Source organism: Triticum urartu, chromosome 4A, assembly GCF_056163025.1.
Source record: "Triticum urartu cultivar PI428250 chromosome 4A, HENAU_Tu73, whole genome shotgun sequence".
In the NCBI taxonomy this organism is placed as follows: Eukaryota; Viridiplantae; Streptophyta; class Magnoliopsida; order Poales; family Poaceae; genus Triticum; species Triticum urartu.
This window is the reverse complement of record NC_141876.1, coordinates 91357885-91429973: the sequence shown is the minus strand read 5'-3', so window position 1 is coordinate 91429973 and position 72089 is coordinate 91357885.

Below are 72089 nucleotides of genomic sequence, written 5' to 3'. Positions count from 1 at the left end.
TATTAGACACTTTTATATTATTTTTGGGACTAACCTATTAACCCAGAGCCCAGTGCCAATTTCTGTTTTTTTCCTTGTTTTAGAGATCATAGAAAAGGAAAATCAAACGGAGTCCAATTGACCTAAAACTTCACGGAATTATTTTTGGACCAAAAGAAGCCCACGGAGTATCGGAGCTGGACCAGGAGAGTCCCAGGCTGCCCACATGGGTGGGGGTGCGCCCACCCCCCTGGGCGCGCCCCCTGGCTCGTGGGCAGCCCGGAGGTCCACCAATGTACTTCTTCCTGCCACATATACCCATATACCCTAAAAACTTTGGAGAGCACAATAGATCGGGAGTTCCGCCGCCAGAAGCCTCTGTAGCCACCGAAAACCAATCTAGACCCGTTCCGGCACCCTGCCGGAGGGGGAATCCCTCTCCGGTGGCCATCTTCATCATCCCGGTGCTCTCCATGACGAGGAGGGAGTAGTTCTCCCTCGGGGCTCAGGGTATGTACCAGTAGCTATGTGTTTGATCTTTCTCTCTCTCGACTTCTTGAGGTGGTACGATCTTGATGTATCGCCAGCTTTGCTATAGTAGTTGGATCTTATGATGTTTCCCCCCTCTACTCTCTTGTAATGGATTGAGTTTTCCCTTTGAAGTTATCTTATCGGATTGAGTCTATAAGGATTTGAGAACACTTGATGTATGTCTTGCGTGGGATACCCGTGGTGACAACGGGGTATTCTATTGATCCACTTGATGTATGTTTTGGTGATCAACTTGCGGGTTCCGTGACCTTGGGAATCTATGCATAGGGCTTGGCACACGTTTTTATCTTGACTCTCTGGTAGAAGCTTTGGGGCACTCTTTGAGGTCCTATGTGTTGGTTGAATAGATGAATCTGAGATTATGTGATGCATATCGTATAATCATACCCACGGATACTTGAGGTGACATTGGAGTATCTAGGTGACATTAGGGTTTTGGTTGATTTGTGTCTTAAGGTGTTATTCTAGTACAAACTCTAGGGCTGTTTGTGACGCTTATAGGAATAGCCCAACGGATTGATTGGAAAGAATAACTTTGAGGTGGTTTCGTACCCTACCATAATCTCTTTGTTTGTTCTCCACAATTATTGACTTTGGAGTGACTCTTTGTTGCATGTTGAGGGATAGTTATATGATCCAATTATGTTATTATTGTTGAGAGGACTTACACTAGTGAAATTATGAACCCTAGGCCTTGTTTCCTAGCATTGCAATACCGTTTGTGCTCACTTTTATCATTAGTTACCTTGCTGTTTTTATATTTTCAGATTACAAAAACTTATATCTACAATCCATATTGCACTTGTATCACCATCTCTTCGCTGAACTAGTGCACCTATACAATTTACTATTGTATTGGGTGTGTTGCGGACACAAGAGACTCTTTGTTATTTGGTTGCAGGGTTGCTTGAGAGAGACCATCTTCATCCTACGCCTCCTACGGATTGATAAACCTTAGGTCATCCACTTGAGGGAAATTTGCTACTGTCCTACAAACCTCTGCACTTGGAGGCCCAACAACATCTACAAGAAGAAGGTTGTGTAGTAGACATCAAGCTCTTTTCTGGCGCTGTTGCCGGGGAGGTTAGCGCTTGAAGGTATATCTTTAGATAATTCAATCGAATCTTTTTGTTTCATGTTTTAGCACTAGTTTAGTTTATAAAAGAAAACTACAAAAAAATGGAATTGAGTTTGCCTCATACGCTTCATCTTTTTAATATCTTTCGTGATTATGATGGAAAGGAAAATTGTGCCGAAGAAGAATGCATTAGAATGTTTGGGACTAAATATTTGAATGATGAGCATGATTGCAATGTTGTTAGTATGAATTCCTTGAATATCCATGATGCTAATGATATGCAAATCCACAAGCTTGGGGAAGCTATGTTTGATGAAGATGATATTTTTTGTCCCCCAAGTTTTGATGAGAAAATTTATTATGATGAAAGCATGCCTCCTATTTATGATGATTATATTGATGAAAGTGGATTTGGAGAGGTCATGACTTTATTTTGTGATGAATCCACTATTCCGGAAGATGTTCCAATTGATTATGAGAACAAAGTTGCTATCTATGATGATTGTTTTGATGACTTGTATGCTATAAAGAGTAATGATATCCATGAAACTTGTCATCATGATTTTAATTCTCAATTGGATTATGCCTCACATGATAGTTATTTCGTTGAGTTTGCTCCCACTACTATTGATGAGAAGAAATTTGCTTATGTGGAGAGTAGTAAAAATTCTATGCTTGTGCATCATGAAAAGAATGCTTTAGGTGCTGGTTATATTGTTGAATTTATTCATGATGCTACTGAAAATTATTATGAGGGAGGAACATATGCTTGTAGGAATTTCAATAATATCAAGTTTCCTCTTTATGTGCTTAAAGTTTTGAAGTTATGCTTGTTTTGCCTTCCTATGCTAGTTGATTATTGTTCCTATAAGTTGTTTTCTCACAAAATCCCTATGCATAGGAAGTGGGTTAGACTTAAATTTGCTAGTCATATTCTTCATGATGCTCTCTTTATGTTACAATTCCTATCTTTTATGTGAGCATCATTGAAATTATCATGCCTAGCTAGGGGCGTTAAACGATAGCGCTTGTTGGGAGGCAACCCAACTTTATTTTTGTCCCTTGATTTTTGCTCCTATTTAGTAATAAATAATTTATCTAGCCTCTGTTATGATTGAGTTTTTATGTTTTAATTAGTGTTTGTGCCAAGTAGAACCGTTGGGAAGACTTGGGGAAAGTCTTGTTGATCTTGCTGTAAAAAACAAAACTTTAGCGCTCACTAGAATTGCTACCATTTTTTTATTGGAGAGTTCTATTTAGTTAATTCTTTTTGTAGATGATTAATATATAAATTCCTCACGTCCAAAAATTTATTTTAGAATTTTTGGGGTTCCAGAAGTTTGCGTTAGTTACAGATTACTATAGACTGTTCTGTTTTTCGTGTGTTGTTTGCTTATTTTGATGAATCTATGGCGAGTAAAATAGTTTATAAATCATAGAGAAGTTGTAATACAGTAGGTTTAACACCAATATAAATAAAGAATGAGTTCATTACAGTACTTTGAAGTGGTGTTTTGTTTTCTTTCGCTAACGGAGCTCACAAGATTTTCTACTTTAAGTTTTGTGTTGTGAAGTTTTCAAGTTTTGGGTAAAGATTTGCTGGATTATGGAACAAGGAGTGGCAAGAGCCTAAGCTTGGGGATGCCCAAGGCACCCCAAGGTAATATTCAAGGACAACCAGGAGCCTAAGCGTGGGGATGCCCCGGAAGGCATCCCCTCTTTCGTCTTTGATTCATCGGTAACTTTACTTGGAGCTATATTTTTATTCGCCACATGATATGTGTTTTGCTTGGAGCGTCAATTTATTTTGTTAGGATTTGATTTCTGTTATTTATAACAATGTTTTGCATCTTTTATTTCAATAAAAGTGGCATTGATAGCCTTTACTATGCCTATTTTACAAGTCTTCATGTTGCTGTTTGAAAACAGAAAGTTTACCGCTGTTGCAATAATTCCCTAGAAAAGTCAGAATGTGATAAAATGTTGAAACCTTTTGCATATTAAGCTCTGATAAATTTACTACAGTGGTAATTTTCTTTCATAATTTTTGGAGTTAGGGAAGTATGGATCTTGCTGCACTCTTTAAAGATTGTCTTGTTTAGGCAGATTGCTGTTATGTTTGCATTGTTTGCATATGTTTGCTTCTTTAATGATTCTATTTGACAATAGGACTATTAAATATGCAGAGGCATTTAGTATGCAATGTTGAATAATAATTTTAGTGATTTGCTACAGTAGATTATGATAAGGTTTTTGCAATGGTTTATACTAACTTATCTCACGAGTCCTTGTTGAGTTTTGTGTGGATGAAGCTTTTGAGATTTAGGGAGACCGTGATATGAGAGGAATTAAGGAGACACAAAATCTCAAGCTTGGAGATTCCCAAGGCATCCCAAGATAATATTTCAAGAACTCTAAAGCATCTAAGCTTGGGGATGCCCCGGTTGGCATCCCACCTTTCTTCTTCAACAACTATCGGTTAGTTCCGGTTGATCCTAAGTTTTTGCTTCTTCACATGATGTTTGCCACTCTTAGAATGTAATTTTATTTTGTTCTGCTTGCTGTTTGAATAAAGTACCAAGATCTGAAATTACTAAATGTTAGAGAGTATTCACATAGTTGCATAATTATTCGACTACTCATTGATCTTCACTTATATCTTTCGGAGTAGTTTGTCGTTTGCTCTAGTGCTTCACTTATATCTTTTAGAGCATGATGGTGGTTTTATTTTGAAGAAATAGATGAACTCTCATGCTTCACTTATATTATTTTGAGAGTCCTAAACAGCATGGTAATTTGCTTTGGTTATGAATTTAGTCCTAATATGATGGGCATCCAAGAGGGATATAATAAAAACATTCATATAAAGTGTATTGAATACTATGAGAAGTTTGATACTTGATGATTGTTTTGAGATATGAAGATGGTGATATTAGAGTCATGCTAGTTGAGTAGTTGTGAATTTGATAAATCCTTGTGTTAAAGTTTGTGATTCCCGTAGCATGCACGTATGGTGAACCGTTATGTTAAGAAGTCGGAGCATGATGTATTTATTGATTGTCGTCCTTATGAGTGGCGGTCGGGGATGAGCGATGGTCTTTTCCTACCAATCTACCCCCCTAGGAGCATGCGCATAGTACTTTGATTCGATAACTAATAGATTTTTGCAATAAGTATGTGAGTTCTTTATGACTAATGTTGAGTCCATGGATTATACTCACTCTCACCCTTCCACCATTGCTAGCCTCTCTAATACCGCGCACCTTTCGCCGGTATCATACACCCACCATACACCTTCCTCAAAACAGCCACCATACCTACCTATCATCGCATGTCCATAGCCATTCCGAGATATATTGCCATGCAACTTTCCACCGTTCCGTTTACTATGACACGCTCCATCATTATCATATTTATTTGCATGATCATGTAGTTGACATTGTATTTGTGGCAAAGCCACCGTTCATAATTCTTTCATACATGTCACTCATGCATCATTGCACATCCCAGTACAACGCCGGAGGCATTCATATAGAGTCATGCTTTGTTCTAGTATCGAGTTGTAATCATTGAGTTGTAAATAAATAGAAATGTGATGATCATCATTAATAGAGCATTGTCCCCCCAAAAAAGAAAGGCCAAATAAAAAAAGAAACGCCAAATAAAAAAAGGAAAGGCCAAATAAAAAAGAAAACAAAAAGGGGCAATGCTACTATCCTTTTTCCACACTTGTGCTTCAAAGTAGCACCATGATCTTCATGATAGAGAGTCTCTTGTTTTGTCACTTTCATATACTAGTGGGAAATTTTCATTATATAACTTGGCTTGTATATTCCAACAATGGGCCTCCTCAAGTGCCCTAGGTCTTCGTGAGCAAGCAAGTTGGATGCACACACACTTACTTTCTTTTGTTGAGCTTTCATACATTTATAGCTCTAGTGCATCCGTTGCATGGCAATCCCTACTCACTCACATTGATATCTATTAATGGGCATCTCCATAGCCCGTTGATACGCCTAGTTGATGTGAGACTATCTTCATTTTTTGTCTTCTCCACAACCACCATTCTATTCCACATATAGTGCTATGTCCATGGCTCACACTCATGTATTGCGTGAAGATTGAAAAGGTTTGAGAACATCAAAAGTATGAAACAATTGCTTGGCTTGTCATCGGGGTTGTGCATGATTTGAATACGTTGTGTGGTCAAGATGGAGCATAGCAAGACTATATGATTTTGTAGGGATAACTTTCTTTGTCCATGTTATTTTGAGAAGACATAATTGCTTAGTTAGTATGCTTGAAGTATTATTTTTTATGTCAATATTAAACTTTTGTCTTGAATCTTATGGATCTAAACATTCATGCCAAAATGAAGAGAATTACTTAGAGAAATATGTTAGGTAGCATTCCACATAAAAAATTCTGTTTTTATCATTTACCTACTTGAGGACGAGCAGGAATTAAGCTTGGGGATGCTGATACGTCTCCAACGTATCTATAATTTTTGATTGTTCCATCCTATTATATTATCTGTTTTGGATGTTTATGGGCTTTATTAGACACTTTTATATTATTTTTGGGACTAACCTATTAACCCAGAGCCCAGTGCCAATTTCTGTTTTTTTCCTTGTTTTAGAGATCATAGAAAAGGAAAATCAAACGGAGTCCAATTGACCTAAAACTTCACGGAATTATTTTTGGACCAAAAGAAGCCCACGGAGTATCGGAGATGGACCAGGAGAGGCCCGGGCTTCCCATGAGGGTAGGGGGCGCGCCCACCCCCCTGAGCACGCCCCCTGCCTCGTGGACAGCCCGGAGGTCACCCGATGTATTTCTTCCTCCCGTATATACCCATATACCCTAAAAACTTCGGAGAGCACAATAGATCGGTAGTTCCGCCGCCAGAAGCCTCCATAGCCACCGAAAACCAATCTAGACCTGTTCCGGCACCCTGCCGGAGGGGGAATCCCTCTCCGGTGGCCATCTTCATCATGTCGGTGCTCTCCATGACTAAGAGGGACTAGTTCTCCCTCGGGGCTGAGGGTATGTAACAGTAGCTATGTGTTTGATCTCTCTCTCTCGTGTTCTTGGGGTGGTACGATCTTGATGTATCGCGAGCTTTGCTATTATAGTTGGATCTTATGATGTTTCCCCCCTCTACTCTCTTGTAATGGATTGAGTTTTCCCTTTGAAGTTATCTTATCGGATTGAGTCTTTAAGGATTTGAGAACACTTCATGTATGTCTTGCGTGGGATACTCGTGGTGACAATGGGGTATTCTATTGATCCACTTGATGTATGTTTTGGTGATCAACTTGCGGGTTCCGTGACCTTGAGAATCTATGCATAGGGGTTGGCAGACATTTTTGTCTTGACTCTCTGGTAGAAGCTTTGGGCAACTCTTTGAGGTCCTATGTGTTTGTTGAATACATGAATCTGAGATTGTGTGATGCATATCGTATAATCATACCCACAGATACTTGAGGTGACATTGGAGTATCTAGGTGACATTAGGGTTTTGGTTGATTTGTGTCTTAAGGTGTTATTCTAGTATGAACTCTAGGGCTGTTTGTGACACTTATAGGAATAGCCCAACAGATTGATTGGAAAGAATAACTTTGAGGTGGTTTCGTCCCCTACCATAATCTCTTCGTTTGTTCTCCCCAATTAGAGACTTTGGAGTGACTATTTGTTGCATGTTGAGGGATAGTTATATGATCCAATTATGTTATTATTGTTGAGAGGACTTACACTAGTGAAAGTATGAACCCTAGACCTTGTTTCCTAGCATTGCAATACCGTTTGTGCTCACTTTTATCATTAGTTACCTTTCTGTTTTTATATTTTCAGATTACAAAAACCTATATCTACCATCCATATTGCACTTGTATCACCATCTCTTCGCCGAACTGGTGCACCTATACAATTTACCATTGTATTGGGTGTGTTGGGGACACAGGAGACTCTTTGTTATTTGGTTGCAGGGTTGCTTGAGAGAGACCATCTTCATCCTACGCCTCCTACGGATTGATAAACCTCAGGTCATCCACTTGAGGGAAATTTGCTACTGTCCTACAAACCACTGCACTTGGAGGCCCAACAACGTCTACAAGAAGAAGGTTGTGTAGTAGACATCATTGTGGCACATCTTACTAAATTAAATGATATAGCAATCCTCTTTACACATGATGAGAAAACTCGCTATTACTTTATCCTTAAGTTGTTTCCGGTCTCATTAAAGGGTGATGCTAAAACATGGTTTAATTCTCTTGATCCTGGTTGTGTGCGTAATCCTCAGGATATGATTTATTACTTCTCTGCTAAATATTTCCCCACTCATAAGAAACAAGCTGCCTTAAGGGAAATATATAATTTTGTGCAAATTGAAGAAGAGAGTCTCCCACAAGCTTGGGGGAGGCTTCTCCATTTACTTAATGGTTTGCCTGATCATCCTCTCAAGAAAAATGAAATACTTGATATCTTTTATAATGGACTAACCGATGCTTCCAGAGATTACCTGGATAGTTGTGCTGGTTGTGTTTTCAGGGAAAGAACTGTTGATTAAGATGAATTTCTATTTAATAGTATGTTGACAAATGAAAATAATTGGACACATCCTGAACCAACTCCGAAGAAAAGGGATATTCTATTTCTCAGTCCTGAAGATATGCAAGAGGCAAAGAAATCTATGAAAGAAAAATGTATTAAAGCTGAAGATGTTAAGAATTTACCACCTATTGAAGAAATATATGGTCTTGGTAACCCGACAAGGGTAGTAAAGGTAAATTCTCTCTATGGATTCGATAAATGTGAAATCCCATTTACTAAGTTTCTAGCCAATGCTTGGATGAGTTTGATGACTTTATGGTTAAACAATAAAACTTCAATGCTTATGTTGGTAGACAATTGAAACACAATGCTGATATGCTTGAACACTTGAGTGATTATATGTCTAGAGTTAAAGCTGAACTTGAACTTATTAGTAAACATGCTTCTATGGTTACCACTCAAGTAGAATAACTACTTAAGGCTCAGAATGATTTGCTCAATGAATTAAATAATAATAGAAATGATAATGTTGTTAGAGTTATGACTAGACGGGGTAAAATGACTCAAGAACCTTTGTATCCTGAGGGCCAACCTAAGAGAACTGAGCAAGATTCTCAGAGAACTAATGTTGATACACCTAGTCCTTCTAAGAGGAAGAAAAAGAAAAATGATAGGACTTTGCATGCTTCTAGTGAACCTGTTGTTGACACACCTGAGAATCCCAATGATATCTCTATTTCTGATGCTGAAACACAATCTGGTAATGAACATGAACCTAGTGATAATGTTAATGATGATGTTCATGTTGACGCCCAACCTAGCAATGATAATGATGTAGAGATTGAACTTGCCGTTGATCTTGATAACCCACAATCAAAGAATCAACGTTATGATAAGAGAGACTTTGTTGCTAGGAAGCACGGTAAAGAAAGAGAACCATGGGTTCAGAAACCCATGCCCTTTCCTCCTAAACCATCCAAGAAAAAGGATGATGAGGATTTTGAGCGCTTTGCTGAAATGATTAGACCTATCTTTTTGCATATGCGTTTGACTAATATGCTTAAAATGAATCCTTATTCTAAGTACATGAAAGATATTGTTACTAATAAAAGAAAGATACCTGAAGCTGAAATTTCTACCATGCTTGCTAATTATACTTTTAAGGGTGTAATACCAAAGAAACTTGGAGATCCAGGGGTACCAACTATACCATGCTCCATTAAAAGAAACTATGTTAAAACCGCTTTATGTGATTTTGGAGCCGGTGTTAGTGTTATGCCTCTCTCTTTATATCATAGAATTGATTTGAATAAGTTGACACCTACTGAAATATCTTTGCAAATGGCTGATAAATCAACTGCTATACCTTTCGGTATTTGTGAGGATGTGCCTGTTGTGGTTGCAAACGTTACTATTTTAACGGACTTTGTCATTCTTGATATTCCCGAGGATGATAGTATGTCTATTATTCTTGGAAGACCCTTTTTGAATACTGCAGGGGCTGTTATTGATTGCCAAAAGGCAATGTCACGTTTCATGTTAATGGTAATGAGCATATGATACACTTTCCGAGGAAACAACCTCAAGTCCACAGTATCAATTCTATTGGAAAAATTTCAACAATCACTATTGGAGGTTTTGAATTTCCTCTTCCTACTGTCAAGAAGAAATATGATATTCTTATTGTTGGGGATGTGCATATCCCCGTAGAGGTAACATAGTGTTATTCGAAATTTCTCCGGTTTCATGTTATTCGAAATGAGTTGGTTAACGAGTCCTGATCAACCTTGTTAGTGGATTCCTTTTGATGAGCATGAGATGGATCAAGTTAGAAAACACAACTCTCTGTACCCGCTTTTTACTTTCTGTTATTTATGTTAAATAAAGAAAAATAGTATTTTCTGTCTGTTTTCTGGATTATCCATGCAATAAAAAATACCCCAAAAATAAAAGTTCTCCAAATGCCCTAAAAATGAAATATAATTTTTCTAGAATATTTGAGAATATCTGGCACTGAGAACACAGCAGGGGGAGCAGCCACGTGCCCACGAGGGTGGAGGGCGCGCCCCCCAGCCTCGTGGACCCCACGTGGGTCCCCTCCACTTATCCTTTCACCCACACACTTCATCTTGCTCCAGAAAAAATCACTAGCCACCTCGAACCCTAGTTCTTGCTCATCTTGCTGGCATTTTCGATCTCCTTGCTCAAAGCTCCTCTCACAAAACTACTTTCGTGGATTGTTCTTTGGTATGTGACTCCTCCAATGGTCCAATTAGTTTTTGTTCTAGTGCTTTATTTATTGCAAATTTTTGCAGCTTTGGTGACCCTGTTCTTGAGCTTGCATGTCAAATTTATGTGGTCAAAAGTAGTTTTAATGCATGATTTAGCCTCTAGGCACTAGTAGGAGTAGTTGCTATCAATTTTGTTGAGTTTTGTTCACTTTTATTTTAAGTTACTAAAAATTTCAGAAATTTTCAGAAAAAGCTGAAGAGTTTTTTGAGGGGCTCATCGAGCCAAAGCTCGAAGGATAAGAAAAGTGAAGAGAACAAGAAGCCCAAGTATAATCTCCCTCGTACTGCGGAGGTTCGACCATGTGAATGGCCTTGTGATGAGTTCTTGAGAGAAGCTGGGATTCATGAAGATTTTTATCATTTGGCTGAGAATGCAAGCCTCACCGCCTTCCTCCATGACCAGCGTGAATAGTACTTGTTACTCACCAATATCTTTGTGCAAAATTTTCATTTCCATGCTAGGAGATCACCACCTTCGGTGGAATTTTATTTATATGATGAGCATAAGGAGATGTCACTTTATGATTTTTGCCGGGTCTGTTTGATACCCTTTGAGGGCAGCATAGAGGAACCACATCGTATTGATGTGGAGGGATTTATTGATATGATTGCTGTAGGGGAAATGAGGAAAGTTTCCGATGCAAGAATCACTAGAATACATTTTCCTGTCCTACGTTACTTTGCAATATTTTCTAGTAGATGCTTAATTGGTCGCGGGAACTGTGAAAACCTTAGTGCCCTGATATTGTTATTTTGCGCCATGCCTTGTTTCAGCACACTACTTTCAGTTTAGGTGCTATTATTGTTAATTGTTAAATCTTAACCGTACCAAGGGCCCCATCCTCGGAGGAATCTTTGCCTCGCGCCTTGCTGCACACTTTAACATACCTATCAGGCATTATGAGAAAGAGGAAAAGTTGCTGCCTTCTATTGCTCTAGGTTATAAGAGTATGGTAGCACATGAGTTTATTGTTAAGGATAAGAATAAGACACTCAAATATAAATTGATATTTAACAAAAAATTATTGTGAGTTTATTACCTTGCCTGTGCCCTCTTTGTTCAACATATTTTCAGGCATATACCTTGTTCAATCGAAGGCCATTCATGCCTACCGGAGCCAGATGTCAGCTCCAGAGCCGGAGCCACCATCTGACCCTCACCGTCAGTCTGTTTATCAGTGGGATCCGGAGGAGATCGCCAGCCAGTGGCAATCTGAGGACCCTTCTCAGTACGACCCCAACTACAGTTTTGATCCATGGGCATAGACCAACTTAGGCCAAAAGCATAAGCTTGGGGGAGTATGTATTTCTCACCGACATTACATTCATGTTCACACACTCATGCCAGTTGTCGGTGCTCATACTTTTTCATTGTATCATGCATGCTAGTTTATTTGCATTTTCTTGCTTTCTTCTTGTGTGTTTGAAAAACCATAAGAAAAACCAAAAAAATTAGTTAGTTTACTTTCCATGCCTGTAGTAGTAGTAATTAAAAAGAAAACCCAAAAATATTTCTTGTTCTTCTTTTTCTTGTTGGGATCTTTCCCGTGTAAATAGTTTTGTTTTATTTCTTTCTTTGGTGGTCGAGAGGAGAAGACCATAATGAAAATGTTGAGTGGCTCTTATATGCATTATTGTTGATCTAACAAAGAGCCCATATTACCTTGTCTTCTCCCATGAATTTAATGCTTGCAGATTCCAGCTTAGTCCAATGCACGTGCACTATTATTATTATCCACACCGTTCGGTCATGCAAGTGAAAGGCAATAATGATCATTATATGATGAACTGATTGAGATGAGAAAAGCTGGTATGAACTCGACCGCTCTTTTTTTGTAAATATGATTAGTTCATCGTTCCTGATTCAGCCTATTATGAAAGAAACATGTTTGCAATGACAATTAGAGATTGTAGTTGCTTATGACATGCTTAATTAGCTAGGAGTTTGTAATGGTTTACCTTGCGTGCCAACATGCTATTAAAATGGTTATGATGTGGTATGATAGGGTGGTATCCTCCTTTGAACGATTCAAGTGGCTTGACTTGGCACATGTTCACACATGTAGTTGAAACAAAATCAACATAGCCTCTACGATATTTATGTTCATGGTGCACTATATCCTACTCATGCTTGCATTCGGCGTTGATTAATTTTAATGCATGTTCATGACTGTTGTCGCTCTCTAGATGGTTTCTTCCCAGTCTCTTTCTAGTCTTCACTTGTACTAAGCGGGAATACTTCTTGTGCATCCAATTCCATAAAACCCAAAGTTATTCCATATGAGTCCACCATACCTACCTATATACGGTATCTACTTGCCGTTCCAAGTAAATTTGTATGTGCCAAACTGTGACACCCCAAAATTTTGGCCTTGTTTTAATAAATTAAATTTTTTGCCAGGAATTAAAACTTTGATTTTTTGGACTCCCTTTTGATTTTTTTAAACATTTCCTTTCTTATTATCATGGAGTTGATCCCTAAACTGAAAATCTTTCAAATATGTTATTGGACTTGTTTAACCTCTCAAGAAAAACTTTTCTTTTATCAGTATAACTAATTACATAATTAATTTGCTTAATCTTTATTTTCTTGAAAAATGGTTTTTACAGGTTATGTGGCCATATTTGCACTACAACCATTTGATAAATTCACTTAAAATTCCAACCAAAATTTGGAGATGTCATGTGATGTTTTTAAATCACTTTTATACAAAAATATCTTTTATTCATGAAATATTTTGAGCTCTACACTCAATTTTTCTTCTCTGGTCCAGAGTGCAATTTTGCACTACAACCCATCTAAATATTTCTTTCTAGCCTCCACCAAAATTATGGGATGTTGGTAGTAGCATATGATTCAACATTATGCAAAAACCTAGTGCTGTTCTTTGAAAATTTTGAGTGAATCAACCTCTTTTCCATTCTGGTCCAGCCTTGTGATTTCTACTGCAACCCTATTTATTTTTGCTCCAATGACCTTGTGCTTTCTCCTACTTGTAGACAGCCCTACCAAACCCCTAAGTCCAGGAGCATGCAGCCATTGGCATATTTTTGGTTCATGAAATAATGTCATTTATTTCCTGTCCAGAATTGAAGTTTTGCAAAACTTGCACTAACAAGTTTCTGCTTTTGGCAAACTAACCTCACCACCCTCTTATTCATCTAAAGAGACCACCATCTGGAGTTTTTGGCCACTCCAAGACCTGCCTAAGTGCCCTTAGCATTTTGTCAAACACCTTCGGGCATGATCTGTTTTGACATGAATTTTGACATTGCACTGTGAGCTTGCACCTTTGATCAAACCAACTTGTCCTCTAGGCTCCCAGTTACTCCTAACCTGGGTCTGTTAAGTGCCATCCTCACCCAAGCTCTGTAGCATGCTCTGGCATTACGTCGAGCACGTCCCGTGCACGCCCGGAGCACGAGCAGAGCACGCGTTTTGCACGTGCCGCGCCCGAGCCAACGCGTCGCGCCCCTAGCTTGCCCCCACTGCAGAACCACGCCACACACGTCCCTCCTCACCGCTTCACGCCAAGCCGCCCCTCGCCACGCCCCGGCAGGCCAAGAGCTAGCCGCCGCAGCCGCCCGACAGCCTCTGCACTGGTCGGCGCCGCCCGAGCCACTCCCGCTGGCCAGCTCGCCCCTGGAGCAGTGCCCACTCGTCCGCTAGCTCCTGCCATCATCCCCAGCCACGCCACATTGCCTGCAAGCTACAGAATGGCGGTCACCGGCGACCTTATCCACAGCTGCCGCGGAACCTCCTTGGCTCGCCCATTTAAGGAGCCCCGAGCTCATCTCCTCACGCAGGCAGTCCCAAGCCATCTCCCGAGGACCCCCATTGGCAGCCAATCGATCCGGGGAGGTCTCCTTCCCCACCTCCGGCAAACGCAGCCGTCGCCACTGCCCCGGCCATTTCGGCACCACCAGGGCCTCCCGCTCTCCGTTCTCTTCACCAGGAACTCTCTCTTCCTCCCGTGAAACCATCCCCCTACTCGATTTTGATCGGGAACCACCGTAGCCCCAAACACACTTTGCTCCCGAAGCTCCCTCCGCCGCGAAGCTCACCGCCGACGACTCCGTCCACCCCCGAGACTGTAGCAACCACCGACGGGACCGCCTCGACCCCCTGAGCCCGTGGATGGCTTTGGTTTCTCGAACGGTGCCGCCGTTCGCCGGCGAACAACGCCGGAACCTCGCCCCGCTCGGACAAAGGAGGAAGAAGGAGGCGCGGCGACTGGTCAAACCTGACCAGTGGGCCCCCTGGACCCACTGTCAGTGACCCTGTACCTATCCATGTGGGTTAAGTGAAGGCGTAATCCACCCCAGTACGTTTTCCCCGCTCCGAAAGCGTATTCCCCTCTGAAACGTTTTCTTTTTCCTGATGTTATTAAAAACAGATTTTGACCACAGCTTTGACTGTCTACAACTTTTTGAATATAACTCCAAATGAATTGATTCTTTTTCCTACATCTCTCAAATTATGTCTAGTTTATTTTAAGATTTATTTGAAAATTTTCCAAACAACTCTTTTGTACTGTTTTTGAAATATGTGTTATTTGCATATTTTTGAAAATAGGATTTTGGAAGAGAAGAAAGCTTTCAAAAGATTTGGAGTGCACCCTGCCCTTCCACACCATGAAGGCAAGCATTCTGAACCCTGGAATAATATTTTTGGTGTGTTAGTTGACACGTTTATAACACCAACTTATTTCGGAGAACTTGTTATTTCATGTGATATGGTCATTTGCATGGATGCATATTAGTGATTTCCTTGCGGTTGGAAATGAATATACTTGTGATGGAGATCATCCTCATGTGCCTTGCATGCATGCCGGAAAGGAATCCGGGAAAGCCTCTGCCTTGGGTAGGAGTGAGCTTGTCGCCGGTCCCCGTCGGGACGGTTATGTCCGGTATGGCATGGTAAGGTATATTGAGTGATGATTTTGTTGGTTGAAATATATTTTGTTATACATGTCATGCAGGGAATTTATAAACCTCCTGAGTCGATCGTAGATCGAGTCTTGTTCCAGTAACCCCCATACTTGTTTTGTACTACCACTTGTCCCTGCCGCAGGTAGGGTACGGTTCAGTAAGTCGTCAACCCCTTTCAAGCACACACCGTACAGAGAGGCCATGGTGGAAGACACCGGTTGTAGCCGGTAGGCAGGCCACCTGGTCCGGGGGCATGGGTGTTTCCGGTTGGAACCGAGAGGGGAGGCTACCCCTTAGAGCGCGCGATATAAATTTGATCCCATGCTACGCGAGGTTGTAGCCTCCCCACTTAGAGTTTTGCTTAACAAGTGTCGTGGGTGATTCCAGACACCGATGAGTTAAGCTGGTGTGTGCAAGTTAGGCGTGTTTTCTACTAAAAGGCCGTAGACGGAATTAGTCCCGATGGACTAAAGGAATCCGTTACTCGTGGGTAAAGAGTACACCCTCTGCAGAGATTAAACCTATTTGAATAGCCGTGTCCATGGTTAAGGATTACAGTCTGGGATGGGTCAAGTGTTGGTCTTAGTGTCGGTCTTCGGAGGAGATATTGTTAAACCAAACTTGGATACCGACTAGTTACTTGTGAGGACCATGATTATTATTTTGTGATGGACTAACCCGTTGCATTATCTGTATTATCGAGTATCCCTGGGACGGTTCTACCTCCTGCATATTCATTGTGATTATTTATTTTATAAGCCCTTTATGTGGTGTCGCTGAGATGCCCGACTGTGGCATTGCTTGTTATTTATTTATTTTATAAGCCCTTTATGTGGTGTCGCTCAGACGCCCGACTGTGGCATTTCTCTTGTAAGCCCTTTATGTGGTGTCGCTCAGACGCCCGACTATGGCATTTCTTTTGAAACCCTTTATGTGGTGTCGCTCAGACGCCCGACTGTGGCATTTCTTTTAAAGCCCTTTATGTGGTGTCGCTTAGACGCCCGACTGTGGCATTTCCTTTAAAGCCCTTTATGTGGTGTCGCTCAGACGCCCGACTGCGGCATTTTATTCCCACTCCATTACTGCTTATTCATGTTGCATGAAAATAACATGCTTGCATGCATAAAAGATGTTTTATTTATGACTGACGATGTGATCATGAAATTTTTCCGTGCATGATTATCAATTATATTATACCTATGTTCTTAATGTTTGCGAGTACATTCAAAGTACTCACTGGCTTGTCCCTGGCTATTGTCTTGGCCAGATTTCTGCTTGGAGAGGAGCGTGGCGATGACAGCCTCGAGACCTAAGCAACGGTGATAGCAGCCTCGCGAAGATAGGAGTTAACCTGGTCAGCTGTTCCTGTGGGAAATGGAGTCCCATAGACACTGATGACTCACAAACCGCTTCCGCCATCGACCACTAGAAACCCAATTGTTGTACTCACAGGCCAGAATGGTCTTGTACTGCATATTATGTATTTTTGCTTGGAATTTCTGTATCAAGTTGGAGCCTCATCAGCTAACAGTAATCCTGGGGCTGATGAGCACGACGGTCTTTTTCTGGAAATTTATACCCGGAAAAACCGGTCGAGACAGACTTGGTATCAGAGCCAGGCTGACCATTGGCTAATCCTATCTTAGACGGGTCTATAAACTTAGGCAAACCAACCCACCAAACCGTAACCAAACCCCAGCCAAGCTTCTCGTGCAAGATAGTCACACAGTGACCCAACACCTTTTGGCAGTCGGTGCCCAACCTATCAACCTAACCTGTCGCTCATGCGCCAGTGATCGAATCCTAAATAGTCCTTTCTCGCAAACGTGCGAAGGAAGACTCCGTCCCCTTTTCCTATAAAGAGGGGCACGCTAGCCCCAACACAACCCAGCACAGCCTCTACCCCAAACCAAGCTACAATGCCTGGCCCTGTCGTGCACAATGAGACCACGGCAACCAACCTTGGAGGCTTTGTGACCATACTCGCAAACCTCACCCGTCGTGCCTATGCGTTAGAAGAGCCCCCAGAATATGTTGTGTACCAAGGACCCATGAGCGGTGAGAACCGTCAATTCTGGGCCACTGTACACATCTACGGTAGGGGTCTAGCACCCGAACGCCCCTACAGGTTCACGGGAAGAACGACTTCCTTTGAGCCACAAGCCATCCAACTAGCTGCTCGAGAAGCTATAGTTCATCTCCGGCACTTGTCGCCCAGAGTTAACTGTCGCTCGTTCCACTTCTACCCCAGATGTGAAGGGTATGGTAGACTACCCCAAGTGGCCAACGGAGATCATGAGACAGATCCTGCATTGTTGCACCTAGTGTGCTATGTAAGTGCACTTGAGGAACTGTGTGATCAAATCACTATTGATCTAATCGCAGCTTGTGGAGAGCTGGTTCGTCGAGCCCCGGCGAGAGAAGAGAATGAGCCCAACGCCGACAACCTAGTCGTGCTGTTTGGACACCCGATCGAGTCCCTGAGATCTGCCCCAGCCATCGGCCAAGGTGCTGCGATAACCCCAGAAGTGCTTCGTCGCATATTGGGAGCACACTCCAACGGGGTTGTGGCCAACAATCCCCGAGATGGTCCTCATCGCTACCCCGAGCCTGCAGCCCCTCAACCCACTCCAGCTAATTCCGACGACGAGACCCGTGGAGAAGCCTCAACATCCACAAGGCACGCCCGCTTGGATGTAAACAAGGTAGACTAGGTCGCCCGAGTCATATCGAGTCCCAGTGTACCCTCGCTTTGAAATCATGTGGCCTTGTAATTAAATGCCGCCTGTTGTCGTGCCTCTGTTTTAATAGTAGCCTTGCCTAGATACGCCAGTATGCTGTATAAGATTTCTATCCCAGACACAGTCACCAAAAACCTCCCCGACAACCCCCACAGTAACACATCACTATAGTGAAATGTGTGAATCTGTGGCTTGACCCCGACCCTTGGAACAGAGCTGAAAATTTTCTTTACCATTCACCACGGTAAAAATGACACAGCTCTGGTGCTATAAAAAGGCCACCGCGTGACCTTGCCAAGCACCTCTCACCTTGTGCACCACCCTCACAACCATTTCTTGCCATGCCGAGCCTCAGCATTTATCTGAGAACCCCAGATGCAACCCAGGGTAGTTTTGTCAAGATATTGTGGGATTTTACCTGCAATACCATGGGCGCTACCCAGCCACCCCAGTATGAGTTGTTCAAATCAAGAATTACCCCTTCCACCTCGAGATATTGGGCAGCAGTACACATCCCTCCCGTAAACTCAAACCAAGACCCAACGGAGGTCTCCTTCGTGGGGAAATCTATGCCAACCCCACATATGGCCATAGAAGTTGTTGCATATGAAGCGCTTGCTCGCCTTCGATTCGCGGTACCCTATGCCAGCGAACGAGGGTATTATTACTTCCCGAGCCATGCAGCACCCAGAGGAGTGACATCTTTTCCTGATGGACGAATTGAGAGAGACCCAGTCCTGGCCAACCTTGTCCAGTACGTCACCGCTCAAGAGCGTTTAACCCAACGTGTGATGGGTTATCTCCAGAGCCTCGCAGATTTAAATCCTCAGATCGCCATCGGCAGAGCACTAAGGCCCGACCAGGAGAGACACGTGCATTGACTGGTCAATCCACTTTCCCTGATAGAAGAGGAGTGTATCCCAGTACCAGAGACGTTTTCTAGGGACCCCGTCCAGTTACCGTTTCCATTTTAGACGTCGCTGCGGTGTTCATTTTTGCAACATTTATTTATGTGTGTGACTTATGCGTGATACCCTGAGTTTGTACGACGAGTCAATTATTTGGTTTCTACTAATGTGTGTAGTTTTTGTTGTGGTTTATGCTCCTTTAAATTAACTGTTTTCCCTCGCAAAATCCTGGAGTAAGATTTCTTTTCCCTGAGTTGCTACATCTGCACCTTCTCACGGCGTGGATTAATTAATTTCACACAGCACCACGGCAGCAGACTCACAACCATAATCATTCGAACACATACACTGTTTGCAAAACTTTGCAACGGTGTTACATCTAGCTAATCACCCCCCTAACAACAGTTAGCACCCGGCACACCCCATCTACTCCTCGTGATCACGACTACCGCGGAGAGCCAACACCCGAGCAGCAGCGTCGCGACGATGGTTGAGGATCATCGCGCACAAGAGCATGGAGAGCCCCAACAGTGTCGCCAGCCCTCCACATATCAAGATCGCAAACCAGTCCGGCATCGCCTCCGCCATTAGAGCCTAACCCGAGCTTTTGTAAGCAGTAATGGAGGAAGAAGGAGGAGGAGAAGTGAGGCCAGGTGTGAGGAAGAGAGAGGGGCACCCGGGCCGTTTTATAGCTCGAGCTCGGTGTACGGTGGGCGAAGTCCACCAACGCTGCTCGTCGCCGATCACCGGTGTTCGGAGACGAATCCGCGAGCAGCGCCGACAGCGCGCTGGCCCGCGAGGTGAGTGCACGCTGCACCGGCAGCTAGCACGCCGCGCACTACCGCGGTACGGCCTAGATGCCCTACGCGCTAGACATCGCCGGTGGAGAAAGCGCGGGAAAGCGCGCGAGAGAGAGGAAGAAGAGAGAACCAAAGGGAGAAGAAGAGGCTGACAGTGGGCCCCGGATCCACCTGTCGGCCAGAGAGAGCACTGTGCTCTTGGGTACGACCAGCGTATATTTAAATTTAGAAGTTATTCTAAATTTATATCCAGCGTAGAAATCTCACGATTTGTCCCGAACCATAGATTTTTCCACGCAGCACCAGTATTCACACTGTGGTCTTTCACCACTTATTGCCCTCTCACTGTAGCCACATTTTTATTGCGTATAGTTTTTCTTAAAACAGCTCTGAGCAAATCTCGAGAACGAGATTTTTCTTAAGGGGGGTAGTGTTGTGACACCCCAAAATTTTGGCCTTGTTTTAATAAATTAAAATTTTTGCCAGGAATTAAAACTTTGATTTTTTGGACTCCCTTTTGATTTTTTTAAACATTTCCTTTCTTATTATCATGGAGTTGATCCCTAAACTGAAAATCTTTCAAATATGTTATTGGACTTGTTTAACCTCTCAAGAAAAACTTTTCTTTTATCAGTATAACTAATTACATAATTAATTTGCTTAATCTTTATTTTCTTGAAAAATGGTTTTTACAGGTTATGTGGCCATATTTGCACTACAACCATTTGATAAATTCACTTAAAATTCCAACCAAAATTTGGAGATGTCATGTGATGTTTTTAAATCACTTTTATACAAAAATATCTTTTATTCATGAAATATTTTGAGCTCTACACTCAATTTTTCTTCTCTGGTCCAGAGTGCAATTTTGCACTACAACCCATCTAAATATTTCTTTCTAGCCTGCACCAAAATTATGGGATGTTGGTAGTAGAATATGATTCAACATTATGCAAAAACCTAGTGCTGTTCTTTGAAAATTTTGAGTGAATCAACCTCTTTTCCATTCTGGTCCAGCCTTGTGATTTCTACTGCAACCCTATTTATTTTTGCTCCAATGACCTTGTGCTTTCTCCTACTTGTAGACAGCCCTACCAAACCCCTAAGTCCAGGAGCATGCACCCATTGGCATATTTTTGGTTCATGAAATAATGTCATTTATTTCCTGTCCAGAATTGAAGTTTTGCAAAACTTGCACTAACAAGTTTCTGCTTTTGGCAAACTAACCTCACCACCCTCTTATTCATCTAAAGAGACCACCATCTGGAGTTTTTGGCCACTCCAAGACCTGCCTAAGTGCCCTTAGCATTTTGTCAAACACCTTACGGGCATGATCTGTTTTGACATGAATTTCGACATTGCACTGTGAGCTTGCACCTTTGATCAAACCAACTTGTCCGCTAGGCTCCCAGTTACTCCTAACCTGGGTCTATTAAGTGCTAGCCTCACCCAAGCTCTGTAGCATGCTCTGGCATTACGTCGAGCACGTCCCATGCATGCCCGGAGCGCGAGCAGAGCACGCGTTTTGCACGTGCCGCACTCGAGCCAACGCGTCGCGCCCCTAGCTTGCCCCCACTGCAGAACCACACCACGCACGTCCCTCCTCACCGCTTCACGCGAAGCCACCCCTCGCCACGCCCCGGCAGGCCAAGAGCTAGCCGCCGCAGTTGCCCGACAGCCTCTGCACTGGTCGGCGCCGCCCGAGCCACTCCCGCTGGCCAGCTCGCCCCTGGAGCAGTGCCCACTCGTCCGCTAGCTCCTGCCGTCATCCGCAGCCATGCCGCGTTGCCTGCAAGCTACAGAATGGCGGTCACCGGCGACCTGATCCATGGCCGCCGCGGAACCGCCTTGGCTCGCCCATTTAAGGAGCCCCGAGCTCATCTCCGCACGCAGGCAGTCCCAAGCCATCTCCCGAGGACCCCCATTGGCAGCCAATCGATCCTGGGAGGTCTCCTTCCCTACCTCCGGCAACCGCAGCCGTCACCACTGCCCCGGCCATTTCGGCACCACCAGGGCCTCCCACTCTCCGTTCTCTTCACCAGGAACTCTCTCTTCCTCCCGTGAAACCATCCCCCTACTCGATTCTGATCGGGAACCACCGTAGCCCCAAACACACTTTGCTCCCGAAGCTCCCTCCGCCGCGAAGCTCACCGCCGACGACTCCGTCCACCCCCGAGACCGTAGCAACCACCGACGGGACCGCCTCGACCCCCTGAGCCCGTGGATGGCTTCGGTTTCTCGAACGGTGCCGCCGTTCGCCGGCGAACAACGCCGGAACCTCGCCCCGCTCGGACAAAGGAGGAAGAAGGAGGCGCGGCGACTGGTCAAACCTGACCAGTGGGCCCCCTGGACCCACTGTCAGTGACCCTGTACCTATCCATGTGGGTTAAGTGAAGGCGTAATCCACCCCAGTACGTTTTCCCCGCTCCGAAAGCGTATTCCCCTCTGAAACGTTTTCTTTTTCCTGATTTTATTAAAAACAGATTTTGACCACAGCTTTGACTGTCTATAACTTTTTGAATATAACTCCAAATGAATTGATTCTTTTTCCTACATCTCTCAAATTTTGTCTAGTTTATTTTAAAATTTATTTGAAAATTTTCCAAACAACTTTTTTGTACTGTTTTTGAAATATGTGTTATTTGCATATTTTTGAAAATAGGATTTTGGAAGAGAAGAAAGCTTTCAAAAGATTTGGAGTGCACCCTGCCCATCCACACCATGAAGGCAAGCATTCTGAACCCTGGAATAATATTTTTGGTGTGTTAGTTGACACGTTTATAACACCACCTTATTTCGGAGAACTTGTTATTTCATGTGATATGGTCATTTGCATGGATGCATATTTGTGATTTCCTTGCGGTTGGAAATGAATATACTTGTGATGGCGATCATCCTCATGTGCCTTGCATGCATGCTGGAAAGGAATCCGGGAAAGCCTCTGCCTTGGGTAGGAGTGAGCTTGTCGCCGGTCCCCGTCGGGACGGTTATGTCCGGTATGGCATGGTAAGGTATATTGAGTGGTGATTTTGTTGGTTGAAATATATTTTGTTATACATGTCATGCAGGGAATTTATAAACCTCCTGAGTCGACCGTAGATCGAGTCTTGTTCCAGTAACCCCCATACTTGTTTTGTACTACCACTTGTCCCTGCTGCAGGTAGGGTACGGTTCAGTAAGTCGTCAACCCCTTTCATGCACACACCGTACAGAGAGGCCATGGTGGAAGACACCGGTTGTAGCCGGTAGGCAGGCCACCTGGTCCGGGGGCATGGGTGTTTCCGGTTGGGACCGAGAGGGGAGGCCACCCCTTAGAGCGCGCGATATAAATTTGATCCCATGCTATGTGAGGTTGTAGCCTCCCCACTTAGAGTTTTGCTTAACAAGTGTCGTGGGTGATTCCAGACACCGATGAGTTAAGCTGGTGTGTGCAAGTTAGGCGTGTTTTCTACTAAAAGGCCGTAGAAGGAATTAGTCCCGATGGACTCAAGGAATCCGTTACTCGTGGTTAAAGAGTACACCCTCTGCAGAGATTAAACCTATTCGAATAGCCGTGTCCGTGGTTAAGGATTATAGTCTGGGATGGGTCAAGTGTTGGTCTTAGTGTCGGTCTTCGGAGGAGATATTGTTAAACCAAACTTGGATACCGACTAGTTACTTGTGAGGACCATGATTATTATTTTGTGATGGACTAACCCGTTGCATTATCTTTATTATCGAGTATCCCTGGGACGGTTCTACCTCCTGGATATTCATTGTGATTATTTATTTTATAAGCCCTTTATGTGGTGTCGGTGAGACGCCCGACTGTGGCATTGCTTGTTATTTATTTATTTTATAAGCCCTTTATGTGGTGTCGCTCAAACGCTCGACTGTGGCATTTCTCTTGTAAGCCCTTTATGTGGTGTCGCTCAGACGCCCGACTGTGGCATTTCTTTTAAAGCCCTTTATGTGGTGTCGCTCAGACGCTCGACTGTGGCATTTCTTTTAAAGCCCTTTATGTGGTGTCGCTTAGACGCCCGACTGTGGCATTTCTTTTAAAGCCCTTTATGTGGTGTCGCTCAGACGCCCGACTGCGGCATTTTATTCCCACTCCATTACTTCTTATTCATGTTGCATGAAAATAACCTGCTTGCATGCATAAAAGATGTTTTATTTATGACTGACGATGTGATCATGAAATTTTTCCGTGCATGATTATCAATTATATTATACCTGTGTTCTTAATGTTTGCGAGTACATTCAAAGTACTCACTGGCTTGTCCCTGGCTATTGTCTTGGCCATATTTTTTCTTGGAGAGGAGCGTGGCGATGACAGCCTCGAGACCTAAGCAATGGTGATAGCAGCCTCGCGAAGATAGGAATTAACCTGGTCAGCTGTTCCTGTGGGAAATGAAGTCCCATAGACACTGATGACTCACAAACCGCTTCCGCCATCGACCACTAGAAACCCAATTATTGTACTCACATGCCAGAATGGTCTTGTACTGCATATTATGTATTTTTGCTTGGAATTTTTGTATCAAGTTGGAGCCTCATCAGCTAACAGTAATCCTGGGGCTGATGAGCACGACGGTCTTTTTCTGGAAATTTATACCCGGAAAAACCGGTCGTGACACAAACTCTAAACCTTCAAATAAACATTATATTTTGTATGCTCGAATAGCTCATGTATCAACTAGGGTTGTCTGTATCCTCCATGCTAGGAGGGTTATTCTCAAGAGGAGTGGACTCCGCTCCTCATTCACGAGAAAATGGCTGGTCACCGGGATGCCTAGTCCCATGCTCAAGTCAAATCAAAATAATTGCAAACAAAACTCCCCCAGGATTGTTGTTAGTTGGAGGCACCCATTGTTTCAAGCAAGCCATGAATTGATGCTTGTTGGTGGTGGGGGAGTATAAACTTTTCCATTCTGCTTGGGAACCGCCTATAATGTGTGTAGCATGGAAGATATCGAGATCTCTCGGTTGTTATGTTGACAATGGAAGTATGCCACTCAAAATATTATTCATCTCTATTTCATAAACGAGCTCTAGCACCTCCACAAATCCCTACTTCCCTTTCCGAAGGGCCTATCCATTTACTGTTATGTTGAGTCATCATCCTCTTACTAAAAACACCAGTAGGAGAGCACCGCCGTCATTTGCATCCATTACTGTTAGTTTACATTGAGTATAACTTGACTGGATCTGTTTTACCATGAATTACAATGTATATTCAGTCCTTGATCTTTAAAGGTGCTCTGCATATTTTTATTGCAGTCTCAGAAAGGGCTAGCGAGATACCATCTTGTTATATCATATTATGATTGTTTTGAGAAAGTGTTGTCATCCGAGATTTGTTATTATTGCTCGCTAGTTGATTATGCTATTGATATGAGTAAACATGAGACCTAAATGTTATTGTGAATATGGTTAGTTCATAATCTTTGCTGAAAACATGAATGTTGGCTTTACATATTTACAACAACAAGAACAAACAGAGTTTGTAAAAGTTTTTCTTTATCACTTTCAGTTTATCAACGGAATTGCTTGAGGACAAGCAAATGTTTAAGCTTAGGGGAGTTGATACGTCTCTGACGTATCTACTTTTCCAAACACTTTTGCCCTTGTTTTGGACTCTAACTTGCATGATTTGAATGGAACTAACCCAGACTGATGCTGTTTTCAGCAGAATTGCCATGGTGTTATTTTGTGCATAAATGGAAGTTCTCGTAATGACCTGAAAATCAACGGAGATTATTTTTGGAATATATCACTGGTAGAAAAAGGGCCTGTTGTCCGGGTTCATAAGGGCCTTTTGTCCCGGTTCCTGAACCAGGACTAAAGGGTCGGTACTAATGCCCTGTCCCTTTAGTCCCGGTTCAATCCAGAACCAGGACTGATGGGCCTCCACGTGGCCTGTGCGCGGAGCCCAGGCAGGAGACCCTTTGGTCCTGGTTGGTAGCACCAACCGGGACCAATAGGCATCCATGCTTCAGCATTTCTGTGGCTGGGGTTTTTGTTTTTTTTGAAAGGGGGGGGGTTGGGGGTTTTGGGGGGTTAATTTAGGTGTTTCATATATTGTGTTAGCTAGCTATCATTAATAGAGAGAAGTGTCCTCTCTTATGCCCGTGCTTGGTCGACGCTACGTACTATACATACGTATAGAGAGGACTAGACACGCTAGCTAGCTAGTAAGCAAACGAAGGAAACAGAAGATCGTCATGAACATATATGCATACAGAGAGAAGTGATATCGACCACCTCTCCTTCTCCGAGAGATTGGTCGAACAACAAGTTCTCGTATATCTATCCGACACTACCGGCTACATATACACAATAATTATCTCTTACAAATATAATCATATGGACTCATGGTCCACATAGTATTCTCCGTCTTCAGCGATCACGTGGTCAAGAAAGAATGCCGCCAATTCCTCTTGAATTGCTCGCATGCGAGCTGGTGCTAGGAGTTCATCCCGCTTCCGAAACATCTAATTTGAAGAAGGGGGTCAATACATATATATATGAATGAATGAAACTCAACACAAATGATGGTAATAAAATAAAATTGTGAATGTTGTTATTTACGTACTTCATATTGTTCGTTAGTGTAGCCCCGCTCACAGGTCGTGTGGCGGATGGACTCGCAAACGTAGTATCCATAGAAATCATTCCCTTGTTCCTTCCACAACCACTTTACAAGAAATAGAGGTCAATCAAACTGATAAGCAAGAATGCCAAATGGTATTGATGAAACTAGCGCTTGAATCAATAGGAGATGCACGGAACATGCTACTATAGTACTCACTTTCAGGTGTCTAAATTGCAGCTTCTTCGGGAGTCCTAGAGCTTTTTTGGAGAATTTTTTCCAAACCCTGTCAGACAAAGAAAACAATTACTTGATATATCAGGAAATGAACAAAGTTGTTGATATGGTGGATAATGATCGATTTAACTTACTTCTTGAGCATTTGAGTTATGTCTGCATAGTCCTGGGGATCTTTTCGTCTTGAGTCTAAGACGGTTACTAGTCCCTGCTCAAGCTTAATCTCTAGGAGAATATAGTGGTTACTGCACACACATGCATAACTCATCAATTACATTACTATAACCTTGACTAATATATAAGGGAAACCGAATACGCACAAGATAGTAACACTCACTTGAAGTTGTACGGAAAGAGTATTATATCTTTGTTTTCATTTATTACCAACGATCGTAGCAAGTTGGCCTCGGTATCTGCGGCATCAAATTTAACCTGAGTTGCATCTATGAGATATGTGTTAATGAACCCAATATCACCGACTTGTCTTTTCTTCAATTCAACGATCTTCAATCTGCATAATATATTGAGGATGATTATAAATACATGCAATGAAAGAGCTGAGCTATATAGAGAGACTTAATGACAGAAGTAGTACTACTTACAGACAGTAGCAGGCGACCGTTGTTTTATCGAGGGCCAATTGATTGAAAAACTGAAAGAACTCCTCGAATGGAATAGGCAACAGTTCAATTCCAATGAGGCCATGCTCCTTTTTAACTTTCACATACAAAGTACTCCTCCCCCCAGAGTCTCTGCAGGATTTCAAGTACCAATCATGCAATCTTCGCATCATCGTTGATAGAGATCTTTCATCTTTGATGAGGGGCTTCCCGTACTCGTATCTTTGTATCTGCACCTCCATGAAATCATAATGTACATCGTCGGGCAGGTAATCGCCAAGATTGCTATAACCGGGCACCATCCTCGGATCATTAGCGACGTTGTCGCTAGGCACCTTGAGCGGGGGGCACGATTGCTTTGCTTGTTCGCCGAGCTGGGCAATTTGTTTCCCAGCTCGTCGTGCTTTCAGCCTTTGATCACTGACAGTACTTCCCGACCGCTCCGCTTCGGCAAATTCTTTTCCAATAATGCGCTCATAGTTTCCTTTCGGTGGAGACTTGGGTGGTTTTGTCAGGGCAGCCAGAGTGCGCTTCGCTTTCACCGGATCTACCTTCTCCTCCGAAGGTGGATGTTTATTTGCTTTCACCCCTTCAAAGTAGTTCCTCACTTCTTCTCGTGCGATCTCGGCGTTCTCCTCCGGGGTCCTCTCGTATGGTAACTTCTCTGGAGTCTTCAGAGAAGGACCAAATCTGTATTTCCTCCCGCCTCTGGCTGTACTTCTAGACGCTGGCAGAGCAGATGGAGCGGTTGTCTTCTTTACTTGCTTATGAGGCGGAGGAGAAGGACTATGACGCGCCGGAGCAGCCGGAGCGGCAGCAGGTCTCTTCCGCCCTTGCTGACGAGGCGGAGAAGGAGGAGGCTGGCTGCTCGGGCGCGTCGGCACAGGCGGAGAAGGAGGTGGAGTGCCGCCACGCGCTGGAGAAGGAGTCGGTCGAGTGCCCTGATCGTCACTTGCCGGAGGAGGAGGCGGTGGAGGAGGCAGAGTGCCCTGACTCGCCGGAGGAGGAGGCGGAGTGCCCTGACTTGCCGGAGGAGGAGGAGGAGGCGGAGGCGTCCAGTTCGGAAGGTTGATGAGCTCCTTCCGCCATAGGCATGGAGTCTTCAGAGCAGACCCTAGCCTAGTCTCCCCTTCACCGGTAGGGTGGTCAAGCTGGAGGTCCTCAAATCCCTCCGTTATTTCATCCACCATCACCCTAGCATATCCTTCTGGAATCGGCCGGCAGTGAAAAGTTGCACCGGGTTCAGTAGGATAAACAGAGCCAACAGCCGCCTTGACCTTCAAATTCATCCATTGCGTCATAAGGTGGCAATTTTGAGACTCCATGATAGCATCCACAGGATAGCTGGCAGGAGCCGTCAAGCCATGCTCCGGCTGAAGCAGCTCGGTGGAAGCCACGCTGCTTCTCCGCTGAGATGGCGGGGTAGCTTCGGGGGAAGCTTCGGCAGTACGTTTGCTGCGATTTGCTTCTCGTTCCTCTATCGCTTGTACCCTTGCTTGCAGCGTCTGCATTTGGGTCTGCTGCACTTTTTTCCTCCTCTCATGGGATTTGTAACCGCCTGCGTCCGGAAACCCAACCTTCCACAGAATGGAGCCTAGCGTGCCTCGTGTCCGTCCAGGGTGCTCAGTATTCCCGAGGGCCATTGTGAGCTCGTCGTTCTCTCTGTCTAGAAAGAACGTCCCTTGCTGCGCTGCTTCGATATACTGCTGAAGCTTTCTGACTGGTATGTCCATTTGATCGTTCGTCCAAATGCACTTCCCTGTTACAGTGTCCAAGGTTCCGCCAGCCCCGAAGAACCAAGTCCGGCAACGGTCTGGCCAGTTAATTGTCTCTGGTTCGATCCCTTTATCAACCAGATCATTCTCAGTCTTGGCCCACTTAGGCCGGGCTACAAGGTAGCCACCTGACCCCGTGCGATGGTGATGCTTCTTCTTCGCAGCATTTTGCTTGTTTATCGCCGACATCTTCTTACTCTTTTACGATGTCTTGTGGGCCACAAATGCGGGCCAGTGATCTCTGATCTTCTCATATCTGCCCTTGAATTCTGGTGTCTCATTATTTTCGACAAACTTATTCAGCTCTTTCTTCCACCTCCTGAATAGTTCTGCCATCCTCTTAAGAGCAAAAGACTTGATTAATTGCTCTTTAACTGGCTTCTCTGGATTATCCTCTGGCGGTAGGGTGAAATTTGACTTCAGCTCAGTCCAAAGATCATTTTTCTGCATATCATTGACATAAGACACCTCAGGGTCTTCTTTAGCCGGCTTTAACCATTGCTGGATGCTGATCGGGATCTTGTCCCTAACCAAAACCCCGCACTGAGCAATAAATGCGCTCTTTGTCCAGAGGGGTGCAATCGGTTGGCCGTCGGGCGCGATTGCTATGATCTCAAACTTTTCATCCGAGCTCAACTTTTTCTTCGGGCCTCGTCTCTTTACTGAAGTTGTGCTTGATCCGGAGGGCTAGAAAAAAGAACAAAGACTTAATTAATATGTGTACATACCAAAACAATGAATGCATCAATTAGCTAGTCAGCAGAAGCTTAACTAATATATATACCTGGCCGGACTCGGTTCGGTCACTGGAGACGTCATCACGGTCTCCTTCTTGCACCGGCATTGGGTCACCGGAGCCGTCCTCACGGTCTTCTTCTTACACCGGCATTAGGTCACCAGAGCCATCATAATCATAGCCAGCTACTTCTAGACCATCGGTGTCATTGAGAAACAACGAGCAGACGGCATCACTTCCTCGTGCGATTATGTCCCCCAACAACTCTTCTTGTACTTCGTCTCGGGCGGTGTCCATAGTTTCTACAAATATTGACAACATGGCAATTATTATTCAAACATGACAGATGGATATATTAGTGGCAAACGTAGAACTAATATTAATTAGTGGCCTCGACGCTGCTTCTCTAGGGTTTGGGGTGGCCTCGACGCTACTTCTCTAGGGTTTGGGGTGGCCTCGACAACGCTTCGACGACGCTAGTTCTACTCCTCTATTCTTTCTTCTCCTCTTTTTTTTCATCTTCTTCCTCTTTTTTTTTATCGGGAACGAGGGTCGTCGAGGGTCACCGAGCGGTAGAGGAAACCCTAAATAGCAAGTATCGTGGGTGTGAGATACATGTGGCCGTCGGTGTCGGACACTACATCCACGTCCCACAAGTGACGTGGGCGTCGAAGCCCGCGCCACTTGTGGGACGTGGATGTAGTGTCCGACACCGACGGCCACATGTATCTCACACCGACGATACTTTCTATTTAGGGTTTCCTCTACCGTTCGGCGACCCTGACCCTCGACGACCCTCGTTTCCGATAAAATAAAGAGGAAGAAGAAGAAAAAAAGAGAAGAAGAAGAAGAAAAGGAGCAGAAAAAAGATTTCTTCTCCTCTTTTTATTCTTCTTCTTCTCTTCTTCTCTTTTTTTTCTTCTTCTTCCTCTTTATTTTATCGGAAACGAGGGTCGTCGAGGGTCAGGGTCGCCGAGCGGTAGAGGAAACCCTAAATAGCAAGTATCGTGGGTGTGAGATACATGTGGCCGTCGGTGTGGGACACTACATCCACATCCCACAAGTGACGTGGGCGTCGAAGCCCGCGCCACTTGTGGGATGTGGATGTAGTGTCCGACACCGACGGTACATGTATCTCACATCGACGATACTTTCTATTTAGGGTTTCTCCTCTACCGCTCGGCGACCCTCGTTCCCGATAAAATAAAGAGGAAGAAGAAGAAAAAGAGAGGAGAAGAAAGAATAGGGGATATTCTCCTTTTTTTTTTCTTCTTCCTCTTCTTTTTTTATCCTCTTCTTCCTCTCATGTTCGACGACCCTCGACCCCTCGGCGACCCTAGACCCCCTCTCGACCCCCTCATGTCGAAGTTATCAGGTAGGGGGTATATCGACAAGGACATACCCGGTACATACATACATACATATCACATGCATCCATACATATATGAACAAAATTAATATCTACTAATTAACAACCTAAATAAAAAAACTAATACATATAGGAAGAAGAAGAAAAAGAAGAGAAGAAATAATAGAGGAGAAGACTTCCTCTTCTTCCTCTCCTCTTCTTCTCCCTCTTCTTCCCCTTCTTCCTCGCCTCTCTCATGAATGTCCGACGTTCTCGACCCCCCCACGTGTCGAAGAAAAAAAAGAAGAAAAAAAAGAGGAGAAGAAGAAAAGAATAGAGGAGAAAAGAGAAAATAGAATATATATTCTATTTTTCTCTTCTTCTCTTCTATTCCTTTCTTCTTCTCCTCTTCTTTTTCTTCTTTTTTCTTCTTCTTATTTATTTCTCCTCGTCTTCCTCTCCCCTCTTCTTCACCTTTCTTCCTCTTCTTATTTCCTTTTTCCTCTCATTCTTTTTCTTCTTCTTCCTTCTTAAAAATACATGAAGTAGTATTGCTTGTTTTTTTAAAATAATGTTCAAATAGAAATTTTAGAAAAAAATTAAAGGTTTTGCCTAATTCATTGTTCATATGAATATGCAAACATTTGCATATTTACAATAATCAATATCACCAAAAAAATCTATGAACAGAAAAAAAATACTATTTTTTCTGTTAATCTATCTTTTGCATACATATACACACATACATATACTATACATATACATATAATCAAGAAAAAACATATATGAATCTGCAAAAAAAATAAAAACAAGGTGGAAGAGGGGGGCGGTGCCGGCCCTGACCAAAGTGAGAGGCGACGGCGGCGCGGGGTGGCGACAGCGAGGCAGAGGCGGGGCGGCGACGGCGTAGGGGCGTGACGCGTGGCGGCGACGGCGTCGGGGCGGCGGGGGGAGGTGACCGCGACGGCTCGGGGTGGCGCGCGGTGAAGGAGTCGGGGCGGCGCGGGGTGGCGACGGCGTTTGGGTGGCGCGGGACGGCGTCGAAGGCAGGGGCGACGACGACGACGGCGAGGCGCACAAGGGCCGCCTGGCGGCGTCGGGCGGGGAAGACGAACTGAATGGAAATTTTCACAAGTGCTAGTTATATAGCAAAGGCATTGGTCACGGTTCGTGGCGCAAACCGTGACCAATGCCCCCCTTTAGTCCTCGTTGGTGCCACCAACCGGGACCAAAGGCCTCTTTTCAGCAGCCCAAAGGGCGGGAAGCGGCGGCCTTTGGTACAGGTTGGTGGCACCAACCGGGACTAAAGGGGGGCATTGGTCACGGTTTGTGCCACGAACCGTGACCAATGCCCCCCTTTAGTCCCGGTTGGTGCCACCAACCGGGACCAAAGGCATTGTGCGGCTGCTGCGTCGAAAGTTTAGTCCCACCTCGCTAGTTGAGAGGGGTGCGCAGTGCTTTATAAGCCCCACTGCCGCACCCCTATCGAGCTTCTCTCCATTGCAGGCTTACAGGCCTAATTGTCACTGCTATGCCCGTGGGCCTACTGGGCCTCCTGCGGGCCTGAATCCTGGCCCTTTGATGGGTTTCTAGTCGTCTTCAGGCCGTGGGGGCCCAGTAGGTGGCATTTTTTTTGTTGCTTTATTTATTTTATTTTCTTTTGTTTTTTGCTTTATTTTTTAATTCTTTATGCTTTTAGTTTTAGAAAAATTATAAACTTTTTATTAATGCCATTAGTTTTCAAATTTGAAAACACTTTTTTGTTTTTTTTGTTTTCTTTGTTTTATTTTATTTTGTTTCTACTTACAACAAAATACTTATTGTTGCTATTTTTTCCAGTTTTTTGTTTTGTTTTCTGCATTATTTATTTTCTTTTGTTTTTTTCTTTATTTTTTTATTCTTTTTGCTTTTAGTTTAAAAAAATTATAAACTTTCTGTTAGTGCCATTTTATTTTGTGATTAACTTTACCATAAAAATAGTTTTTTTCCTGTTTTTTTGATTTATTTTTTGCATTATTTCTTTTCTTTTGTTTTTTGCTTTAATTTTTAATTCTGTTTGCTATTAGGTTAGCAAAATTATAAACTTTCTGTTAGTGCCATTAGTTTTAGAAAAATTATAAACTTTCTGTTAGTGCCATTAGTTTTCAAATTTGAATAGTTAAAATTTGAATTCTTTGAAAATTGTTTGAATCACAAGTTTGTGATTAACTTACTAAAAAATGAGAATAGATGCGCTTATAGAGAAAATTCAACCTAAATTCCTAGTAAATTTCTATGAATTTCAGAGAAATTCACTATGAATTTAGGTTAAACTTTTCTCTATTAGGGCATCTATTTTCACTTTGAGAGGAGCTCAACAAGGCAGAGAGGAAAGGGCTTATAAACCGGTGTGAGCCCCCTTCGGTTGGCGAGGTGGGACTAAACTCTGCCCGCAATGAGGACCAACCCTTTAGTCCCGGTTTGTGGCACAAACCGGGACTAATGGTCATGGGCCAGGGGCGAGGAGCAAAATTATAAACTTTCTGTTAGTGCCATTAGTTTTAGAAAGTTGAAAGTTGAAAGTTCGCATGGGCCAGGGACTAATGGTCATGGTATTACGAGGGCCGAACCATATGACATGAAAGCATTTCAAATGAACTCTGAAAAAGTTGAAAGTTGGCATGGTATCATAATTTCACCCACATAGCATGTGCATGTACAAAACGGACAATGGTAGCATGTTCGTGTGTTCACTTTTTCTTCGCTTGTGTCATTTGCTTATTGCGCCGTAACCATGGATAATCTTCATTGTTTATCAGGATGCTTGGGTCAGCCTTGACATTGAAGGGAGGAATTTCATGAAACTTTTCATAATCTTCAGACATGTCTGTCTTGCCGTCCACTCCCAAGATGTCCCTTTTTCCTGAAAGAACTATGTGGCGCTTTGGCTCATCATATGATGTATTCGCTTCCTTGTCTTTTCTTTTTCTCGGTTTGGTAGACATGTCCTTCACATAGATAACCTGTGCCACATCATTGGCTAGGACGAACGGTTCGTCAGTGTACCCAAGATTTTTCAGATCCACTATTGTCATTCCGTACTGTGGGTCTACCTGTACCCCGCCGCCTGACAGATTGACCCATTTGCACTTAAACAAAGGGACCTTAAAATCAGGTCCGTAGTCAAGTTCCCATATGTCCACTATGTAACCATAATATGTGTCCTTTCCGCTCTCGGTTGCTGCATCAAAGCGGACACCGCTGTTTTCGTTGGTGCTCTTTTGATCTTGGGCGATCTTGTAAAATGTATTCCCATTTATCTCGTATCCTTTGTAAGTCAATACAGTCAAAGATGGTCCCCTGGACAACAAGTAAAACTCATCACAAACAGTGTTGTCACCTCTGAGACGTGTTTCCAACCAACTGCTGAAAGTCCTGATGTGTTCACATGTAATCCAGTCGTCGCACTGCTCCGGGTGTTTGGAGTGCAGACTGTTCTTGTGTTCATCGACATACGGGGTCACCAAGGTAGAGTTCTGTAGAACTGTGTAGTGTGCTTGAGACCAAGAATATCCGTCCCTGCATATTATTGAGTCACTTCCAAGAGTGCCTTTTCCAGTCAGTCTCCCCTCATACCGCGATTTAGGGAGACCTATCTTCTTAAGGCCAGGAATGAAGTCAACACAAAACCCGATAACATCCTCTGTTTGATGGCCCATGGAGATGCTTCCTTCTGGCCTAGCGCGGTTACGGACATATTTCTTTAGGACTCCCATGAACCTCTCAAAGGGGAACATATTGTGTAGAAATACGGGCCCCAGGATGACAATCTCGTCGACTAGATGAACTAGGACATGCGTCATGATATTGAAGAAGGATGGTGGGAACACCAGCTCGAAACTGACAAAACATTGCGCCACATCACTCCTTAGCCTTGGTACGATTTCTGGATCGATCACCTTCTGAGAGATTGCATTGAGGAATGCACATAGCTTCACAATGGCTAATCGGACATTTTTCGGTAGAAGCCCCCTCAATGCAACCGAAAGTAGTTGCGTCATAATCACGTGGCAGTCATGAGACTTTAGGTTTTGAAACTTTTTCTCTGGCATATTTATTGTTCCCTTTATATTCGACGAGAATACAGTCATGACCTTCAACTGAGCAGGCATTCAAAGAAGATTTCTTTCTCTTCTTTCGTAAGAGCGTAGCTGGCAGGACCTTTATACTGCTTCGGAGGCATGCCGTCTTTTTAGTGCAAACGTTGCAGGTCCTCCCGTGCCTCAGGTGTATCTTTTTTCTTAACATACACGCCCAAGAAGCCTAGCAGGTTCACGCAAAGGTTCTTCGTCACGTGCATCACGTCGATTGAAGAGAGGACATCTAGGTCTTTCCAGTACGGTAGGTCCCAAAATATAGATTTCTTCTTCCACATGGGTGCGTGTCCCTCAGCGTCATTCGGAACAGCTAGTCCACCGGGACCCTTTCCAAAGATTACGTAGTGTAAATCATTGACCATAGCAAGTACGTGATCACCGATACGCATGGCGGGCTTCTTCCGGTGATCTGCCTCGCTTTTGAAATGCTTGCCTTTCTTTCGACATTGATGGTTGGTCGGAAGAAATCGACGATGGCCCAGGTACACATTCTTCCTGCATTTGTCCAGGTATATACTTTCAGTTTCATCTAAACAGTGCGTGCATGCGTGGTATCCTTTGTTTGTCTGTCTTGAAAGGTTACTGAGAGCGGGCCAATCGTTGATGGTCACGAACAGCAACGCCTTAAGGTTAAATTCCTCATGTCTGTGCTCATCCCATGTACGTACAGCCTTTCCATTCCACAGCTGTAAAAGTTCTTCAACTAATGGCCTTAGGTACACATCAATTTCGTTGCCGGGTTGCTTAGGGCCTTGGATGAGAACTGGCATCATAATGAACTTCCGCTTCATGCACATCCAAGGAGGAAGGTTATACATACATAGAGTCACGGGCCAGGTGCTGTGATTGCTGCTCTGCTCCCTGAAAGGATTAATGCCATCCGCGCTTAAAGCAAACCATACATTCCTTGGGTCCATTGCAAACTCATCCCAGTACTTTCTCTCGATTTTTCTCCACTATGACCCGTCAGCGGGTGCTCTCAACTTCCCATCTTTCTTTGGTTCTCACTGTGCCATCGCATCAACTTGGCATGCTCTTCATTTCTGAACAGACGTTTCAACCGTGGTATTATAGGAGCATACCACATCACCTTCGCAGGAACCCTCTTCCTGGGGGGCTCACCGTCAACATCACCAGGGTCATCTCGTCTGATCTTATACCGCAATGCACCAAATACTGGGCATGCGTTCAGATCCTTGTATGCACCGCGGTAGAGGATGCAGCCATTAGGGCATGCATGTATCTTCTTCACCTCCAATCCTAGAGGGCATACGACCTTCTTTGCTGCGTATGTACTATCGGGCAATTCGTTATCCTTTGGAAGCTTCTTCTTCAATATTTTCAATAGCTTCTCAAATCCTTTGTCAGCCACAACATTCTCTGCCTTCCACTGCAGCAATTCCAGTACGGTACCGAGCTTTGTGTTGCCATCTTCGCAATTGGGGTATAACCCTTTTTTGTGATCCTCTAACATGCGATCGAACTTCAGCTTCTCCTTTTGACTTTTGCATTGCGTCCTTGCATCGACAATGACCTAGCGGAGATCATCATCATCGGGCACATCGTCTGGTTCGTCTTGATCTTCAGCAGCTTCACCCGTTGCAGCATCATTGGGCACATCGTCTGGTTCCTCTTGATCTTCATCAGCTCCCCCCGTTGCAGCATCACCGTATTCAGGGGGCACATAGTTGTCATCGTACTCTTTTTCTTCGCCGTCTTCCATCATAACCCCTATTTCTCCGTGCCTCATCCAAACATTATAGTCTGGCATGAAACCCTTGTAAAGCAGGTGGGAGTGAAGGATTTTCCGGTTAGAGTAAGACCTCGTATTCCCACATTCAGTGCATGGACAACACATAAAACCATTCTGCTTGTTTGCCTCAGCCGCATCGAGAAACTCATGCACGCCCTTAATGTACTCACAGGTGTGTCTGTCACCGTACATCCATTGCCGGTTCATCTTTGTGCATTATATATAATTAAGTGTCCAAATTAATAGAAGTTCATCATCACACTAAAACCAAAGTGCATACATAGTTCTCATCTAACAACATATAGCTCTCCAGAGCATCTAATTAATTAAACCATACATTGAAACTATGTAAAACATTACAATGCGAAAACAAATGCGATCATAATCGCAACCAAGGTAACAATTGATCCAACGGCATAATGATACCAAGCCTCGGTATGAATGGCATATTTTCTAATCTTTCTAATCTTCAAGCGCATTGCATCCATCTTGATCTTGTGATCATCGACGACATCCGCAACATGCAACTCCAATATCATCTTCTCCTCCTCAATTTTTTTTCCTTCAACAAATTGTTTTCTTCTTCAACTAAATTTAACCTCTCGACAATAGGGTCGGTTGGCATTTCCGATTCACATACATCCTACATAAATAAAATCTATGTCACATTGGTCAGCATAATTTTCATAAATAATAAATGAACCAATAGTTATAAAGATAATATATATACCACATCCGAATCATAGACAGGACGAGGGCCGACGGGGGCGGATACCAAAACCATCGCACTATATAAGATGCAATAATAAAAGTAAGAAAATAATACAAGTATCTATGTAAACAGACAAGTAAGAATATTTTTCCTTTCAGAAAGAAGATAAGAACAAGAGGCTCACCACGGTGGTGCTGGCGATGAGCTCGGCGCGTGTGATCGATGGCGGTGAAGACAGGGACGGGGCGTGACGGACCGCTAAACCTAGACAAATATTATGGAAAATGGAGCTTGGAGGTCGAGCTTGGAGAGGAGAAAGCTTAAGTAGTGTGGCTCGGGCATTCCATCGAACACCTTGTGTGCATAGGAGGTGAGCTAGAGCACCACCAAGCCCTCTCCCCCTCGGCCAGAGAAAAACAGAGCACTGGGTGCTCTGCTCGCGAGCGAGGGGTATATATAGGCACCTCATTGGTCCCGGTTGGTGAAATGAGCCGGGACTAAAGGGGAGCCTTTGGTCCCGGTTCAAGCCACCAACCGGGACCAATGGTGGTGGGCCAGGAGCGAGGCACATTGGTCCCGGTTCATCCCACCAACCGGGACCAAAAGGTCCAGATGAACCGGGACCAATGACCCACGTGGCCAGGCCGGCCCCCTGGGCTCACGAATCGGGACCAATGCCCACATTGGTCCCGGTTCTGGACTGAACCGGGACTAATGGGCTGACCTGGCCTGGACCAAAGCCCTATTTTCTACTAGTTTATAAAAAATGCTAGAAGATGAATCCACGTCAGGGGGCCCACACCCTGTCCACGAGGGCTGCCTTGTGGCCCCCCCGACGCTCCACCGACCTCAACTCCAACTCCATATATTCGTGTTCGGGGAGAAAAAAATCAGAGAGAAGGATTCATCGTGTTTTACGATACGAAGCCGCCGCCAAGTCCTAAACTCTCTCGGGAGGGCTGATCTGGAGTCCGTTCGGGGCTCCGGAGAGGGGAATCCGTCGCCATCATCATTATCAACCTTCCTCCATCACCAATTTCATGATGCTCACCTCCGTGCGTGAGTAATTCCATCGTAGGCTTGCTGGACGGTGATGGGTTGGATGAGATTTATCATGTAATCGAGTTAGTTTTGTTAGGGTTTGATCCCTATTGTCCACTATGTTCTGAGATTGATGTTGCTATGACTTTGCTATGCTTAATGCTTGTCACTAGGGCCCGAGTGCCATAATTTCAGATCTGAACCTATTATGTTTTCATGAATATATGTGAATTCTTGATCCTATCTTGCAGGTCTATAGTCACCCATTATGTGTTATGATCCGTTAACCCCGAAGTGACAATAATCGGGATACTTACCGGTGATGACCGTAGTTTGAGGAGTTCATGTATTCACTATGTGTTCAGGCTTTGGTATGGTACTCTATTAAAAGGAGGCCTTAATATCCCTTAGTTTCCAATAGGACCACGCTTCCATGGGTGGGTAGGACAAAAGATGTCATGCAAGTTCTTTTCCATAAGCATGTATGACTATATTCGGAATACATGCCTATATTACATTGATGAACTGGAGCTAGTTCTGTGTCACCCTATGTTATAACTGTTGCATGATTGATTGCATCCGTCATAATTCTCCATCACCGATCCATTGCCTACGAGCTTTTCTTATATTGTTCTTCGCTTATTTACTTTTCCGTTGCTACAGTTACAATCACTATAAAACCCAAAAATATTACTTTTGCTACCGTTACCACTACTATCATATTACTTTTCTACTAAATACCTTGCTGCAGATATTAAGTTTCCAGGTGTGGTTGAATTGATGACTCAGCTGCTAATACTTGAGAATATTATTTGGCTCCCCTTGTGTCGAATCAATAAATTTGGGTTGAATACTATACCCTCAAAAACTGTTGCGATCCCCTATACTTGTGGGTTATCACATGACCAACGTCAAGTCCTTCGGGAACGAGCCCAGGAAGATGCTCGAACTACCATAGAACAGCGACGGGAGACACACCATCAGTCAGATCGTCGTGCGGGGCCTACTATGGACCACCCGGCGTCGGGAGGCCCCGGCGACCTTCCTTACGAGGTGGGTTGTTCGGCCTTTACCCGAGAGCTGCAGCAGTTCCAGTGGCCCTCCCACTGCACGTTCAAGCCCGATGTTGGCGAGAAGTACAACGGCAAGACCCGCTCGTCAGAGTTCCTCAGCATCTACACCATCGCAACGCAAGATGCTGGAGCCCGCGACGACAAGGTGCTTGCCAATTACTTCCCGTTGGCACTCAAACCCAACGTCATGTCATGGTTAATGCACTTGCGTGTGGATTCCACTTCTTCTTGGTCAGATTTGTGTCATGAGTTTGTTGGCGCCTTCACTGGAGGCCACCAAGCTCATGGCCAAGCAAGCGATTTGCACATCATCCCCAGAAAGAAGGAGAAAACCTGCACAAGTACATACAAAGGTTCAGCTGAGTGCAGTACAACATCCCACATGTTCATCCCGCCGCAGTTATCAACGCATTCCATTAGAATGTGCCCAACCGCAAGATGCGCGAGGAGTTGGCGATGAACAAGGTCAAGAATGTTGCCGAACTTTATGTTCTGGCCGATAGATGTGCTCGACCTGAAGAGGGGAGGAAGTACCCTGGCTAGGACGCCGGTGCGGAAACTAACTCCACAGACGAAGACACCGCCGCTCCGATGAAGAAGGGTTGGCGCCACAACAGGAAGCGCAGGTGCAAGACTGTGCTTGCCATTGAGGGATCGGGCGAGGTCGGCGCCGCCAAAAGGTCCAAGGCTGATGACCCCAGCAACGAGGTTGCCAGGTGCGCCGCCTGCCTAGCCCTGGCAGCTGCCGGCAAGCCAGGAGGCTCCAATAAGCAGTATCGCAAGATCCACCGCACCAAGGGCCATGACCTCCAGAACTGCCGACAAGTTGAGCTGCTTATTGAAAAGCAGAAGGCTGAATACGAAAGGCAAGACTGGGAGAAAGGTCAGGATGGTGCTGAAGGATCCGGCAAGAAGCGTGGCGGCCAAGGGGGTACCGTGGCAAAGATAACCAAAAAGAGAGGCCTGCTCGGGGCCGCGACAAGAAAGAGGAGGATGATGATCACGACGAGGACGGTGAGTCCGGCGAGCACGAGTTCTAGAAGGCTACAGAGGCCATGTGCATCGACGGTGGCGCCTCGTTGCACACCTCACACCGCCAGCTGAAACAGTGGGCGCGTGAGGTCGCTGCGGTAGAGCCATCGTTTGATTCCTAGAAGCCCCCGAAGTGGTCCCACACACCCATCGTTTTCGACACCTATGATCACCCTGATCGCACAACTGTGGTTGGGTGTTTTCCGTTATTGGTCTCGCCAAATATATGCAACCTCAATGTGATGAAAGTGTTGGTTGACGGTGGGGTCGGTCTGAATTTGATCTCGCCCCCTATGATCAAGAAGCTGCAGATTCCTGATGGTGACCTCGAAGAGACGGGCACGTTTCAAGGGGTCAACCCGGGGAGGAGCCAGCCTAAAGGTAAAATCACGCTGCCCGTTACGTTTGGAGGCGAGCTGAACTATAGATAGGAGAAGATCGTCTTCGATGTCGCCGAGATCCCCTTGCCATACAATGGGATCCTTGGTCGCCCAGCGCTAGCCAAGTTCATAGCGGCGTCCCACTACGCCTACAACACGTTAAAGATGCCAGGGCCGCTGACCATCATCACTGTCCCCTCCGACAAGAAAGATGCGCTCATCTGAGCCGATCAACTTTACCGAGAGGCAGTTGCAGCAACTGCCGCGAAGACACATGCCCCTGCCGCTGAAGCTCCAGGGAAGAAGAAGGCCGGCAAGACTCCTTCCAGCAAGACCTCTTCCGGCGAGACCCCTTGCACCCACTCCGGCAAGCGCACCTCTTTGGAGTGCTGCGCTCCCGTTGAGGACGTGCCAAAGAGCTCCGCCGACAAGAGCAAGAAGTCCAAAGCTGCAGCACCAGAGACCAAGAAGGTGTCTGTCAAGGAGGACGACACAGGAGGGGCTTTCACCATAAGCTCCGCCCTAGACAACAAATAGGAAAGCGCGCTTGTCTCCTTCCTGCAGGCGAATGTTGATGTGTTTGCATGGCAAGCATCCGACATCCCCGGCGTTCCCAGGGAGGTGATTGAGCACCACCTTGTTGTCTGTCCTCATGTGCGGCCCGTCAAGCAAAAGGTCAGGAAGCAAGCTTTGGAGAGATAAGAGTTCATCTTAGAAGAGATCAGGATGTTGGAGGCAGCAGACCTAGTTAGAGGACTACTCCACCCAACGTGGTTTCCAATCCGGTGGTGGTGTGTAACGCAAATGGGAAATGGAGGCTGTGTATTGATCACACAGATATCAATAAAGCTTGTCCGAAGGATCCTTTCCCTTTGCCATGCATCGACCAGATTGTAGAATCCACTGTCGGGTGTGACCTGCTGTCATTCCTCGACGCCTATTCAGGATACAACCAGATCTTCATGATGAAAGAGGGCGAAGAGAAGACCGCGTTCATCACCCCATGTGGTACGTACTGTTTTGTACGGATGCCTTTCTGGTTGAAGAGCGTTGGTTCGACGTTTGCCCGAGCGGTCCAAATTGGTTTTGAGCCCCAACTACATAGAAATATGGAAACCTATATGGATGATGTAGTGGTTAAAACCAAGGACAGGGCCACGCTCGTACAAGACCTAGAAGAAATATTTGCAAATCTGCGTAAGATCAACCTCAAGCTCAACCTGGAGAAGTGCGTGTTTGGTGTCCCATCTGGCAAACTTCTTGGGTTCTTTGTGTCTCAGCGCAGAATTGAAGAAAATCACGACAAGATCAAGGCAATCGAGCAGATTGAGGCACCGAAGCGGGTCAAAGACGTCCGTAGGCTCGCCGGCAGCGTTGCCGCCCTGACTAGATTCATCTCCAAATTTGCTGAGTGCGCCGTCCCCTTTTTCAAAGTTTTGAAAAAGGCGGGTCCAGTAAAGTGGACTCCGGAGGCAGAGGCCGCACTACAAGATTTTAAGAGGTATCTCTCCATGCCAATACTAGTCGCGCCCAAGCCGCAAGAGCCGTTGCTGCTATACTTGGTAGCAACGAATCAAGTGGTTAGTGCTGCACTGGTGGCGTAGAGGGAACTCGAGGAAGAGGCAGCAGTAGCAGCAGAGCCATCAGGTGGCAGGCCAGGGCCATCCTCGGCAGGGTCTGACACGGGCAAGACAGAACCCCTCGCGAGACCAGATCCCGACAAGGCGGAGTCTGAGCAGATGAGCAAAGTAGGACAGAAGAAGAAGATGGTGCAGCCCCCAGTCTATTTCGTCAGTTCCCTCTTGGCCTCGAGAAAGATGCGCCACTATTTCCAAGCACATGAAATCACCGTCGTCACGCGCCTCCCGTTGCAACGAATCTTGCACAACCCAGATGCGACTGGGAGGATTGTGGAGTGGGCACTGGAGCTGTCGAGATTTGGCCTCAAGTTTGAAAGTACTTCAACAATCAAGAGCCGATCCCTGGCAGAGTTCTTACCAGAATGGACCACAACAACCAACAAGGAGGTTCAAGAGACCACCCTTCCCGGCAAGGAGACGAGCAGTGAGTGGATTATGTAGTTTGATGGAGCTTTCTCACTCCAAGGTGCTGGTGCCGGCATATTGCTCATCGCACCCACCAAAGAGCGCCACAAGTATGCAATCCAGATGCACTTTCCCCAGGAAAAATCGACGAATAACACAACGAAGTATGAGGGGTTGTTGGCCGGTCTCAGGATCGCGGCAGACCTTGGAATCAGAAAGCTCATCATCTGAGGTGATTCACAACTCGTTGTCAAGCAAGTAAATAAGGACTACCAGAGCCCGTTGATGGAGGCCTATGTGGATGAAGTGAGGAAGTTGGAAGACCGCTTTGACGGATTGCAAGCAGAGCATGTTACCCGAGCAGAGAACGACATAGCCGACCTGTCAAAGTGTGCCGCCCTCAAGTTGCCTGTGGAACCAGGTACCTTTGTGCTTCAGCTAACTCACCCATCCGTTGCACCATCAGCAGGACAGAACAAACGAAGGAAGGCGGGCCCCGGCAAGTACTTTCCCGCTGAGCTCCCAGGAGCCGCCGGCAAGGACGTTGTCGGGCGTCCCAAACTTCCCGGAGGGCAGCAACCCTTAGCAGGGCCTCACGCCCTGGCCATAGAAGCAGCTTCCCTTACGGCCGAAGATGAGCCTTTAGTCCTTGCCGTCAAACCCTAGGCTCCGGCATGGGCGCAGCCCACCATCCGTTTCCTCCAAACAGGAGAGCTCCTCGAGGAGCAGGAACAAGAAGAGAAAGTAGCCCGTCGGTCCAGCATGTACCAGTTCATGGATGATGCCCTCTATAGGAGAAGACCGAACAGTGTGAAATTGAAGTGCATTCCTTGAGAGGACGGACTAAGGCTGTTGGCAGAGATACATGGAGGCATGTGTGGCTCACACATAGGGTCAAGGGCTCTTGCCGGCAATGCGTTCCGGCAAGGTTTCTTCTGGCCCACCGCCCTCCAGGATGCAAGTGCGCTAGTAACCACGTCTGAAGCGTGCCAGTTCCATTCAAAGAAGCTTCATCAACCCGCCCAAGCTCTTTAGACAATCCCTCTTTCCTGGCCATTTTTGGTCTGGGGGTTCGACATACTGGGCCCCTTTCCCCGTGCTGCCGGGGGCTTTGAGTACTTGTACATTGTGATCGACAAGTTCATAAAGTGGCCGAAGGTGGAGCCAGTGAGAAAGGTAACCACACAATCAGCCATCAAGTTCTTCAAGGGACTACTCTGCCGTTTCGGTGTGCCGAACAAAGTCATCACCAACAACGACATGCAGTTGACAAGCCGCACCTTCATGTAGTACATTCAAGACCTCGGCAGAAATGTCTGTTCTGCTTCTATTGCCAATCCCAGAAGTAACGGCCAAGCTGAGATGGCGAATGCGGAAGTTCTGCTGGGCCTCGAGACCAGGACTTTTAACGAGCTGCACAAGTGCGGAAGGCGTTGGATTGATGACTTGCCAATGGTTCTTTGGTCAATCAGGACGACACCAAATCGAGCCACTAGCTAGACACCCTTTGCCCTTGTATACGGGGCAGAAGCAGTTCTCCCCACTGAACTCATATACGGGTCACCTCGAGTGCTCGCTTATGATGAGCTTGAGCAAGAGCAGTTGTGCCAAGATGATGCGACGCTCCTTGAGGAAGATCTTCGTCGGGCTGTTGTGCGAGCCGCTCGATATCAGCAGGCCTTGCGCCGCTATCATAGTCGCAAGGTTGATGCCCGAAGCCTTGAGGAAGGCGAACTTGTTCTTCGGCGGATCCAATCCCCCAAGAATCCAAACAAGTTGACTCCCAAGTGGGAGGGCCCTTATTGGGTAATACGAGTCACTAGGCCTGGCGCAGTCCGCTTGGAGACCGAAGATGGCATTCCGGTGAGCACCTCCTGGAATATTGAACATCTTCGCAAGTTTTACCCCTAAGGCGCGGTTGCCGGGAGCCCCAGCAACCCCCTTTTCGTACTAGCCTTGCCGCCGAAGCATGTAACCCGTTGTACGGAGCCAGGCGCAGACCCTGTGCATAGTCAGGCACTAGTAGAAAAAGGGGCTTTGGTCCAGCCAGAAAAGAGCATTAATTCCGGTTGCATTACGAACCGGGACAAATGTGAGCATTAGTCCCGGTTCAATCGGCGAGGGCACCATACAGGCATTACTCCCAGTTCAAATGGGACCTTTAGTCCCGGTTCGTGGCATAAACCGGTACTAAAGGGTGCGATGCCCATTAGTACCGGTTCGTGGCACGAACCGGTACTAAAGGTTAGACCTTTAGTACCGGTTTGTGCCACGAACCGGTACTAATGGGGTTGAGACCTTTAGTACCGGTTCGTGCCATGAACCGGTACTAATGGTGCAATTTTCAAATCCTACCCCCCTCCCCAGTGCATCGCCTTTTCAGTTTTGTAAAAAGCAAAAGAAAATGATAGAAACTTCAAAATTTAAAATCCTTTGAGATGTAGTTATGTTACTACATCTACTAGTTAGGAAAATGTTAAAACTTAAATTTGGACATGTTTTGCAAAAAGTGTAGGGAAAATGTAAAACGGCTAATATATCAAAATGTTCGGAACGAAAATCCGCATCCGATGTAGACGGCCTACGGCCTGTTTGCAAATTTTTAGAATTCTAAAATTCTAAAAGGAAAAAAAGTTATGCTCAAATTTTAGTTTTTTTTGAATTTTTGTTAAATCTGGTCAAACTATGGACAAACTACTTATTCAAGAAGTATTAGTGTTACTAAATAATTATTCAAGAATATTAGTGTTACTAAATAATTATTTTAGTTTTTTTGAATTTTGGTCAACTATGGTTAAACTGTGGTCAAACTGTGGACAAACTACTTATTCAAGAAATATTAGTGTTACTAAATAATTATTGATTTTTAGAACAATAGTTTCAAACTCAAACAGTGAAATGTGTGACTTCATGCTCAAGCTAAATTCGTGAGGGTTAATAGGATTGACATCTTACTATTGTCAGGAAAACAACAAGTGCGGACTTGGAAACGAGGGAGAATAGAACCCGGAAGTTAAGCGTGCTCAGGCTGGAGTAGTGAGAGGATGGGTGACCGTTCGGGAGGTTAGATGATTTGGAATGATGAGGGGTGATTAGAGATTAAAGGTTAAATTGAGCAGTGATGAGGGGTGATTAGAGATTAGAGGTTAAAATAATTGAGAAATTTGAAATTCAAAAATAAATCAAAAAAAAATTTCAAAAAAAATTCAAAAAAAATCATAAAATTTCCTTTAGTACCGGTTGGTGTTACCAACCGGGATTAAAGGTGGACCTCCAGGCAGCGGCCACATGGAGGGCCTTTCCATGTTTGTGTATATACGTATATGCATGCTTGTCCAGGGTATTGTACTGCTTTTTTGCTTCCAGTAAATGTTAGTGAACCACCAAGGTTACATGCTTTTGTCCTCACTTCTTTCCAGTCACGCAAAGATGCACGATCCTGCCGAGGACCTGGCTTCAGCCAGAAGTTGAGAAGACCGCCCGACACGGTGATCCCCGACAAACCAAACAGATAAAGTTTACCGCTTGCCCATTTGTATTCGTAACCTGTGACTTGTGTATTAGAAAACCTCGCCACTCGTCTTTAAGGACTCGGGGGCTCCCATTTCTGACTCAAACGTTGCTTCGGTCAGAATGGTCATGGTGACCCTTGTCAAAAAGATGTGGACGGGGGGCTAGGCCCTTTGTCTGTAACCCGACATATGTGATTCTCCGGCAGGCGCAAGGGGTGCCGGCAAGGTGGCTTGCCGGAAGGACTCGTTTATTTACACTAAGAAGGCATTTCGCCTCTGCACGAACGTACACATGCACGAGTTACCGGCAGGACTAGACTTTTTCATTAATATGCTGATGCAAGTACAAAGGTTACAGGATACAATCATGGGCTCGAGAGGTTACATTATATAGAAATTAAGATTTGGCAAATGCCTATGATTTAAGGAAAAAGATAGGTTCCCCGTGATCTCCATTCTTGCCCCTTTCCTCCCAGGTGCAGCAGGTGAAGGCAAAAAGAGAATGATGGGGACCGCGCCGATGGAGAGCTTGATGAGGAAGACCCTCGGTAGGGTGTGGGGCTGAGGGAGGGGGGCAGCGCGGTCAGTCGGAGTCGACGTCCTCCCGCTGGAGGCCCTCGTCATCGCTGTCGCTGTCCTCCTCATCACTCCCGCTCGAGGAGGAGGGTTCGCCGTTAGAGGAGTTCTCTGCACAACACCTCAAGTGAGTTCCCAAGAGCCCGAAGACCTTGACGGAGAGCAGGACGTCGTCCATCAATTTAAATTGGAGGACGAGCCCCTCCGAAAGGCTATGGGCACGGGCGAAGGTCTTCCAGCCACGACAGAGATACATAACGTGAGGGGCTGGGAAGTCGACGTCGACCTGCATGCTGCCATTCCTGCAACCATCATGTGCAGCCGCAGAGCCTGAGGCGGATCAAGATCCATCTCCCAAGCAAACGGAGTGGGGAGACTAAGACGGCCATGCACTGGCCCACGCAGCCTGACGTAAAACTCGCGGGGCTGGTCTCCTACATGGCCCTCCACTGGAAGGGCCGCAGGTGGAGGCGAAGCCGGTGCGCCGCCCGGTCCTCCTCCTCCCCGAGCGCCATGACGGCCTCGGCCTCGGCCTCGGCCTCTCCATATCCCTCTCCCTCTCGCCGCCGGCTCCGCCGCCACAAGCCCTTGGGAAGGAAGGTCGCGCTGTCGAGCGGAGGGCCTCGTCGCCGCCATTGGAGCACCAACACGCCCTCTCACCATGCCGAGGGGAGGGAAGGAGTCAAGGCGGAGGAGATGAGCGCCTAAAGGATCGAAGGAAGCCGTCCCCCTCCCCTTCTTCTTATAAAGGGGTGGGGCCGAGGCTCGGCCGCCCCGCTCGACCAATCCAGCCGCCAAAAGGCGCGGGGAATCGGGACCGACCCACTACTCCAATCAGTGACAGCCTAGTTTTCTCGCTTCCACATTATGGCATGTGCCCTCCGCATCCACCACCTACCCTCCTCGAGGCATGAAGGACACGTGGCAAGAGAACCGGAATCAAGAGGACGACTGAAGCGACCGGATTCCACCCCGTTACTGTGGGGCGTGGGCAGCTTGAAGGCCACGGCCCGAGTCCACTTGGTAAATGAGCCGCACCACTGCGTTTTCCTCCCTTTTCTGGGGAAGGTGCGGGCCGCCTCTTTACCATTTACTAAGATGTGACGCATGAGGGCAACAACCGCCCCATGCATGACCCCCACGTCACGCATTCAACACAGGTCGTGGGGAAGTGTGACGGGCGAGGGAGTTACAGCAGTAAAACTCGGCCCCGCATACCTGCACACCGTTTTGGGCCTAGCCCAACAACGCATCATGCTTATGTATGGCCCAAGCCCGGGGGCTCCTGTCGGTGCACAAAAGGAGGGTCCTATTTTGTAACCCTTTACTTGTGAGCGGGCAGTTGGAGCCATGCCTGCAGCCACACCTAGCGGGGTAGAGGAAAGAAGCAAAGTCACAAGACAACCAGAACAGTGCCAAGCCAGAAACACAAAGAGCAGAGGGGTGAGGTGGACTCCCCCAGCAAGGGCCTTGTCGGGACGGCATCCGCAGCCCCGGCAGGAACCTTGCCGGGGCAACTTGCCCAAAACCAATGTTGCAGCCACCCTTGAGCCTGAGAGTTCCGACGCCATCGACAACATTGAAACCAAGGCTCGGGAAGTGCATGCATGGTGGCATACAAATCTTTGTGGAAACCAGAAGCACACAAGACTAGATGATGACTAGAAGATGACGATCCTCGGCAAGACCCTTGCCAAGGATACCCACGAGACCCCCGGCAAGACCCTAGTCGGGGATGACCAAGATGCCGCGGCAAGACCGTTGCCGGGGCCCCGACAAGACTCTTGCCGAAAACATCTGCGGGGCCACAGCCAGGCCCACGTCTGCCAAGACTCCACCGCCATTCCCATGCAGCTGCCAGCCCACCTTCTAGGCAGGCGCCTGCGTGGCTACGTGTGGCCTCTAGGCCGACTCGACAAGCACCTGCGTGGTGGCATCCAGATCTTCGTGAAGATTCAGCCACTGCACCAACTCACCAGCCAGCCAACATGGCACTACACGCCTCGTCAGTTCGGACGCGTGTCAAAACCAGGCGAGGCGGCGACAGCTGGGACGAGCTTCCTTGCCGTCCTCGATAAAGCAAGAAGGGCATGTCGGAAGTGCATTAAATGTGTTTGTCCTATGGTGCCAGGAGATAGACTCGATTACTGTATACCTTTCCACCTCCTGTGTGCCACTGTGGCAGCCCCTTTTGACTATAAAAGGAGGCCCACGGCGTACTGAGAGAGGATTCAGTTTTTTTGGACGACGCATGCATCGTAGCTAGTTCAAGAACTCAAGAACACTCAAATATACACCAAAGCAGTACTAGGGTATTACGCATCCTCGCGACCTGAACCTGGGTAAACGATCCTCGTGCTTGCTTTTAGACCCGCCCTTTGCACAATTTCGCGCCCGCCAACCATAGCAAAAAGGGGTCCCAACGATCCCATAGGTGTCATTTCCCCCAACATCCGGCCACTATCGTGATCGGAAGGAGGTGCCGCTCTTGCCTGGTCCATGCACACACACCGAGGAGCATCGGGATGGGCGGGGCACGGTTCGTAGAAAAGGAGAGCCTCCGCCGGAGTTGGGCAAGGCACCAGGGCTATGGAGAGAAAGCGACGAGCTACGTGAAGAGGCCAGGGAGGTGATGGAGGCTTCGGTGGTGGTGGGACAAAGAGAGGTGGCCAGGATCACCGGAATCTAGGAGGAGGCGGGTGGCAGGCGGCGGCCGTGGCGGCGGTGAGACATTAGGAGAGCTTCTCGAGCTCAGGGAAATAGCTAGGCGGGGTACTGGGAATGAGGTGAGGCGAGTGGTGAGCTCGGAGGGGGTCAGGGCTGGCTTAAATAGGCGGGGTAAGGCGGTTCGAGCCGAGTGCACCGTGCACATCCGGCCAAGCTCTAGCGATGGCCAGCGAGCACGAGGGGGCACAAGAAGGCGACGAGGGAGAAGTGGATGAGGCACAGAGGTCACGGAGATGAGCTACGCTCGAGGACACGAGGAGGAAGAAGCCATGGCGCGAACAGACACGGTCGGCTATAGGTTTCACGTGGGCGCCCGACGACGGACGCCAGCGAGGAGGTTTACGAAGGGGAAGAGAGGTCCAGGAGGACGGTGACGATGAGGGTGAGCTGGTAGACAAGCCCGTGCTCACTGGGACGACGAGCAGGAGAGGGGCCCGAGCAAAATGACGCTCTGGGCACGTTGAGTACATGCCAAAAGGATGGTCACCGCACATGCTGACGTACGCGGCGTGTTCCGGCCAAACCGACCATGTCCAGTGCATTGACCTTAGTGCCCTGAGTTCAAAGGAGGCAACTACTCGGTTTAGGGGCAAAGTAGAGAAATGGAGGGTCCAAAACATTGTGACAACAAGGTCTTTGTGCCGCGGGGAGACAAATGCGGGATGAGGCAGAGCCTGAGCTTTTACTATGTTTTATCACTCACTAAGGTGATTATGTTGGAAAGGTTTCAGCTCAAGAAGAGAAGTTTAGCTAGTGGTTGTTGTAGAAACCACCAGACTGGACATAAATACAAAACTTTAAGTAGTACTCACATATCAAATAGCATGGAGCTCATTTTTGTGTGTAGATGAGTTGTTTGGGCATATGAGAGTGCCATAAAAATTTCATGCCATTTGGCCAAGCCAAAATGGTACTTCCTTCATACAGTACCTCTTTGGATAGAAACTTGGGAAAAATCCTAAGGGGAAATGGCTTGATGAAATGAGCCCAAAATTTGGGGAGCTAGGTTATATGGGTAGGAGAAGGGCCTGGAAAAGTTTCAGCCATAATGGAGCAATATAAAATATACTTGCTTCACTAACTAAAAATTTGGATAGAAACCAAGAATTATGCTTAGCTCACATGGATGCATAGCATGAGCTCAAATCTTGTGGAGGGCTTTGATTTGTTGATATCAAGGAGCTTGCAAATTTTCAACTCAATTGGGTTAACCTAGCAAGTACTTCCTTCACAAACAATTCCCTCAGACGGGAACTTTGAAAAATTGCTCAAGAATATTCACTAGGCAAATTAAGTTTAATTTTGGCATGAGGCAATTATTTGGACATGAAAAGGTGTCCAAAATATTTGGGGTCAACTGGGCAAAGGTAAATGGCACTTGCCACACAATCTGCCATTTAGGACAGAATAGGAAATGAATTAATTGAGCATGATGAGGAACATGGCAAATGAAATATTTTGCCATATTTGAGGAATGTATGACCCAAACAATTTGTGAGGACTATTTGGGAATTTTAGGAGTGATGGAAATATTGGTTGCTTCACAACCTAGGGCAAAAAGGATTATTCCTTTAACAAAAAAGGAATATATTCCCTAGAAAAGGAATATTGGGGTTGGTCCAAGATGGAAATGGCAAGGTCTAGGGATGGATAGGAGGATGACAAGCCACTCTAAAAAGAAAGAAGATGCCATCTTCTTCAGTTTCCAGACCACATAGCCACGGAAAAAGAAAACTCAAGCAAAAATCTCAGAGAAACAAAATAAAAAGAAAGGGCCAAAAATCAGGCTGTGACAACTCTTCCCCCTGTAAAGAAATCTCGCCCTGGAGATTTGGTTCCGCAAGGAACAAGTATGCATATACTAACTTAAGGAGACGTTTCCAACTCTGGTATCCTTTTCCTTATTGATTGCTCCCATTAAATTCTTCATCTGACTTACCTGACTGGCTCTGGGGTGGTTTGCTTCACTGTATTCATATCCTGACAGGTCTTACCTCTCATTTCATGCTTATACTGGCTCCAATTCTTTTCATATATGCTGACTTAGCTTAGTGTGATTTGTTATCATGACTGAAATATATGCCCGTCACACAAATCCGAGAGTGATTTCTGATTGCTGTGTCTGTACTGACAACCTTCCATGAATTGGTGACCAAATTTTTCCTGATGAACACCCAAGATCTTACTCCTTGCATTTGGTTCCTCCATTAAATGCAGGTCCTTCAGGTTCCAAATAGTGAGTTGAGGCTTAACCATGTTCCTGACAGATTCTGACTTATCACAGGAATTTCTGAATCATCCTGATTGGCTCCATTGTCTTGAGTCTTAGATCCATACCAGATATTTGATTGCCGTTTGTCGTGGTCTACATGGCCATATTTGATTGTCGCCTGTGTTGAGTCTTACAATCTTAACCAATTGTTTCTACGTGGTTGCACACGGGTCACCCAGAACAACCGTTTGCGTTGAAGGGATGCACAAATCCTGCACCGCGAGGGAAGATAATAGCTCTCACTTTGCATATGGGTGTTCTATCTAAAACGTTTGTGATCAAGAGCTGCAGAAATCCTACTCGACACATTTTCCCTTGGCTTCCTGGGAAGCTGTAGGTTTGCATACGGGTGTTCTAACTAAACGTTTGCGATTAGTGTTTTATATTTAAATACCATTGACATTTTTTTCAAAAGAAAATCGTTTGATAAGTCTATACATTAAAAGAGAAGAACGCAAGTCAAACCATATCTTTCATTTAGTCACACTACGAATTTATACTCATATGCTCGAGAATTCGAGATACAGAATGAAAACCCGAAAAAACTATTTCCGGCGGTGGTGGAGGCAGCATGCCGCGCCGTCGTTATTGGTGTCATCCTCCGGGATGCCGTTGTTGAAGTCTTCAAGGTAGCACAAAATGTTCTTCACTTGTAAATCAAACATCATATCGTCGCACGATCGACGGGAAGGGCGCAGGAGGACGGAAACTGGTGTTGGGGAACACATTATTTCAAAAAATTGACCTACGGTCACGCAAGATCTATCTAGGAGATGCATAGCAACGAGAGGGGAGAGTGTGTCTACGTACCCTCGTAGACCAAAAGCGAAAGCATTTAGTAACGCGGTTGATGTAGTCGAACATATTCGCGATCCAACCGATCCAAGTACCAAACGCACGACACCTCTGCGATCAACACACGTTCAGCTCGATGACGTCCCTCGAACTCTTGATCCAGTTGAGGCCGAGGGATAGTTCTGTCAGCACGACGGCGTGGCGACTGTGATGATGAAGTTACCAACGCAGGGCTTCGCCTAAGCACTACGATGATATGACCGAGGTGTGTAACTGTGGAGGGGGCACCGCACACAGCTAAAAGATTAACTTGTGTGTTCTAGGGTGCCCCCTCCCCACATATATAAAGGGGGGAGGAGGAGGAGGCCGGCCAAGGTGTGGCGCGCCAAGGGGGGAGTCCTACTTGGACTCCCGGTCCAAGTAGGATTAGGCCCCCCTTTCCTATTCCAAGAAGGAGAAGGGGGAAAGAGAGGGAGGAGAAGAAGGAAAGGGGGGCCGCCCCCCAAACCCTAGTCCAATTCGGATTGGGCTAGGGGGGTGCCTCCACCTGGCCGCCACCTCCTCTCTTCCACTAGGGCCCATGAAGGCCCATTAACGCCCCGAGGGGTTCCGGTAACCCCCCCGTACTCCGAAAATCCCCGAACCTATCCGAAACCATTCCGGTGTCCAAACATAACCTTCCAATATATCAATCTTTATGTCTCGACCATTTAGAGACTCCTTGTCATGTCCGCGTTCTCATCCGTGACTCGCAACAAACTTTGGTACATCAAATCACATAACTCATAATACAAATTGTCATCAAACATTAAGCGTGCGGACCCTACGGGTTCGAGAATTATGTAGACATGACCCAGACACATCTTCGGTCAATAACCAATAGCGGATGATCTTTATCGGTCAAACCGCATAACAACATACGTTGTTCCCTTTGTCATCGATATGTTACTTGCTCGAGAGTCGATCATCGGTATCATCATACCTATTTCAATATCGTTACCGGCAAGTCTCTTTGCTCATTCCGTAATGCATCATCCCGTGGCTAACTCATTAGACACACTGCTTGCAAGGCTTATAGTGATGTGCTTTACCGAGAGGGCCCAGAGATACCTCTCCGATACATGGAGTGACAAATCCTAATCTCAATTTATGCCAACTCAACAAACACCATCGGAGACACCTACAGATCATCTTTATAATCACCTAGTTACGTTGTGACGTTTGATAGCACACAAGGTGTTCCTACGGTATTCGGGAATTGCATAATCTCATAGTCAGAGGAACATGTATAAGTCATGAAGAAAGCAATAGCAATAAAACTTAACAATCATTATGCTAAGCTAATGGATGGGTCTTGTCCATCACATCATTATCTAATGATGTTATCCCGTTCATCAAATGACAACACATGTCTATGGCTAGGAAACATAACCATCTTTGATTAACGAGCTAGTCAAGTAGAGGCATACTAGGGACACTCTGTTTGTATATGTATTCACATATGTACTAAGTTTCCAGTTAATACAATTCTAGCATGAATAATAAACATTTATCATGATATAAGGAAATGTAAATTACAACTTAATTATTGCCTCTAGGGATTATTTCCTTTAGTATCCCACTTGCACTAGAGTCAATAATCTAGTTCACATCGTCATGTGATTTAACACCAATAGTTCACAACTTTATGTGATTAGTTCACATCTCCCAGTGACTAACACCCAAAAGGGTCTACTAGAGTCAATAATCTAGTTCACATCGCTATGTGATTAAAACCCAAAGAGTACTAAGGTGTGATCATGTTTTGCTTGTGAGAGAAGTTTAGTCAATGGGTCTGCCATATTCAGAGCCATATGTATTTTGCAAATTTTCTATGTCTACAATGCTCTACATGGAGCCACTATAGCTAATTGCTCCCACTTTCAATATGTACCCAGATTGAGACTTAGAGTCATCCGGATCTGTGTCAAATATTGCATCGACGTAACCCATTATGACGAACTTTTTGTCACCTCCATAACCGAGAAACATGTCCTTATTCCACTAAGGATAATTTTGACCGCTGTCCAGTGATTCACTCCTGGATCACTATTGTACCCTCTTGCCAAACACATGGTGAGGTACATAATAGGACTGGTACACATCATAGCACACTTTACAGAACCAATGACTGAGGCATAGGGAATGACTTTCATTCCCTTTCTTTTTTCTTCCGTGGTTGTGTTTTGAGTCTTAATCAACTTTACACCTTGCAATACAGGCAAGAACTCCTTTGAATGTTCCATTTTGAACTATTTAAAAATCTTGTCAAGGTATGTACTCATTGAAAAATCTTATCAAGCGTCATGATCTATCTGTATAGATCTTGATGCCCAATATGTATGCAGCTGCACCAAGGTCTTTCTTTGAAAACTCCTTTCAAAAACTCCTTTATGCTTTCCAGAAAATTCTACATCATTTCTGATCAACAATATGTCACACATATACTTATCAGAAAAGTTGTAGTGCTCCCACTCACTTTCTTGTAAATACAGGCTTCACCGCGAGTCTGTATAAAACTATATGTTTCGATCAGCTCATCAAAGCGTATATTCCAACTCCGAGATGCTTGCACCAGTCCATAGATGGATCGCTGGAGCTTGCACATTTTGTTAGCACCTTTAGGATTGACAAAAACCTTCTGGTTGTATCATATACAACTTTTCTTTAATAAATCCATTAAGGAATGTAGTTTTGACATCCATTTGTCAGATTTCATAAAATGTTGCAATTTCTAACATGAATCAGACAGACTTTAAGCATCGATACGAGTGAGAAAATCTCATCGTAGTCAACACCTTGAACTTGTCCAAAACCTTTTGCGACAATTCGATCTTTGTAGATAGTAACACTACTATCAGCGTCCGTCTTCCTCTTGAAGATCCATTTATTCTCTATGGCTCGCCGACCATCGGGCAAGTCAATCAAAGTCCATACTTTATTCTTATACATGGATCCCATCTCAGATTTCATGGCCTCAAGCCATTTTGCGGAATCTGAGCTCATCATCGCTTCCTCATAGTTCATAGGTTCGTCATGGTCTAGTAACATGACTTCCAGAACAGGATTACCATACTACTCTGGTGTGGACCGTACTCTGGTTAACCTACGAGGTTCGGTAGTAACTTGATCTGAAGTTTCATGATCATTATCATTAGCTTCCTCACTAATTGGTGTACGTCACTGGAACTGATTTCTGTGATGAACTACTTTCCAATTCAGGAGAAGGTACAATTTCCTCATCAAGTTCTACTTTCCTCCCACTCACTTCTTTCAAGAGAAACTCCTTCTCTAGAAAGGACACATTCTTAGCAACAAAGATCTTGCCTTCGGATCTGTGATAGAAGGTTGATGGTAGCTGGAACTACGTCGGTATTTCCCTGGAGAGGGATGGATGATGTAGCACATCGATGGTAGGTATTTCCCTCAGTTATGAAACCAAGGTTTCGAACTAGTAGGAGAACCAAGCAACACAATGTAAACAGCCCCTGCACACAAATAACAACACCTCGCAACCCGCCGTGTTAAAGGGGTTGTCAATCCCTTTCGGGTAACGGCGCCAGAAATGGCATGTGACGGGAGATAAAGTTGTAATAGATTTACAGATCAAACGCTAAATAAAATAAATTGCAGCAAGGTATTTTTGGATTTTTGGTTTAATAGATCTGAATAAAAATGCAAAGGAAAAGTAGCTTGCAAGGCAAATATTTGAGAAAGAAGACCCAGGGGCCGTAGGTTTCACTAGTGGCTTCTCTCGAGAAAAATAGCAAACAGTGGGTAAACAAATTACCATTGGGCAATTTATAAAACTTCAGATAATTATGATGATAGCCAGGAAATGATCATTACATAGGCGTCCCGTCCAAGATTAGTAGACCGACTCCTGCCTACATCTACTACTATTACTCCACACATCGACCGCTATCCAGCATGCATCTAGTGTATTAAGTTCATGGAAAAACAGAGTAATGCAATAAGAACAATGACATGATGTAGACAAGATGCGTTTATCTATATGGCGCTAGATATAGATCTCATCTTTTTATCCGTAGTAGAAACGATACATACGTGTCGGTTCCCTTTCTGTCACTGAGATCGAGCACCGTAAGATCGAACCCACTACCCGGCACTTCTTCCCATTGCAAGACAAATAGATCAAGTTGGCCAGAAAAAACCCAAATATTGGAGAAGAAATACGAGGCTATAAGAGATCATGCATAAAAGAGATCAAAGATACTCAAATACTTTCATGGATATAAAAACATAGATCTGATCATAAACTCGAAGTTCATCCATCCCAACAAACACATCGCAAAAAGAGTTACATCATATGGATCTCCAAGAGACCATTTTATTGAGGATCAAGAGAGAGAGAGAGAGATGAAGCCATCTAGCTACTAACTACGGACCCGAATGTCTACAGAGAACTACTCACGCATCATCAGAGAGGTACCAATGGAAGTGGTGAACCCCTCCGTGATGGTGTCTAGATTGGATCTGGTGATTCTGGACTCTGCGGTGGCTGGATGAATATTTCGTCAACTCCCCTAGGGTTCTGGTATTTTTGGGGGTATTTATAGAGCAAAGAGGCGGTCCGGGGGCACCCGAGGTGGGCACAACCCACAAGGGCGCGCTAGGGCCTCCTGGCAAGCCCTGGTGGGTTGTGCCCACCTCGGGGCACCCCCCAGGTGCAACTAGGGCCCATTTCCTTCCTTCTGGCCCATAAAAAATCTCCGTAAACTTTCTTGGCATTTGGACTCCGTTTGATATTGATTTTCCGCGGTTTAAAAAACATGGAAAAAACAGCAACTGGCACTTGGCACTATGTCAATAGGTTAGTACCAAAAAATGATATAAAATGACTATAAAATGATTATAAAACACCCAAGATTGATAATAAAACAGCATGGCATAATCAAAAATTATAGATACGTTGGAGACGTATCAGCATCCCCAGGCTTAACTCCTACTCGTCCTTGAGTAGGTAAGTGATAAAAACAGATTTTTGATGTGGAGTGCTGTTCATCAAGTAATATCATATTCTTTTCTTTATGGCATGGAAATTTGGACTTTTATGTGATTCAAAGCAATAGTGTAGTTTAAACATAATAATTTATATACTCAAGCATATCAACAAGCAACCATGTCTTTCAAAATATCAATGCTAAAATAAGTTATCCCTAGCCCATCATGCTCAAACATTGATCCAGTCATGAAACACACTTGGATATTAACTACACCCAATACTTGAGCATGATCATATTGCCTCCTAGTTCGTGCTTTTATGAGAGAAGATGGAGACTCAAATTTCAAAATAAAAATTGCATAGTAATTTCAAAAAAAATCCTACGCAAACGCAAGATCATGGTGATGCATAGCAACGAGAGGGGAGAGTATCATCTACATACCCTCGTAGAAGGTAAGCGGAAGCGTTATGACAATGTGGTTGATGTAGTCGTACGTCTTCACGATCGACCGATCTAGCACCGAAGGTACGACACCTCCGCGATCTGCACATGTTCAGCTCGGTGACGTCCCGCGAACTCATGATCTAGTAGAGCTTCGAGGGAGAGTTTCATCAGCATGACGGCGTGATGACGGTGATGATGGCGCTACCAGAACAGGGCTTCGCCTAAGCACCGCTATGATATGACCGAGGTGGATTATGGTGGAGAGGGCACCGCACACGGCTAAAAGATCAATGATCAACTTGTGTGTCTATGGGGTGCCCCCTCCCTCGTATATAAAGGAGTGGAGGAGGGGGAGGAGGCCGGCCTCCTAGGCGCGCCCCAAGGGGAGCCCGACTGCCACCGGGAGTAGGATTCCACCCCTTCCATGAGTAGGAGTAGGAGGGAAGGAAGGACAAGAGAGGGGGAAGGAAAAAGGGGGGCGCCGCCCCCCTTCCTAGTCCAATTCGGACTAGAGGGGGAGGGGGCGTGCGGCCTGCCCTGGCCGCCCCTTTCTCTCTCCACCAAGGCCCATGAGGCCCAACACACTCCCTGGGGGGTCAGGTAACCCCCCGGTACTCCCGTATTCGTCCAAACTTACTCGGAATACTTGCGATGTCCAAACATAGTCATCCAATATATCAATATTTATGTCTCTACCATTTCGAGACTCCTCATCATGTCCGTGATCAAATCCGGGACTCCGAATTATCTTCGGTACATCAAAACACATAAACTTGTAATACCGATCGTCATCGAATGTTAAGCGTGCAGACCCTATGGGTTCGAGAACTATGTAGACATGATCGAGACATGTCTATGGTCAATAACCAATAGTGGAACCTGGATGCTCATATTGGCTCCCACATATTCTACGAAGATCTTTATCGGTCAAACCGCATAACGGTATACATTGTTCCCTTTGTCATCGGTATGTTACTTGCCCGAGATTCGATCGTCGGTATCTCAATACCTAGTTCAATATCATTACCGGCAAGTCTCTTTACTTGTTCCGTAATGCTACATGCCGTAACTAACTCATTAGCTACATTTCTTGCAAGGCTTATTGTGATGTACATTACCGAGAGGGCCTAGAGATACCTCTGCGACAATCGGAGTGACAAATCCTAATCTTGATCCATGCCAACTCAACAAACCCCATCGGAGACACCTATAGAGCACCTTTATAATCACCCAGTTATGTTGTGACGTTTGGTAGCACACAAAGTGTTCCTCCAGTATTCGGGAGTTGCATGATCTCATAGTCATAGGAACATGTATAGTTATGAAGTAAGCAATAACAGCAAACTAAACGATCATTGTGCTAAGCTAACAGATGGATCAAGTCAATCACATCATTCTCTAATGATGTGATCTCGTTAATCAAATGACAACTCATGTCTATGGTTAGGAAATATAACCATCATTGATTCAATGAGCTAGTCAAGTAGAGGCAAACTAGTGACATATGTTTGTCTATGTATTCTAGCATGAATAATAAACATTTATCATGATATAAGGAAATATAAATAACAATTTTATTATTGCCTCAAGGGCATATTTCCTTCAGTCTCCCACTTGCACTAGAGTCAATAATCTAGATTACATTGTAATGATTCTAACACCCATGGAGTTTTTGTGCTGATCATGTTTTGCTCGTGAGAGAGGCTTAGTTAATGGGTCTGCAACATTCAGATCCATATGTATCTTGCAAATCTCTATGTCTCCCTCCTTGACTTGATCGCGGATGGAATTGAAGTGTCTCTTGATGTGCTTGGTTCTCTTGTGAAATCTAGATTCCTTTGCCAAGGAAATTGCACCAGTATTGTCACAAAAGGTTTTCATTGGACCGGATATGAACTCCTTCATTTGCTGCTTCCGAAGCTGCTATGTATTCCTCTTCACATGTAAATCCCGCCATGATGCTCTGCTTGGAGCTGCACCAACTGACAGCTCCGCCATTAATAAAAACACGTATCCGGTTTGTGACTTAGAGTCATCCGGATCAGTGTCAAAGCTTGCATCGACGTAACCGTTTACGACGAGCTCTTTGTCACCTCCATATACGAGAAACATATCCTTAGTCCTTTTCAGGTATTTCAGGATGTTCTTGACCGCTGTCCAGTGACCCACTCCTGGATTACTTTGGTACCTTCCTGCTAAACTTATAGCAAGGCACACATCAGGTCTGGTACACAATATTGCATACATGATAGAGCCTATGGTTGAAGCATATGGGAAGCTTCTTTGAATGGAACTGACACGCTTCACATTTGGTTACTAGTTTCGTTGCATCCTGGAGGGCGGTGGGCCAGAAGAAACCCTGCCGGAATGCCTTGTCGGCAAGGGCCCTTGACCCTATGTGGGAGCCACATATGCCTCCGTGTATCTCCGCCAACAGCTCCAGTCCTTCCTCCCGGGGAATGCACTTCAATTTCACATCGTTTGGTCTCTTCCTATACAGGACGTCATCGACGAACTGAAACATGGCAGACCGACGGGCTACTTTCTCTACTTGTTCCTGCTCCTCAGGAAGCTCCCCCGTTTGTTGGAATCGTATGGTATGTTGTGGCCATGCCGGAGCCCGTGGCTCAACGACAAGGACCAAAGGCATTTCTTCTACCATGGGAGCGGCCGTCTCTACGGCCAGGGCTTGATGGCCAGTCGGAATCAGTCGCTCCTCAGCAGGCTCAGAATCCGTGCAAAACCCTTGCTGGCGGCCCCTGGGGGATCAGCGGGAAAGTACTTGTCGGGGCCTGATTTCCTCCGTTTGTTTTGCTCCGTTGATGGTTCGACAGATGGTTGAGTTAACCGAAGCAAAAAAGTACCTGGTTGCACAAGTAGCTTGAATGTAGCGCGCTTTGACAGGTAATCGGCGATGACGTTCTCCGCTCGGGGAACGTGCTCCGCTTGTATACCGTCAAAGCGCTCCTCTAGCTTCCTCACGTGATCTACGTTGGCCTCCATCAACGGGCTCTGATAATCTTTCATAACTTGTCTCATGACAAGCTGTGAATCACCCCTGACGATGAGCTTCTTGACCCTGAGGTCCGCCGCGATCCTGAGGCCGGCAAGTGCTACGTCTCGAGCTTGCGTTGGTTTTCCCCGAAGAGGAAGGGATGATGCAGCAGATTAGCATAAGTATTTCCCTAAGTTTTTGAGAACCAAGGTATCAATCCAGTAGGACCCCACGCTCAAGTCCCTTGTACCTGCACAAAACGATAGCTACTCGCAACCAACGCGATTAGGGGTTGTCAAGCCCTTCACGGTCACTTACGAGAGTGAGATCTGATAGATAGAATATTTTTGGTATTTTTTGGTATAAAGATGCAAAGTAAAAAGTAAAGGCAAAGTAAAAAGCAAAACTATATAAAAGTGATGGAGATTGATATGATGAGAATAGACCCGGGGGCCATAGGTTTCACTAGTGGCTTCTCTCAAGAGCATAAGTATTCTACGGTGGGTGAACAAATTACTGTTGAGCAATTGATAGAATTGAGCATAATTATGATAATATCTAGGCATGATCATTTATATAGGCATCACGTTCGTGACAAGTAGATCGAAACGATTCTGCATCTACTACTATTACTCCACTCATCGACCGCTATCCAGCATGCATCTAGAGTATTAAGTTAAAAACAGAGTAACGCCTTAAGCAAGATGACATGATGTAGAGAGATAAATTCATGCAATGTGAATTAAACCCCATCTTGTTATCCTCGATGGCAACGATACAATACGTGCCTTGCTGCCCCTTCTATCACTGGGTAAGGACACCGCAAGATCAAACCAAAAGCTAAGCACTTCTCCCATGGCTAGAACTACCAATCTAGTTGGCCAAACCAAACGAATAATTCGAAGAGACTTGAAAAGATAAGCAATCATACATAAAAGAATTCAGAGAAGATTCAAATATTATTCATAGATAGACTTGATCATAAACCTACAATTCATCGGTCTCAAAAAACACACCGCAAAAAGAAGATTACATCAAATAGATCTCCACAAGAGAGGGGGAGAACTTTGTATTGATATTCAAAGAGAGAGAAGAAGCCATCTAGCTACTAACTATGGACCCGAAGGTCTGAGGTAAACTACTCACACTTCATCGGAGGGGCTATGATGATGTAGAAGCCCTCCGTGATGACGGCCCTCTTCCGGCGGAGCTCCGGAACAGGCCCCAAGATGGGATCTCGTGGATACAGAAAGTTGCGGCGGTGGAATTAGGTTTTTGGCTCCCGTTCTCATCGTTTGGGTGTACGTGTGTATATATAGGAGGAAGAAGTATGCCGGAGGAGCAACCAGGGGCCCACGAGGCAGGGGGCACGCCCTAGGGGGGGCGCCCCCACCCTCGTGACCGCCTCTTTTGTTCCTTGGAGCAGGGTCCAAGTCTCCTGGATCAGGTTCAGTGAGAAAATCACATTCCCGAAGATTTTATTACGTTTGGACTCCATTTGATATTCCGTTTATCTGAAACACTGAAATAGGCAAAAAAACAACAATTCTGGGATGGGCCTCCGGTTAATAGGTTAGTCCCAAAAATAATATAAAAGCGGAAAATAAAGCCCAATATAGTCCAAAACAACAGATAATATAGCATGGAGCAATAAAAAATTATAGATATGTTGGAGACGTATCAGCCATCTCCAAGCTTAATTCCTGCTCGTCCTTGAGTAGGTAAATGATAAAAAGAGAATTTTTGATGCGGAGTGCTACTTGGCATAATTTCAATGAAAATCTTCTTAATTGTGGTATGAATATTCAGATTAGAAAGATTCAAGACAAAGGTTTATATTGACATAGAAAATAATAATACTTCAAGCATACTAACAAAGCAATTATTTCTTCTCAAAATAACATGGCCAAAGAAAGTTATCCCTACAAAATCATATAATCTGGCTATGCTCCATCTTCCCCACACAAAGTATTTAAATCATGCACAACCCCGATGACAAGCCAAGCAATTGTTTCATACTCTAACTTTTTCAAAACTTTTTCAGTCTTCATGCAATACATGAGCGTGAGCCATGGATATAGCACTATAGGTGGAATAGAATGGTGGTTGTGGAGAAGGCAAAAAGGAGAAGATAGTCTCGCATCAACTAGGTGTATCAACGGGCTATGGAGATGCCCATCAATAGATATCAATCTGAGTGAGTAGGGATTGCCATGCAACGGATGCACTAGAGCTATAAGTATATGAAAGCTCAAAAAGAACTAAGTGGGTGTGCATCCAACTTGCTTGCTCATGAAGACCTAGGGCAATTTGAGGAAGCCCATCATTGGAATATACAAGCGAAGTTCTATAATGAAAGATTCCCACTAGTATATGAAAGTGATAACGTGAGAGATTCTCTACTATGAAGATCATGGTGCTTCTTTGAAGCACAAGTGTGGTAAAAGGATAGTAACATTGTCCCTTCTCTCTTTTTCTCTCATTATATATATATGGCCTTTCTCTTTTTATGGCCTTTCTCCTTTTTTTATTTGGTCTTCTTTGGCGTATTTTTTTTCGTCCGGAGTCTCATCCCGACTTGTGGGGGAATCATAGTCTCCATCATTCTTTCCTCACTGGGACAATGCTCTAATAATGATGATCATCACACTTTTATTTTTCTTACAACTCATCAATTACAACTCGATACTTAGAACAAAATATGACTCTATATGAATGGCTTCGGCGGTGTACCGGGATATGCAATATGAAAATGATGGAGTGTGTCATAATAAACGGAATGGTGGAAAGTTGCATGGCAATATATCTCGGAATGGCTATGGAAATGCCATAATAGGTAGGTATGGTGGCTGTTTTGAGGAAGGTATATGGTAGGTGTATGATACCGGCGAAAGGTGCGCGGTATTAGAGAGGCTAGCAAAGGTGGAAGGGTGAGAGTGCGTATGATCCATGGACTCAACATTAGTCATAAAGAACTCATATACTTATTGCAAAAATCTAGAAGTTATCAAAGCAAAGTACTACGCGCATGCTCCTAATGGGATAGATTGGTAGGAAAAGACCATCGCTCGTCCCCGACCGCCGCTCATAAGGAAGACAATCAATAAATAAATCATGCCCCGACTTCATCACATAACGGTTCACCATACGTGCATGCTACGGGAATCACAAACTTCAACACAGGTATTCTTTAAATTCACAACTACTCAACTAGCATGACTTTAATATTATCACCTCCATATCTCAAAACAATTATCATGCTTCAATCTTTTCTTAGTATTCAACACACTCAAAAGAAAGTTTCACAAATCTTGAATACCAAGCATATTGTTATTAGGCAAATTACCATGCTATTAAGAGACTCTCAAATTAATTTAAGTGAAGCATGAGAGATCAATAGTTTCTTTAAAACGAATCCACCACCGTGCTCTCAAAGATCTAAGTGAAGCACATATAGCAAAATTATAACGCTCAAAAGATATAAGTGAAGCACATAGAGCAAAATTATCTAGCTCAAAAGATATAATTGAAGCACATAGAGCAAAATTATCTAGCTCAAAAGACATAAGTGAAGCACATAGAGCAAAATTATCTAGCTCATAGGATATAAGTGAAGCACATAGAGTATTCTATCAAATTTTAATTCATGTATGGCTCCCTCAAAAGGTGTGTACAGAAAGGATGATTGTGGTATACTAGAAAACAAAAAAAAGTAATACAAGACGCACCAAGCAAAACACATATCATGTTGGTGAATAAAAATATAGCTCCAAGTAAATTACCGATGGAAGTGGACGAAAAGAGGGGATGCCTTCCGGGGCATCCCCACGCTTTGACTTTTTGGTGTCCTTGGATTATCTTGGGGGTGCCATGGGCATCCCCAAGCTTAGGCTCTTTCCACTCCTTGTTCCATGATCCATCAAAAGAATTCACCCAAAACTTGAAAACTTCACAACACAAAACTCAAAATAGAAAACTCGTGAGCTCCGTTAGCGAAAAACAACAAAAGACCACTTCAAGGTACTGTAATGAACTCATTATTTATTTATATTGGTATTAAACCTACTGTATTACAACTTCTCTATGGATTATAAATTATTTTACTAGGCATAGATTCATCAAAATAAGCAAACAACACACGAAAAACAGAATCTGTCAAAAACAGAACAGTCTGTAGTAATCTGTAGCTAGCGCAAGATCTGGAACCCCAAAAATTATAAAATAAATTGCTGGATGTGATGAATCTATTTATTAATCATATGCAAAAAGAATTCACTAAATATCACACTTCAAATAAAAATGAAAGCAGTTCTCGTGAGCGCTAAAGTTTCTGTTTTTTACAGCAAGTTCAACAAGACTTTCCCCAAGTCTTCCCAACGGTTCTACTTGGCACAAAAACTAATTAAACACAAAAAACACAACCAAAACAGAGGCTAAATAATTTATTTATTACTAAACAGGAGCAAAAATCAAGGAATAAAAATAAAATTGGGTTGCCTCCCAACAAGCGCTATCGTTTAACGCCCCTAGCTAGGCATAACGAGCAATGATAGATCTAGGTATTTCCATAGTAATAAGATAGATTGGTGAAACTCATTTCATATTCTCTACGTTCGGCAGCAAGTTTTCTTTGAGGCAAGCAAAAGTAATCAAAAGGATTAAATTTAACGGGACAAAAGTCCCCAAGATCAACCTTGGGAGGTATAGGTTCCTCCTTCGGTCCTTCATAATGCACAACCAATTCATCATTATAAGCATTCTTTTGATAGAACTTTGTGAGCCTATATTCAAGAGAATATCCTAGTTCATTATTTTGAATAGCCAAATCATCAATAAGTTCAGAAATTCTATCAACTAAAACATTGGTAGGAACCCTTCTTCTAAAATTTTCATTAAAAGCAACATATTCTAGAGATTGGAAACGCATTATTTCTTCTTGATCAAAGAGGATAGCCTCTATGGGAGGACGGCAAGCGTCCACCATATAATGCGCAAAGATTTCTTTGGCTTCTCTTATTATGAATCTAAACTCATGAGCGAAAAAGATAGTAGTAGCACGCTTAACAAAAGATTGCTCAATATTAGAAAATTCCAGAAAAATCCTTCGTATGGAAGGATGCATGTGCATGAATTGTCTTTCAAGTTGAACTACAAGCATGGCAATAGCGTCCGCAAGACTACTAGTTCTACGAAGAATAGAACTACCCATATAAGGTAAAGCACCGGCACAACTAAAGAGATCTTGAATAACTCCTTTTTCAATAATATTACCACTACCAACACGGAATTTTTTTGTATGAAAGATGGTAGGTTCTTTAGCAGGAGCATCAGAATTTTCCATGATATTGTTATCGCCCATATTGGCGATAACTTCCCCAATTTCAGACATAATGACAAGCAAGCAAACTAGCACACGAGCAAACAAAAAGGCAAATAGAGAGGGAGGATAGAGAGAGAGGGGGCGAATAAAACGACAAGGGTGAATTGGGGGGAGAGGAAAACGAGAGGCAAATGGCAAATAATGTAATGCAAGAGATAGGGATTGCGATGGGTACTTGGTATATTGACTTTTTGCGTAGACTCCCCGGCAACAGCGCCAGAAATGGCTCATTGTCAGGAGTCAAATCTTGACTTGCGTGAACTTCCCCAGCAACGGCGCCAGAAATCCTTCTCGCTACGTCTTGACCTTGCGTTGGTTTTCCCCGAAGAGGAAGGGATGATGCAGCAGAGTACCGTAAGTATTTCCCTCAGTTTTTGAGAACCAAGGTATCAATCCAGTAGGAGCCCACGCTCAAGTCCCTCATACCTACACAAAACGATAGCTACTCACAACCAATGCGATTAGGGGTTGTCAAGCCCTTCACGGTCACTTACGAGAGTGAGATCTGATAGATAGAATATTTTTTGGTATTTTTGGTATAAAGATGCAATGTAAAAAGTAAAGGCAAAGTAAAAAGCAAAACAATATAAAAGTGATGGAGATTGATATGATGAGAATAGACCCGGGGGCCATAGGTTTCACTAGTAGCTTCTCTCAAGAGCATAAGTATTCTACGGTGGGTGAACAAATTACTGTTGAGCAATTGATAGAATTGAGCATAATTATGAGAATATCTAGGCATGATCATGTATATAGGCATCACGTCCGTGACAAGTAGATCGAAACGATTCTGCATCTACTACTATTACTCCACTCATCGACCGCTATCCAGCATGCATCTAGAGTATTAAGTTAAAAACAGAGTAACGCCTTAAGCAAGATGACATGATGTAGAGAGATAAATTCATGCAATATGAAATAAACCCCATCTTGTTATCCTCGATGGCAATGATACAATACGTGCCTTGCTGCCCCTTCTGCCATTGAGTAAGGACACCGCAAGATCGAACCCAAAGCTAAGAACTTCTCCCATGGCAAGAACTACCAATCTAGTTGGCCAAACCAAACGGATAATTCAAAAAGACTTGCAAAGATAACCAATCATACATAAAGGAATTCAGAGAAGATTCAAATATTATTCATAGATAGACTTGATCATAAACCTACAATTCATCGATCTCAACAAACACACCGCAAAAATAAGATTACATCGAATAGATCTCCACAAGAGAGGTGGAGAACTTTGTATTGAGACTCAAAGAGAGAGAAGAAGCCATCTAGCTACTAACTATGGACCCGAAGGTCTGCGGTAAACTACTCACACTTCATCGGAGGGGCTATGATGATGTAGAAGCCCTCCGTGATGACGGCCCTCTTCCGGCGGAGCTCCGAAACATGCCCCAAGATGGGATCTCGTGGATACAGAAAGTTGCGGCGGTGGAATTAGGTTTTTGGCTCCCGTTCTGATCGTTTGGGGGTACGTGTGTATATATAGGAGGAAGAAGTACGCCGGAGGAGCAACGAGGGGCCCACGAGGCAGGGGGCGCGCCCTAGGGGGGCGCCCCCCACCCTCGTGACCGCCTCTTTTGTTCCTTGGAGCAGGGTCCAAGTCTATTGGATCACGTTCAGTGAGAAAATCACGTCCCCGAAGATTTTATTCCGTTTGGACTCCGCTTGATATTCCGTTTATCCAAAACGCTGAAATAGGCAAAAACCAGCAATTCTTGGCTGGGCCTCCGGTTAATAGGTTAGTCGCAAAATAATATAAAAGTGGAAAATAAAGCCCAATATAGTCCAAAATAGTAGATAATATAGCATGGAGCAATCAAAAATTATAGATACGTTGGAGATGTATCAGCAAGCAACCCCTCGTACTCAGCAGTGTTGTTAGGGACATCTCCCTCGGGAAGTGCATCTGGATTACATACTTGAGGTGCTCTCCGGTGGGTGTGACGAGCAACACACCAGCACCGGCTCCTTGCAGCGAGAAAGCCACGTCAAAGTACATGAACCAGTTGTGACTTGCTTCCTTGCCGGGGAGGGTGGTCTCCGAGATTTCCTCGTCAGGCGTTGAGCTCCATTCTGCAATGAACTCTGGCAAGACTCTGCTCTAGATTGTCGAAGTACTTTCAAACTTCAAACCAAAGCTCGAAAGCTCCAAGGACCACTCCACAATCCTTTCGGTTGCGTCTGGGTTGTGCAGTATCCGTTGTAACGGGAGGCGGGTGACGACGATGATTTCGTGTGCTTCGAAGTAGTGACGCAGCTTCCTCGAGGCCATAAGGAGGATGTCGGTGTCTATACCGGTGGATCTCGGGTAGGGGGTCTCAAATTGTGCATCCAAGGCAGATGGTAACAGGAGGCGGGGGACACAATGTTTACCCAGGTTCGGGCCCTCTCAGTGGAGGTAATACCCTACGTCATGCTTGATTGACCCTGATGATACGAGTATTACAAGAGTTGATCTACCACGAGATCATAGAGGCTAAACCCTAGAAGCTAGCCTATGATTATGGTTGTTCTTGTCCTACGGACTAAACCCTCTAGTTTATATAGACGCCGGAGGGGGCTAGGGTTACACAGAGTCGGTTACAAGGGAGGAGATCTACATATCCAAACTGCCAAGCTTGCCTTCCACGCAAAGGAGAGTCCCACCCGGACACGGGACTAAGTCTTCAATCTTGTATCTTCATAGTCCAACAGTCCGGCCAAAGTATATAGGCCAGCTGTCCGAGGACCCCCTAATCCAGGACTCCCTTAGTAGCCCCTGAACCAGGCTTCAATGACGATGAGTCCGGCGCGTAGATTATCTTCGGCATTGCAAGGCGGGTTCCTTCTCCGAATACTCCATAGAAGATTTTGAACACAACAATTGTGTCCGGCTCTGCAAAAAAAATTCCACATACCATCGTAGAGAGTATAATATTTCCACAAATTTAATCTGCTGACAACTTTTCATAACGTGATATCACGCCATGGCCCGATCATTATTCGAACCGTTTTTCTCAACCAGCTACTACACATATTGCGAGGCGGTTTTTGTGGAACATCTTGTCGAAGCAGAGATCGTGTCCCCTTATCACAGGATTCTCATCAATACGGGTGTGGGTAACCCAACCATGCCATCAATTACGGTGCTTGTGGAATAAGCGAGTTTACCAGGCAAGTGGGGAGGCACATAGTTTCTTCGCCCTTATAAAGGGACAAGGACTCCTCCTTTTCACCCACGCCTTCTTCTTCCCAATCCATTCCCCCTCGCTCGAGCTCCAGCGCCCGAGCGTTCATCTTCTCCGCCCACAAAGGCCTTCCGAAAATGTACGGATCCGGAGCAGGAGGCAATTGGATGGCCTCTACCGTCCAGGAGAAGCATATCAAAAAGCTTCGGGAGGCTGGGTATCTGGCCAAAAAAAATCGGCCACCATCTCCCGACGGCGGGACAGATCGTTCCCACTCTGGAACCCCAAGAGAGGGTTGTATTCCTCCCTCAGTTCGTGGCATCATGTATTATTACGGGATCGATTTTCATGATCTATCCCCCAATTCCTTCCTCAACATCTCAACATTCATTGTCGTGTGCGAGGCTTTTCTCCACATCTCGCCACACTTCGGCTTATGGATGAAGACCTTTAATGTGAAGCCCAAGGTGGTGAGCGGCGAGCATGCCGAGTGCGGGGGTGCCATGGTGAGTAAGATGCCCAATGTCACATGGCCAACAGGTGCCTTTAATGATTCCGTCAAAGAGTGACAACAGAAGTGGTTTTACATTACTGAGCCGCGCGGCACGGAATGGGCCGCTGCTCCAGAGTTCCAATCCGGAGCCCCTCTACGGCTTACATCCTGGCCCAAGAAGGGCCTGAACTGGTCTTCGTCCAATGAACTGTCTATGCTCCAGACGCGCGTTAAAGATATGGAAGACAAGAAAATCAAACTTGTCAATGTAGTCCAGGTGATGTTAGTTCGCCAGATCCTGCCATGTCAGCACTGGACTTGCAATCTCTGGGAATTCGATCCGGCCAAGCACGAGACCCTATGAAAGCTCTTTGGCTCCTCGCACGAAGACATCTCGAAGGTGCTTTTCAAGTCCGGCAAATCATGGCCGGACTCGGCCGAGGACTGTGGGTATCAAATGTCGCGCCCGACAAGCTCGGTAAGTTTTTACGCGTTTTACCCCCATTACCCAAGGGAAATGCTCAATGTGTTTTCCTCAACTCTCCTAGGGCTGGACAAAGTAGGATGGGCGGATCCACCGTCCGGCCCCGTTGTCCGAAGAGCCGGCTGGCCCACTTCTGACGAAGATGTTGGTCCCGGCGCCATACATGGCACCGAAGAAGAAGGCCGAGAAGGAGGCCAAAAAGACCCGGGGAGGCCTTCATCGCCGCGGCACTTAGGACGCAATATCCAAAGGCTCCAACGTCCGTCCAGCCTCCGAAGAGGATGAGGAGGAGGAGGAAGACGAATCCCCAGCGGGGGGGAGAAAGAAGAGGGCAACCTCCATACACTCGGAGGCCGAGTCGCCTAAAAGGGGAAAAGCTCCTCTTCCGAAAGTGTCCAGTGCTACCGCCGACAGCAGCCCGGCGTGGGATCCTAGGGCCCAGCCCCTGGTGAATTCGTGAGTATATGATCCGAACACGCTTATGCGTCCAGACTCATCATGGCATAATATTTTAACCTGAGCTATATTTTATGTCGTCCGGCGAGGTTCCACACCGAACGATCCTCATCAGAGGATTCGCTGAGCTCGGATGCTGTAGAGAGCGGGACGCCCCTGAAGGCCCCTTCCCCCAAATATGTGCATAATACTAAGGCTTCGTCCCGGAGGGACCCCAGCCAAGGAGGGGGGAAGAGATCATGAAAGCAGCGCCTGGAGGTCAAACTTCGGGGGCCGGAGACATGGGGGAGAAGATTCCCATGGGAGTTGACGGCGGGAGCCATCTTGAATTCGGCTCCTAGCCGGACGCAATTCCAGAGACCAATACGGCTCCAGAATCAAGCAAGCGGCCTCCCTCAGCTGGAGGGGGCGTGCCTGTTCCACCGACAATCTTTGTCCAGCCAGAGGTCACTACAAAAAAAGACACATCCGTGACATT